Here is a 72,089-nt window from a genome sequence, read left to right on the forward strand (position 1 = left end):
GTCTCCTAACCTTCTTGGGATGGAGATGAGAGACACCTCTAGCCTTCTAAAAACATTTTTATGCCTCACAAGGCTTGTACCATTTTTCTCTCTCTAAGAAAGACAAAAGATCAGGATGAACCTAGTCATCTCATTGAGAATTGAGACAAACTCAGCTATCTTGGAGAGCCCAGTTTCACCAATGCCTCATAAGGACCCGTGATGCCATATCTTTTATTGAAGTCATAGGTCACACTCTGAGTGCCATTATCCTATATGATAACCCTTTCATGCCGTTGTGCATGATTCATTAATCCATGCTCTTATGCATAACTCATGTCATTATTGTACCCATGCTCTCATGCATGATACATGATACATTTTATCTATGGTTTGATGTATGATACATGTCATATTTAATTCATGCTCTCATACATGATTCATTCATATACACTCATATGCACGATACATTCATAACATATATGGTATGCTTCATGTACATTCATTTAGCACATGCATTCATTTCAGTAATGCATTCATGTCATGTATATATTCATTTTAATCATATATTCATAATATGTACCTGCAAAGCATTCATATTCTGCTATTATAAAGTCATATCAAGCATAATCTCTATACTACAACAAAAAAAAAGTACTTCAATTCTCATAGATTCAAATCATGCTATGCATGTTTTTCAAACTTTTTTCAATATTTGCACACTACATTGCTTTATACACACTTACCATGGGTAGTTTACCCCTATTTCGTAGGCGTTTGCATTTTTCGAATGCGCTTAGCTTATAGTCTCTTTGCAATACTTAGCATTAAGTACTATATTTTTGCATTACCTGTATGACAATTCATATATATGCATGATGCAAGCATTTAAGCCTTAGATACATGTCTAAAATTTGAATTAATATGTGCATTTATGCACATTCAATTACGAATATCAACAATGCATGATCACTAGTACACAACTGAAAATACGATGTGCATGTTAACCTAGTTAACTAGCTCTTTCTGGGCTTATAGATGCTTCTACTTATCTTTTAGAGTTGCATGCATTTGAGAGATTTTAGTCTTTTCAACTACTAATTCTGCTTTTGCATCTATCTGATCAGTTGCAACTCTCACTCCACTTAAAGTTCTTCTATGCTTTAGACTCCTAGCTCTATTTTTTTTGAATCCTTTGCATTTTATAAATAATGTATATGTATAAGTTTGATACTAAAATTCTGAATATTAAAGTGTATAAGATAATCAAAGTATATAATTTTGCATTATCATCTCAATGCCTCTCTTGACGTTAGAACTATCAGGCAACTATTGGTTGTGGCTATCTACATACTTTGGGTGGATACCTACATTGGAGTAGTATGCAATCTCATATCTATTGTTGCATCAGTTTTGTAATTCGTTACGAAACAAGATGAGGTAATCATTTGACCGATCATTAAAACCACATGAAACACTTTTGCTCACAAAGGGTGATTGGGTGGTGACTAACTATAACCAGATTGTCACACCACTTGACTTGCCATTTGTCATTTAACTTCATTCATGTTGTGCAACTATATGTCCCTTTTAACGAGCATCATCACATGGACAACCATGTCAACATCATCATCTTCATTTTCTCTAAATGGGCACCATGTTACCTATATAATGAAGTTTTATTCATTAATAAATAAGTATATTGTATTATTTATAAAATCAAGAACCCCTTGTTTCACATGTACTCATATGAGTTTTAGTTAGTATGCACAACTTTGCATATCAAATGGACCCTCCTATGGTATGACCTTTCCCTCTTCCATCATTTCCCTACCCTTCTTTCTTTTTGTCTTCATTCTCTCCCTTACGTGACCTGTAATGTTATATGTGGAAACCCATGCACTAGGTAACATCTATGGTGCCTTTTAATGAATATGTGTTATCATATTCAGACTTGTAAAGTAACATCAATGATTACAAATTTATGTTTTCATATAAATAAAATCAAATCAAATTAATAAAATAAATTATCATTGCATTAACAGGAGATTCACAACACATATTTGCGAATGTCATACATTTGTAAACATACGCCCAAACTTTATACAAGTTTTTAGTTAAAGGAGGCTCACATGGTATTTGCATGAAGGTCATAAAATTAGCAAATGCATGGCGTAAACCTGCAAAAAAAAAGTGAAGGTAAAGACATTTGCAACACATATTTGCGAATGTCAAACACACATTTGCGGATGTATGTTTAGACTTTATGCAAATTTTTAGTTAAAAGAGGTTTGCATGGTATCTGCGCAAAGGACGTGACATCTACAAATTTATTATGCAAACTTGTCAAACTCAAATAAAAAAATATATGAAGTTAGGGACATTCACAACATACATTAGAATTTACGGATGTTGGTCATACATTTGTTAACGTATATCTTGACTTTAAGCGAGTTTTTAGTTAAAAAAAAATTTGCATGACGACTGCAAAAATATCAGAACTACCGCAAATGTATAGAGCGAACCAGTCAAACTCAAAGTTTTAAATTCTAGAAGGTTTACATCGAGCTTGCAAATCTTAGAAGATCTGTGCATTTCATATGTGAATCTCCTATATTGAGATTCAAATTAGCCATGTTCACAAATACTTTATGTGAATTTCATGAGGTCTATGAAATGTTTATAAAAATCTTCTTTTTATTGAGATATTGCGATTTTCAATCAATGTAAATATCTATGATGCAAATATCAGAAAGTTCGCTTGTGCAAATGGTAAAAACATTCTAAAAAGTCCATAATCAAAATTTTAAGCATGATTTTTTTTTTTGACAAATTGTGGGGCATTTTTTAAATTACATTTGATGAATATTTCATATTCAATCCAAGCTTAGTACCCACTTGGCTTACACCAAGAACGGTAAAATGATACAAAAAAATTATTAGCAAGAAGTTAGATCTTTGATCCTGCTACATTTGGTATGAATCCAACCAAGATTTACATATATACCATATGGATCCAAAAATATCCGCTAGACCTGGCTTCAATCCAAGTTGCATCCTTGATCTGCCTCACAATGTCACCCCAAACATAAGGCGTGGCACTTGATGTACTATGTATTGACACGTACCACACAATGTTCGTGGTGGATATGGTACCGTCAATTCCTCATGTCCCATTACTTTTTTTTCCAAAATAACATGTATCTCTGTTGGAATTAAATTTAAAAATCAACAATAGTAAAAAAATGTCTGATTTCTTTTCAACATTTATAACTTACCAGCTGCCTTGGAAGCCACATACGACTATCTCAATTACAAAAATGACCCTAAGGTGTAAATCGCATATTGAAATAAAAGCTCATAACCAAAATGCTTTTAAGGGGCCAATCAATAAGTACGTATCTTAATAGTACGTACTTATTAGTGATAGATATGACAGTTTTTAATCATTGTCACATTATTAAACTTACCAAAAATATATTATAAAATTTCCACCTTACTAAAAATTTCTTTTTTATCTTTTAAAATTAAAAATTATTATGAAAATAATATATATATATATATATATATATATATATATATATATATATATATATAAGGAAACGTCCAGCAACGGTCTAAAATCTACAACAAAATTAGGATAGCCCGATGTACTGGAGATGGACGATCCTCTTTTGTTCTTACACACACACTCACACTCTCTCTCTCTCTCTCTCTCTCTCTCTCTCTCTCTACGACCCACCTGAATGCTCAGCACCTCTAACGCTCAAATCCCACCCATCACCCTCCGCCACTCTTGAACCGTCATGCCAACAAAAAAGACACTGGTGGAAAGCTGCATTGCCACTGGCCGACCGCAGACAGAGACAACCCCAGTCGATATCAAAGGAGAGGCTAAGTGCCATGGTTATATGACATAGCCAGTCACATGGCAGCATTGCATGAGGCCCACAGCTACATAGAGCAGGCCCACATGAAATGCTGTCATGTGATTGGCTATGTCAAATAGCCATGGCACTTAGCCATCTGACAGTCCTGGTAGCCGACCACTGGGGATATTTTTTTTTTTTCTGGATTTGAGGGTGGCTGCCATGGGTGGGTGACTTTAAGCTAGGGGCAGCTATTGGGAATGGCTTGACGATTGTCCAGTAGCTAATCGTTAGAAAAACAGTGGAAGGGGTGGGAGAAGCAGTAAGCTAAAGAATAAGAGAAGGGGGTTGGGGGGTGTTGCAGGTGAGAAGGCAGGGTTCGTTGAGAGAGAGCGAGATAAAGGGGCGGTCATCAGGTGGTCGACCAGCTATTGTCCGGTGATCGCTCACTTACAGGGAAAAATGATGGAAAGGGGTGGGGGAAGCAGTGGAATAAGGAAGGTTGAAGGTGTAGCTTGTGGCAGGGTGGGATGTGTTGGGGAGGGAGAGAGAGAGAGAGAGAGAGTCCAAGCAACCGAGGACAGTTCGGATGCTTCTAGGTTGCTTGTAGATTTTGGACTGTCCAGGTCTGGGCTAGGGATGGCAGTGGATCGGGGCGGGGGACAAGGTCTCCACCCCCTTCCGACTCAAAATCTGAACCTCCATCCCGGCCTCCGTCCTTGCACGGGATGAATTTTAACCTCCACCCCCACCTCCATCCTCGTTTCATGTCCTCCATCCCCGGTCCAAACGGGGGAGAGGCAGGGCGGGGGCCATTTTCCCTCGATCTATAGTCATCCCTTAGAAGGGTTGGGGACGGGGTGGAGACCGGCAAGGCAGGGATGGGGCGGGGAAAAGCATAAATCCATCACCGCCTTCATTCCTGCACGGGGATATATTTTAACCTTCATCCCCGTTTCATTCCCTTTATCCCCAGTCCAAACGGGGTGAGGCGGGGCGGGGCCGTTGTCCCCCGGTCCACTGCCATCCCTATACTGGGCGGTCCCCTTTCCCTGTATAAAATTTTGTGAAGTCGTGTTCCACTTGCAAATCATGTACAAGTATCTATGTGACATGGTCTTTGATCTATTTGCATCACTAACTAATAATTACTTATAAGATTATTTATCATACCCTGAGTCCCTATGACTAGTTGTCATTTTTATTAAGTTGGAATCCAGTAAGGATGGCGACAGTAAATTCTAAAATCATTTTTTTAATTTAAGATAACTTTGAAAGAAAGGGAAAGGTTGAAAATACTTAATTTATGTTATGTTTTTAGAGCCACTAGGTTGCTCTAAGTTCAAGCTTAGTTTTATTCTAGGCTGGGTAGGTTAGAGAAACAAGGTTAAGTTCAATTGACTTTTGATAGGGTTTAATAAAAAAATTGGTTCTCCAAATTCATAACAAATAAAGTGTTGAAAATTTAGGAAGGGCTTATGGATATGTTAAGATAGCTTGTGTAAAAATTTCATGATTTTAAGTCTTATATTTTAAAAAATTTAATTATTGCAATATTAAGGTTTTCTAGGGACTCTTATGTTGGATTATGAGAGCCCACGAGAGAAAAAATTATACCTCCTAGAATACTATTTAGAAAAAATATAAAAAATTAGGGTAGGTTCTAGGATAGATTAGGAAAGGTTCTAGTAAAGTTTGGGGTTTTGAGTCATTCGATTCAGGGAGATAAAAATTACGGAATCAGAAAAAATGGGTTTGAATCTGGACTGAGTTTTGGGAAAAAAGAGTATGAGTGTTGGATTTATTTCTCCTCACTAGTTTGGAGCGTAAACCTAATTTTCTGTATGTTGGTTAAGGACAAGTTGAAGAATTTATGGTTAAATTTTGAGGCTTAAACTCATTCTAGTTAGAGAGATATGCTTAGGTAAAGTCAAGTTAGATTTTGCATTTTTCAACCATACAATGCGAGGCTTTGGCTTGGTGTAACAAGTGTCGAGCAGTTTTAAGTTCACTGATAGGTTGAGAGAGAGGGTCATCTTGAGCCCACGGTCTGAGTAGGTCCTTGGGAGGCAGAGACTAGGTTTGAGTCATTGGATTGCTTGACTGTAGTTACATGCTTTAGACTTAGGTTGTACTAAGTCTTATAGGGTTGGCCTACTAGAGGTACGGGCTCAAGGGATAGAACCTACTAACAAAAGAGAGTGAGAGGGCCTAGGAGCCAAAAGAGAAGAGAAGAATGAGAAAGAGTGTGTGAGACACCACTTAGAGAGAAAGAGTGGGTTGTCCTTAAAGAAAGAGAGGGACAAATTAGAGAGAGAGTGTGAGGAGCTTTAATTTCATTTCATTTGATTTAATGCCTCCAACACAGGGATTACAAATCCTTTATATAGGCCGCAGAGAAAGCATTAACACACAAAATAATTTATAAAAAACATTAATTAAAAATGCAAAATACAAAGTCTCTGAGATAGAACCTACTATAGCCTTAGGTATCACCCCAAGCCTCTTCATAAAAGCCTTGGCACACCCATCTAGGCTCTTCAAGAGGGGAGGTCAGCCTCCCCAGGTGGGGCTCACTTAGCCGACTGTCCCTTGGTGTCATGTTTGGATCTTGATCTCTTCAATGTTGATCCAATTGCTCATTGCCCAGATCCATCTAATAACGCGTTAGGTTGGATCTCTTCTTGCTCTGCTCCATCCAACGCCACTTTGGATCCAGGTGCCACTTGATCTGTATCATCCCCTCCCCTTAGAATTTGCCTAATCTACTAGGCAAGAAATCCATTGTTTTGCTTCCTCCATTTGTATAATGCATCAACGACTCGATTCTCGGATCCTTTCATGTACTGCAACTCAAAATTATGCCCTGTCATCTTGGGATGATCACATAGATGCAAAAATATGACTACCTAATATTTTTGTTGTAATGATGATGCAATAGAAAGATAACCTCACTAACACTGATTAAGGTCCATGAAACTTGCTCAATGCACTACAAGAAAACCGTGGATTAGCGACGGCCTCTATCCATCGCTAATCCGTCGCTAAACTGTTTAGCGACGGATTAGCGATGGATAGAGGCCATCGCGAATTTTTGCTCGCTAATTAGCGGAAAAAATTATCTGTTGTTAATTCCGTCGCTAATTTGCGACAGATTAGCGACGAATATTATCCGTCGCTAAATTTAAATAAAAAAAATAAAAAAAATTGATCCTTGTCGGGCGGTATTCCGGCAGCACTAAGCCGGACTTATACCGCACCCGACAGGCATTGCATGCACAGAACGATCGCTCTGCCTCATCGCGAACCGGCGTCGCCGTCCTCCATGAACCGGTGCTCTCCGGCGTCGCCGTCCTCCATGAACTGGCACCGTCATCTTCCGTGAACCGGCGTCGCCGTCATCCTCCGTGGACCGGCGTCATCGTCCTCCGTGAACCGGCGCCGACGTCCTCCAGCGATCGTCGACCGTCCTCCGCCGTCACCGTCCTCCGTGAACCGACGCCGACGTCCTCCAGTGATCGTCGACCGTCCTCCGCCGTCACCGTGCTCCGTGAACCGACGTTGTTGTCCTCCGTGAACCGGCTCCGACATCATCCAGCGATTGTCGACCGTCCTCCGGCGTCGCCGTCCTCCATGAATCGGCGTTGTCGTCCTCCGTGAACCGGCGCTGACGTCCTCCAGCGATCGCCTACTGTCCTCCGGCGTCGCCGTCCTCCACTCTCATGTACATGCTCTCCAACGCGTTCTCCGACGTCGCTCGGTTTAAATCGAGCGCGATCGATTTAAATTTCGAACAGAGAGAGGGAAAATTTCGCGCTCGGTTTAAATCGAAAATTAGCGACGGAATTTTTCCGTCGCTAATCCGTCGCTAATTAGCGACGGATTAGCGACGGAAAAATTCCCTCGCTAAATCCCTCGCTAAAATGTTTTTCTTGTATTGAGAATTAGCAACGAAATAATTGTTGTCGTTAATTCGTGGCTAATTAGCGACGGATTAGCGATGAAACAACTTTCATCGCTAATCCGTCGCTACTTAGCGACAGATTCATTCAGAAAGTTTTCTCTAGCTAATCTGTCGCTAATTTGCGCCGAAAAAAATCCGTCGCAAATTTCCGTCGCTAATTAACATTTTTCTTGTAGTGATGAGATTGATTTTATTGTCAGCAGAGTGAGTAAAACGTGTCGATAATAATGAGAGAGACACGAGGCTCGTCCACTTTGGATGAGCATGATCTCCTGTTAGCAGGGTGTATGTACCTTGGACCAAAACGGGTCACCGTGAGAATGATAATCTGCCGGAGATGGGAGAAAAGGAATATCTCTCAAAGGCAAAATTAGAAGAATAGCTCAACTTGGCTTGTTATAGTTGGAGAATGGCTTAACCCGGCACAAAAACATGCCGAACTTAAAGACCTCTTGTTCTGTTTGTTCAACTCGTTTACTAGCCCTATAGCAGGCCCCCAGAATCCTGTTGTATGTTTGGAATTTGGTCTAAACCCAACTTTCACATACCAACTTAAACCAGACTTTTGTTTGAATTGAAAACAAAAATGATTGGCACATGATTTGGACTCGAAATTGATCTTAGATTCTTTACTTAAGCTTAGGGTTGCACAATGGGTCAGGCAGGCTTCCAAATCTGCATCATAAATGTAAATAGTAGATCCAAGTCTTACTCAGATCCGATAATGTAAGGTCAAATCCAAATCTGAAATGCATGTGGTAATACTGGGTCCAGAAAAAATAGAACAAAAATAAGCTATTTACATGTGAAAAATGCAATCAGGACGGATTTTGATTCTGATCAATTCTAGATCCGACTTAAAAATGTTGATTTGAGTCCGACCATACTCCAAAACTAATCTGATCTAACAAATCCAAATCCAATCTAAATGCACATTAGGATTTTACTTAAAGAATCCAAATCCATAAATAACATGTTAGACTGGAGTTGGATATCTGACCATATCTGATCCATTTGCAGCTTAGCCTATCACTTAAGCCTACATTGGACCAGCTTAGGACCCATCACCAACCCACTGCCCAACCGTTAGGCTCCATGTGTCCGTTGAATTTTTAAACTACCCATTGGAGGTATACACTCCGACTGGTGAACGTTCCTTGTGCGTAACATATATGTCAAACATAGAAGTACTGATAGAAAAAAAAACTATCTGCTGATACTATCCTCCCAGATGACTGACTTTGATGTCATATTAGGCATGAATTGATTGTTCGAGTATTATGCTCAAGTCTTGCATCAGGAAGGAAAGGTTGTTCTGTCTCGACCGAAATGTTCAAAAGTAGAGTTTAAACTTTTCAGACCTACACTGAAGAGCGAAGTGATTTCTTTATTGAAAGCACATAAGTTTATGCAGAAAAAGTATACAGCCTTTCTGGTCAGTATCACTCTAGTAGAACAAAAAATTGTGTTGATAGACCCCGATCCCAACAATGAGGCCACCTTGACTATGGTGAGATAGGGTTAAGTCAACAAGCTTTTGGACATGGAGGAATCCTACTTGTATAAAATCTAAGAGCACTTTGCAACACTTGCAATTTTTCTAAATATTAAATGAATAAAGAGGTATTTTTATGTGAACTATATAGTGCAATTTTTAATTAAATTGTATTCAGATCTTGGATAGTTTAAATTATGGGTTTTGGATTTGGATTTAAGCCCTAGTATCTAGATCTAATATAGATTTGGATTAATTAATGTTAATTGAATCCAACCCAATTTGGTTGGATATAACTCATGTTTAGGGATGGCAGTAGACCAGGGTCCCACCCTGCCTCACCTTGTTTGGATTGGGGATGGACATAAAATGGGGATGGAGGTTAAAATCAAAACTCGTGCGGGCAGGGATGAACTTACGCTTTTCCCCGCCCTGCCTTGCCTTGCCCTGTTCCAGAACCCTATTAGTAAGCCTTCCTCTCCTTTAGGGATTGCAGTGGACCGAGAGGAAACGGGCCCTGCCCCACCTCACCCGTTTGCACTGGGGATGGAGGTTAAAATCAAAACTTGAACGGGGATGGAGGGCAAAATTTTGAGATGGGGCGGAGGTGGAGACCCGATCCATTGCCATCCCTACTCATGTTACTTGGATCCAACCTCATTGGATTGGACCCATGTGGGATCCACTTGAGATATGAAAGTCCACATGGATGAGATTCTCATATAAATGAGAAGGGTCTAGAGAGTGGGATGCCCCACCTTTCTAGTTCTCTTAATTAATGAGTGGTTAGTTGAAAAAAAAAACTAAAGTAGGAAACTTAGTTGAAGAGGAGTGTTATAATAAGATAGGAGATGGAGTTTTTAAAACAAATAGGACTCCTCCCCCTATCCACACGAATTTGGATAGGAAACCCTATTCAAAGTGAGTTGCGGATGGTGAGGGCTCATAAAAGCAACCCTCCCACATGCCCCTCTTATTTCTATTATAACTCTCTCATCTCTCTCCTATTTTCTCTCCTCTTTTTCATTATCTTCTTCTTCTCTTAGGAGAAAATGTCTGGTTGTGGCAGCCATTAGAGCTCTCATACGAAGGTGGTGAGCGCCCCCCCCCCCCCCTGTCAATACCTATCATTCAGCGATTTTCATGCGCAAATTTCTTTTTAACTTTGTAGGACCTTTTGTATCAATAAGGCCAGAATCTTGTTGAGTATATCATAAAGGAGACCATAACATTGTCATGTGTTTCAGCTAGAATTCTCAATTGTCTGGCCCAATCAACTTTAGAAAATAATAAAAAAGGTCAAACCAATATCCATCTTTGTAAAGTTTGATACTATTTCAAGATTCACAACCCAATAGACTTCCGTGAACACGTCAAAGTTGTGCTGCAATGTACTGAGTAGGTTTGGTGTGGGAACGCGTGCATATGTATGGTAGCGAGGGAATTCCATTTTTATACATTTATATAAAGTATTTATCAAATTGTGTTCTCTTTATGTATTTTTAAAGGGAAGACAAAGGTAGTACTTCGAATGGTAGAGAGGAGGCTCTAAAAACGAAATGAGAGGTGAAACACTTTTTTTCTCTGAATTTTCAACATCTCAGTAAACTGGTCGAGATAGCAATACCTTTGTTTACCCTTCTTCCTTACCATTCCCCAAGGGGAGGGCTATCTTCTCTTATAGCCTTCACCTCCTACCCGGTCAATGATTTGTGCATTGTTAAGTTACACGCTAAGCCAAAACATTCAACTATACATAGATTATTACTGTTATGTACGTATTTAATTAAGATTAAGGTCCCTCAATAAAACAACTAGGATAGGGTACATCTTAGAACCATTCACCACATACTTATCATTATTAATTCAATTACCCTAAACTATATGGGGGCTCCACTTGTCTGGTAGGAGCAGCTGGTGCAAGTCACCTTGTGTTGGGACGTTGCAGGTTCAAAACTCAATGGTATAGTTGTGGTAGGGGTCTGCCTAACCCCTGCTTGCCTTTCCAAAAAAAAAAAACTAAGTTAACACAAGATACAATTGCATAGGTATATGCAGTAGAGTAGCACCATGGTAACACATAAGTCATCAGTTCAAACCCGATAACGGGCTTTTCCATGAAGCTGCAAATGCCCGCTTTCCACATCTCATAGATATGAAATTAACAAAAAAGAAAAGAAAAAACTACCTATTAAACTAGTGAGCTATAGCATTGAATATTTGTTCATTCATTGAGAATATAGGATGTCCCACATCAAGTAGACTACCATGTTACTAAAGGATATACTCCTTGTCTAATACTACACCAAACCAAGAAAGTGACGTTAAAATTTGCTAAGGGTAAGCCCACTATTGAAACAAATAAAAATTAGAGAGCCCTCGAACAGACACACCAAGAGCCATGAAGGAGGGCACACGCACAGGGGCAAACTCGTGCACGTACATGTCAGCTTAGCTTGATAAAATGATGTAAAACACCAGTCACAAAAAACAAAGATTCTAGATAGATGATGAATATGCTATTCTTTATCAAACCCGCATGTTTTCTTTTATTTCACAGAATGGATAGATATTGCTCATCTATATACCCTTTAAGAATATACAAAGTGACATATTTTATCTTCTCAGAACACGACATTTGAGGCAATAATGGAGGGCGTTAGACATCGCTCAACATATTAAAATACAAAACTGGAGCAGTTTAATAACTAAACAAAAACAAGCAAGGTACTCGAATTATTTCAAGCATATTGGCTAAGACAGAAAAGAACGCTATTCTTTGGGCTGCAACTCAAAATTTCCCTGCTATCAACAGAAGAGCAGTTGTGACAAAATCAAAGCCAGAAGAATCGTTCAAATTTAAAAGATTTTAATTCTAATTCACATGGCCACCTTATTAAGCTCCAGAGCTTTCTCCTGCTTCATTACTTGGAGCAGCTGCTGTGACACCAACTTCAGCTGGGCGAATAATCCGGTCATACAATGTGTATCCTGACTGCAAATTGTGATCAACATATTAACACTAGCATATCTTTAAAAAATTAATGAAAAACAAGAAAACGAAAAAGAAAAACAAATGAAATGAGACACCCTCATAAGAGGTTGAAGAACTAAAAAAAAGGAAAAGATGCAAAACAAATAAGAGCGGCCTCCAGTGGCTGGAACCATAATGTGAAACTCGGAGGTGAGAAAATGGTAACAAAATATCTATTATGAACAAATTTCTTTCATGTTTGAGAAAAAGAATAAAGTACCCATAACAATGCTTTCCGTAAACAGTTTATACTAAGGCAGACAAGACATTTTACTGCGAGAGGTTATTTTGTGATATTGGCAGACCTGTAATTATTCGTAAATCTATAGCTGCTGTTTTTTCAAGTTATTCTTGTTTATTTTTTGTCTTTTGCAGCAAAATACCCTTAAAGTCATTAAAGAGAAAATAAAAGGGGAAGATATCACCAAGTATTCAGTTTTTACTTTTTAGGGTCTTTCAATCCCTCATGTCCCCTATTCTTTCTCCCTTATTCTTCTCTATTCCTGTCTGTTTTTAGCATTCACTTTGGATTTGCAGATTACTAAGACTAACTAGACCAAGCATCTTCCTGTCATAGTACAATGCTGGGAGATGTCTAGGGCAAGGTACCTTCAAACCCCATTGCTTCTTTCTCAGAGATGATCTTGATATTCTTTCTTTCTTCCTATTTTCTTATCGTCTTCCTTTCCTCTCCTCATCTTGATCTCCTTGCTGTTTTTCCTTACTTTCTCCACCCTTTCCCCTCTCTCGCTTCTTTCTTTCTTTCTTTCTAATCAGATAGTGGTAGTAGACCTTGTCAGATCCTATTTTCCAAAAAAAAAAGTGTTTTGTTTTGGGAGTAAAGAGGTTTCCTTGCTGATGTCAGCAACTCTTTGGCGTTCTGCAACACAGTTTGCAGATCTTTTTGCTGCATTTAATCCTATTTCTCAAAAGAAATGATGAGATAGTTCCTATGTTCTTTCACCCTCACACTTTGTTTTCTTATTCCTAAACCACTTGTGGCAACCATCACTTCATTGCCCAATTAATTCCAAAAAGATTAAACTCACCCAACTTCTTGTCTTGGAATAAACAAATTTCTCCTTTTATCTGTAGCCTGGGTCTGATGGCCAACTAGATGGTGCTGTCCTAGTTCTACCTGAGATGTTATCTTCTGAAGAAACCAACAAGAATGGAGCTAAGGCCAGCATTTCATGACCAGGTCCAGTAGACTCAGATTGAATCAGGAATGGTCAGATTGCAGTAGCCTATGCCGCTTCAACCCTTTCATCTAAAGTTTGGGTCCAAGTTACTGATTGTTGCAGTGTGCATGAGCTATTTGTCTCCCACATAAGTGGTGCATTTCATGACCAGGTCCAGTAGACTCAGATTGAATCAGGAATGGTCAGATTGCAGTAGCCTATGCCGCTTCAACCCTTTCATCTAAAGTTTGGGTCCAAGTTCCTGATTGTTGCAGTGTGCATGAGCTATTTGTCTCCCACATAAGTGGTTTACTCAGATATCAACTCCCCAGTTCTTTCAGCAGAAAGATAGTTTGTGAACAAGAGTGTGGTTTAATATTTAAATAAAATGAAATATATACTTATCAGCTTACAGCCATTGGTAATCTGGTTTTTGAACAAGACAGTAATTCAGAGTTCAGACTCTAAAAGGTTTATGTTAAGTTGTGAGTGCCAAGGGTATTTTTGTCTTTCTTCTCTTGGGTGTCCCATTGGTTGGCAGCATTTTAATTTGTTTATTTTATTATGTATTTTAGTCATTACTTGGGCGGTACACTGTTGTAAATTTTTTATTTATTTTGTAGACCCCAAGTTGTAGTGAGCTTGCCCTCTTTATTCGAGTGGAGGAGCAAGCTCTAGTTCCTTGTCTTACTCCTATAGTTTCACTGTTATGTCAATTAGTGTTGTACTGTATGATACATTACAATACATATCATAGCCTCTAAGAATTTTGATATGATACGTGCTCGTATCGTGATACAAGTATGTATCGTATCTGTATCATGTGTATTGTACGATACACTCCCTTATCATACAATACACTATGATACACCCTTGACGCACTTAAAAAAAATGTCAAAACCCTATTTTCTAGTTTTGGGTTTAACCCCCTCCCCCCTTTCTCCTAAAAGGCCGATGCTCTCATTTGTGTAGAGACCATTAGAGGGGAACCCACAGACCCTAGGAGGCTTGAGAGCGTGTTGGGGGATGATTCTTGCGGGTTTCTCATGTAAGAGTGCATTTTCACTCATGAAAGTGAATTAAAGTAGAATATCTTCATTTTTTGCTTGTTGTTGAGTTTTTTTGAGAAAGATGGCGTCCAATGATCCAACATGGAAATGGGGTACTCAAGAAATAAGTAGAAATCGATTGAAAATCGAGTGCAACTATTGTCATAATACTTTTTTTGGTAATGTGTCTTGACTGAAGCATTATTTAGCTGGGACACATCACAATATTGCCCCACGAGTGTCAAGAGATTTGTCAAAGGTTGTGAAATGGCAATGCCAACAACTGCTTAGCAATTTAACAGAAAGAAGGCAAGAGAAAAGAGAAATGATATGAAAATGGAATATGCACAACCATGGGAGGGTGTTTGTGATGAGAATGAGATACCCACTTTTGATCATAAGAGTAGTGGTATGGATAAAAAGAGAAGAGAAGGAGGAGGGAGTTCTTCTAGAGGATGTGGAGACGAAGGCTCTATTAGGAGTTTTTTCTCTTCTAAGACTACCCCTGAGTTGCAACTCAGTATTTACACTGCTATAAACCTTAGACATTTAGTCGAGAAAGCGAATGTTACAACTGGGATCATGGTTTTATAATGTCTGCATTCCTTTCAATGCAGCAAATTCATTTCATTTTCAGTTAATGTTGAATGCCATAACCATTATCGACCTTTATATAAAAGACCTTCATATCATAATTTGAGAAAAAAAATTAAATGTTAATATAAAGGCAGTGAAGGCATATTGTGATGAGACGAGATGGTCATGGAAGAAAACTGGGTTTAGCATCATGACAAATGGGTGGACCGGCAACAAGACAAGGACCTTAATAAATTTTCTTTTCTATTGCCCCAAGGGAACAATGTTTTTGAAATCAATTGATTTGTATAATATGCCTCAGACGACAAATGTAATGCTTAAGGTGTTTGATGAGGTTATAGATGAGGTTGAGCCTAAAAATATAGTCCATTTTATCATTGATAATGCAACAAATTACAAGGCAACAGGTAAAGAATTGGCAAAAAATTATAGGACATTCTTTTGGAACCCCATGCATTGTCCACTCTATAGACCTCATGCTAGAAGACATTAGCAATATGGATGAGATAAAACAAACAATTGAATGTTGCCAAAAAATTACAAAATTTATTTTCAATCAAGCATGGATTTTGAGCTTAATGATGAAGTATATCAATGGTGCTAATTTAATTTGTTGTACAATTACTAGATTTGCTACAAACTTTTTAAAAGTGCAAAGTCTAGTAAAAAATAGAGTTGCGCTCAAAAAAATGTTTTCAGCATACGAGTGGAATGCATATCCCAATGCACAAAAAAAGAAAGCCAAAAAAATTGTACATATTGTATTTAGAAGTGAATTTTGGGACTTCTATGTGAGGTTGTTGAGAATCACCGTACCTTTGGTGAAAGTGCTTAGATTGGTAGATAGTAAAGAGAGACCAACTATGGATTATCTCTTTGAGGCCATGGATAAAATAAAAGAGGCCATTAGAGATAATTTGAATGGGAAGAAAAAACTCTACAAGCCTCTTTGGTGCATCATTGATCATAGATGGACCGAGCAACTCCATCAACATCTACATGCTACAACATACTATTTGAATCGTACATTTAAATACTCCCCTATATTTAAAATAGACAGGGAAGTGAACAAAGGAATTTTTAATTGCATCGAGAAGTTGATCCCTAGCCATCACATCCAAGATAAGATTCACAAAGAAATTGAGATGTATGATAATGCATTGTATGATATGGGGATGTTAAATATATATATATATATAAATCTATATTATAATAGATTGCCCAATAGGGGCATTTTTGTCTTTTTACATGTAATAATAGTTGTTTATTAGAAACAACTAATTTTTTACTTTTTCTTATTTTGCTTTTTCCTTTTTTTATTACCTTTTTTTCCTTGCATTGGGCCCCCACTCCACAGAGTCGTTGAGAGCTCTCCAACGACTCTATTAAGGGGAACTCCCAATGGTATTGTGAACACCCCAAATTTTTCAAAATGTTGTAAATATTTCTCAAAAAAAAAAAAAAAATAGTCGTAAACCCCTTTATTTTCCTTGAGTTTTTAGAGTTTTATTTCAAAAACACAAAAAAAAATACAAAAAGAAAAAAAAAAAGTAATACAAATCGATTTTAGAAACCTCCTTTTTAAAAGCCTCTTTTAGCTCTAAGAGCCCATTTTCAGAAAAATCTTTTGAAAACAACCATCATTTTGCAAAAACCTTCTTTTTAATTCGTTATTTTTAAAATTCTCCTTCATATTCTATTTAACTTAGATTTTAAACCCTTTAAAATCATAAAAATATTTTTCTAAGAAAGGTCGCCCGATACTGCCTCAGCCCTAAGACCCTCCAGAAAAATGGAAAGAAAAGAAGGAGGAAACAGAGGAAGAAAAATAGGAGGAAAGAAGGAGGAAAAGAAGCAGAAAATGAGCAGAAAAGATGCAGGAAAAGGAGGAGAAAAAAAATGATAAGAAGAGAAGCGGGTCAGCGATTTCAAACATTCAGCGATTGGTGGTCATCTCTCTCTCTCTCTCTCATCTCTCCTCTTCACTTTGAGTTTACGTAAGTTTGGAAAAGCTCCCAACCCTTTCTTTCAGACCCCTTTAGCCAAGGTGAGTATTCCTCCTGTATTCCCTTAAAATTTCTTGTAACAGCATGATTAATAAATTAGAATCTGAGTTTTCATATTCCTATTTGCTGCATTTTTAACCTCTGTTTCATTGAGCCAAAAGAATGGAAGTGATTTGATCTTTTTAGATCAAATCCTTCTTTCAAATGGGCTACAACAAGTTAGATTTGTGCCTCAGCCATTTTGGTTTTCTTTTAATGCATTTTTTGTCTTAATTTTTCATCATCCATGCATGCATTCATGTTTTAAGGTATTAGATCTCATCTTTGAACATCTACGGATGTGCAGTTTGTTTTCATCATGTTCAGTTTTTTTTTTTTTCTAGATTATACTTTGAATTCTGGTGCATTTTATATCCATTGATTTGTATATAATCAGAGCTCATTTTAATTTGAAATTTTTACTGAAACTTCATGCATATGTCTTCATGCTCTCCACCAAAAATCAGATCATTCTGAGTTTGTTTGACCCACTTTAAAAATCGAGATTCAGAACCTGTTATTTTGCACCGTCACGATTTTAGCAGAAACAGGATCAACTTACGGAAGTGATTTCTCCCTAACCAGAGATGATCTTTTCAATCTGTAAAAAAGGTTGTTTTCTAAATTCAATCTAGTTTGTCCATACCAAATTTCAGTGATTTCTATGGTGTTTTCATACCTATTTCGGATCAAAAACCACAACCCTGTCACCCTGTGTCATTTTAACAGCCCAGATTTTGATCCATTTTGTCAGAATTTTATTTCCCTAACGGGAGATCATTTTTCAATTATGTAAAACGGGTTATCTTCGTTTACATGTCTAGTTCATCCTTGTAAATTTTCAGAATTTTCATGATCGTTTGCTATTTTATTTTGATTAAATACCAGCACCCTGTATCCAGATTTTGCACATGTTCTGATTTTGGCCCCCATATCATGACTACTGTAGCACCCCTTCAACAAATCGCCATTTGGTTGACAACATTTTCCAGTAAATCGTGGTTACAATTTTTGGGGTCTTCAATGAGTCCCTATTACGATTTGTAGTGTTTTTGGGTCTCCAACGACCCCTACAACGATTTATAGTGTTGTTTGGTCTTTTAACTACGATTTGTAGTGTTTTCGGGTCTCTAACGAGACCCACAGCGATTTGTAGTGTTGTCGGACATCGCTATAGCGATTTGTAGTGTTTATCGCTAAACACTACAGCGATTTGTGATACAAATCGCTGTAAATTGCTATCCGAATCAGGACCAACTTGTCAGGGCCATATCTCCCTAACCAGAGATCGGATTCCAAATCCGTAAAAAATGGTGTCTTTGTTATGAAGTCTAGTTTTATCCTGTAAATTTTCAGCGATTTATATAATCATTTGATACCCCATTTGGATCTAAAACCAGACCCCTATCAGTCTGCCTTATTTAAGTGACACAGTTTTTAGTTCATTTTGTAAGAGTCATATCTCCCCAATGGGAGATCATTTTCCAAATCCGTAAAAAAAGTTTTCTTCCTCTAGGTGTCTAGTTTATATATGGAAAGTTTTATAACTTTCTATGATCATTTGATATTTCAAGTCTGCTAAAAACCGAGACTGGTTACAGAATTTTAAATTCCGTAACAGGTTCATTTCCTGTTTGGAAATAATGACTTCTCGAAGTCGCCATTTTCAAACCAAAATTGATTTTTCAATTCTGTAAATTGGGTTGGTTTCTTGATTGAATTGAGCAACTTTTTCATCAAACTTGAGAGAAATCAAATATGTTTAATCTGTGTAACATCCTGTTTACTGAAACCTGTCTGTTAAAATCCAATTTCTTGTTTTTGAAATTAATGCTCTGATGTTTTGATTATAACTCTAGTTTCAGAAATGATTTTGATATTCTGTAAAAAGAGAGTGCTTTCTTACTAAGCTGTAAGTCCATGAATTCATTTTAAGCTAAACTTCAGTTGTTTAAGATTCCCATCTATCCAAAAATGCCTTTCAAATGTCTTCACAAAATCATGCATCATATGTGTTTATTTTGTTTATTTTTCTTTATCTCTGAGGCATAAAAGGCTAATTTTGGATGTATCCTTCAATTTTTCAATAATTGAGGGAAAATCCATAAAAGCCTACACTTATTCCTAACAAGTTTGCTCATTTTGCAGGATTTTCTGTTTTGTTATTTCCTTTTCAAATTGTTGTATCAGTTCAAAGATTGTAATAAATCAATTAATGAGAAGTTTACTTTATGCTTAGTTTAGAATGAATGAGCATATAGTTTAACTTTTCATTTCTCATGATCAATGTGCTGCATTTTTATTTTCATTTTCAATAACACTATGGTGAAACACGAATGGCACGAGCACCATTCTAATAAAAGGTGATTAAATCCTAAGTTGACGATTTGCATTTATGGCCATAGTCAAAATGTGAACAAAACTTAGGGTTTTCATCTTTTATGGAATAACATTGGGTCCACACTGGATCTCTTTGCAAAAATCATCATGTCTTTCTAAATATTTTCCTCCTTTATCAGTGTTTAATTTAAAATCAACTCAAAACATATATAAATGGCCATAGTCAGGATATATTGAGAGTTAATTTTATTTTAAACCCTATAAAGGCACCAAAATGTATTTTATTCTTCAAATGAATTTAAATACGATTATTATATAATACATTTTATGGCCATAGTCAGAAATGTATTATATCTTCAATCTTATTTTAATTCACTTAAAGAATGAAATATGCTTTCCGAAACCTAATTTCAAATTTCTTTTAATGCATTCAGCATTTAAGATAGAATTGTATCAGCATTTTCCACCTCTTTGAAGCCATTTTCAAATTTCCAAGTGAACTTTGGAATAGTTTTCAAAAGATGTTTTCCATTCCTAAATTTCAAGTCATTATTTCATTCTACTTCATAAATTCAATCTTATTTCCTAAAATTCATTTTCGATTCCCTCTAATTTTAAATCCCATTCCAAATACCCATTTTTTATTCCCAATTTTCAATTTTATTTTTCTATCTTTGAATTTTACATTCCAACTTTGAAATTTATTTCTTATTTCTCTCAAAACTCCAATCTCGATTCTTAAATCAATTCTGACCTCAAATTCTAAAAAACTTGACTTTGAGTTCGATTTTCAGATCTTCAATTTCAATGCTTTCAAATTCATTTCAAATTCTTGAATTTCAAAAATCGTCATCTGATTGGTGACATCCTTCAGTAAATCGCTATTGCGATTTACCATGTCTTTCCATAAATCATTGTGCGATTTACAATGACTTTTAGTAAATCATTCTGCGATTTACGATATTGCGATTTATCGCTTCTTTTAGAAAATCGTTGTTGCGATTTATAATATTCTTCAATAAATTTTAAGTCAATTTCTGAATTTTCGAGCCGTTTCTTAAAGGATATTTTCAAAATTTATTCCCAAAATCACTTGGAAATTTCTCAAATTTTCTGAAGTACTTCTAAAATATGCATTCTTCTCAAGTTCAAAATCATTGCACAAGCATGATTCACTATGCATTTAGGACTTAGAATAAATACTTAGATAATGTTTTAGCAAAGCAAAAAGGCATAAATTCGATCCTTGGTTCGATTACCCCTGGTAAAGGCGCCAGGAACGGTTGAACCTCGTACCGACGAGCGAATCCCGTCTCTCCATTTTCCCGCAAAATTTTCAAAACGGAGGCGAGTGATTTTTCAAAATATTTCTTTGGTCAAATGAGACCTTGCAAAAGGGTTCCTCTCTCTTCTTCATTTTCTTTTCTGTCTTTTATTTCCCCCTTTAAAAAGAGAAATAGAGGCTAGAAAAGCAAAGAAAAGGAAAAGAGGAATAAGAGGAAAAATTTTGCATGATCACAGGTATCCACCTCTACTTTTTTTATATAAATAGGGGAGTGATCCCCATACATTATTCATTCCTTTCCCATCTCTTTTCAATAATATTTACTTTTTATTAGCTTTTGGTATTGTTCCTTAGTAGACTTTTTGTTTGTGTGCTTGTCTATCTTTTTTGTAATTGTCCATTCTTGGACTTTGTACATGCTTTTGCACTTTGTTATTTGTAATTCCATATACTTCATTACATGGTATCCGAGCCGATTGGGTTTTCTTGATCTTGGAAGTATTTCTTGTAGTGATTGAAGATCGTGACAAAGGTGCTATCACTTTCTTCGTCTTTAAGTGAAGCTCTCCTTCAAACTTAATGGATCCAACTACTTGATTTGAGCGTCGGACATGGAAAATCATTTTAGAGCAATGTTGTGAAAAGTGTTGAGGCGTAGCAAGGCGCTCCAACAAAACCTGAGGCGAGACGTAAGCCTCGAGGCGTAAAGCGTAAGCCTCAATTTTTTTTAAAAAACTTAAAAAAAAACTATAAAAAATATATAAAAAAATACAAATAAAAAAATACTTTATTGATGAAACAACAACCAATAAGAAATAGAAAATCTCAAATAAATACTAAAAAATCTAAGATTAACATGTAAAAGTAACTGAGAAACTAATTATATAACTGAAAAAATGATTATATAATTGAGAAACTAATTATATAACTTAGAAACAAATTATATAGCTGTGAAAAAAACTACACAACATAACAATATTAAAAAATTTGATTAAAAAAAGCTATAAAAATGTAACTAAGAAACTGATTATATAACTGAGAAACTAATTATATAATTGAGAAACAAATTATATAGCTTTGAAACAATTTCTTCTTCTTCTTCTTCTTCTTTTTCTTCTTTTTCACACCTTAGGCTGGTGCCTTGAGGAGCAGAGGTCCTCGCCTCAAGGTGAGGCACGCCTTTTGCGCGCAAGGCGCACTTTTAACAACAATGTCTTAGAGAAAAAGAACTTTGGGGCTTTGTGATGGAAACTTCTCTTGAACCATCGTTAAAGCTCACCAAGGTTTAAGGAGGTGTTGAGAAAGCACTTGTTGGAGATGATTGTGTTAAAGCCATCAATGAACATTAAATAAAGGTAGAGGATTGAGAAAGTAACCTGGTTTATGAACAATGTTGACATAAAAATATGTGCCAACATTGCTAAATTTAGAAAAGCCAATGAATCTTGGTTCTTTCTTAAAGGTATGTATACTCAAAAGGATCTTGCTAGACAATATTTTTGTCAAGACAAAATTAGATCCACTGTGTGTCCGGGATTATTTTAGCATTTTGTCCCCTCTTTGGGATGAATTAACATTTCTTGAGCCTAAATAAGTGGCTTCCGAAGATGTTGAGATTAAAAGAAAGCAAATTGAGAATGAACACTTTTTCAATTTCTTCATGGTCTAAGATCGGAATTTGAACAAGTGAGGTATGTGTCTTGAAGATGCTCTTGCCGATGTATGTCAAGAAGAAACTCGTCTTGGCATGACCAATAAGAATGATGATATTTTGGCCATTACTAGGCCGGGTTCCAATGTAAAAACCTATAAGTCACCCCACTTTGTAAAACAAAATAGCTATAGTAATGGGTCCAACTATAATAGTGGATATAGAAAGCGTGTTATTTGCCACCATTGTAATGAACTAGGACACATTATGCCAATATGTCCAAAGCTTAAAGGTAAAATAGATTATGTTAGAGAAATCACACCTAAGAAAGAAGAAGCAAGCAAAAATGAAGGAGATATTAAAGACACACTTAACCAAATATCGGAAGCACTTCAGCAACTTCTCAAATCATCCTCCACTTCGGGTTTCGCCATTGAATGTTCTTCATCTCCTCTAAGTATGTGGATTCTTGATTCGAGTGCTTCCTTTCACATGACACCTCATAAGAATGTTCTTTTCAAAGTTTGCACTAATTCTACTTTATTTTATGTTTCAAGGGCCGATGAAACTTCTTTAAAAATAGAAAGTATTGGAACACTTGACTTAAAAAATTCTCAAAAATTTCTTATTCTAAAAATAAGAGTGGTTCCAAAATTAAATTTAATTTTTTTTTCTATCTCTCAAATTTTCGATCATGGTTGCAAAATTTCTTCTCACCTAAAGATTGTACCGTGCAGGATCTCCAGTCAGGGAAACTGATTGGGAAAGGCCATAGGAGAGGCGATCTTTACTTTATGGATTTTTTGTCCCTTCAACCCAAGTCATTTTGTAATTTTGTACATGACAAAAGTAATGATAGACATAAGAAACTCAGGCATTCTAGCTTTTCGAAGATGTCTCTCTTTCCTTTTTTAAAAAATACATGTAATGAAAAAGGCATATCTTATAAAGATTGCATTTTTTGAAAAATGAAAACCATTCTCTTTCTTTAAAGAATTTTTATTTCTATACGACCTTTTGAATTAGTGCATTCGGATGTATGGGGTCCTTCACCTATCATATCAAAAGGAGGTTACTCTTATTATGTTATTTTTGTTGATGATTTTACTAGATACACATGGATTTATTTTCTAAATCATAAATCATATTTTCTTTTTTTAAGGAATTTCATATAATAGTTGAAAATCAATTTCTACGCAACCTATCTATTCTTAGATCGGATTTGGGAGGAGAGTACATGTCAAACAATTTTCAAAGCTACTTGAAACAAAATGAAATTTGTCATCAAAGGTCTTGTCCTAGAACTCTACAACAAAATGGTTTAGCGGAAAGAAAGCATAGACATATAATAGAAACCACTAGGACTTTTTTAATTTCAAGAGACATTCCAAAAAAAATTTGGGTCGAAGCCGTTCTAACCTCAACATACTTAATTAATAGAACTCCTTTGTCTTTAATAAAAAAAAATTCATTTAAAAAACTTTTTAAAATGATTCGATTTTAAAAGATTAAGAATCTTTGGTTGTAAGTGTTATGTTCTTATAAAAATGATAAACTATCCGCAAAAGCCATTGAATGTGTTTTCTTGGGCAATAGAGAAAACAAAAAAGGATACCGAAGTTTTGATCTAATAAATAACAAACTCTGTTTTAAAAGACGTCACTTTTCTTGAAAATGAAAATGGGTTTGATAGCAAAGAACCTAAAGAATAAATTGATTACTCATTTTTATTTAATCTATAATCAAAATATGATTGAGTCTAACTCTATTGAGGTATTTGATTCTTTTGGCAATGACTCTAGTATTGAGCATCCGATTGTTGATGAGGCTAGTGATCAACATGAAAATTTGAATGAAAATGTATCGAATGATACACATGTGTATACTAGACGGGGTGAAGGTGATCACCCATGTTCTCTTGACAAGTTCTCCTACAACATACCTTTAGAAGAATCCCAACTTAGGAAATCAAATTGTATCTCTAGTGCTCCAAGTATATTTGTATCATATGACTCATTTTTCCAAAACTTAAGAGCATGCTTAATAACTCTTTACTCTTATTACGAACCATATCATTATAATGATGTCAAGCAATACTTTCATTGGAATGAAGCAATGGAATTTGAATTTAATGCTCTTAAAAAAGCAAACACATGAAAAATAGTTGATCCTCCATTAGGCAAGAAACCTATAGAATGTAGACGGGTGTTTAAAGTCAAAACCAAAAGTGACGGATCATTAGAGAGATATAAAGCAAGGTTAGTTATCAAAGGGTATCCTTAAGAATATGAAATAGATTATGAAGAAACCTTTGCTCCAGTAGCAAGAATGACTAGTATTCGAGCTCTCATTGTCATTGATTCCATTAAGAAATGGCTTATTTTCTAATTAGATGTTAAAAATGCATTTTTAAATAAAGAACATGGCGAAAAAGTCTACATGTAACCTCCTCCGAGGGTTAATTTAAATGAAAAAAATGTAAAACTTAAAAAAACTTTGTATGGTCTTAAACAAGCTCCTAAGGCTTGGTATGATAAATTTAGTAATGTTTTGATTAATTTAGGATTTATCTCTGGTTATACTGACACTTCTCTCTTTGTTAAGAAAACATGTACAAAATTATGATTCTTCTTCTATATGTTGATGATATGATCATCACAGGAAATGACAAAGAAGGTGTTATTAAAATTAAATCAATTTTAAAGAAAACTTTTGATATGTCTGACTTGGGTTTCTTGAGATACTTCTTAGAAATTGAGGTTGCTTACTTCTCTAGAGGATATATTCTCTCTCAAATGAAATTAGTTGCTGACATATGTGATAGGTCAGGAGTTTCAGGTGAAAAGAAGGTAGAGACCCCAGAAGTCATATATACTAAATTCAGACTCGAAGATAGTATATTACTTGAAGATCCTACTCCATATCGTCAATTAATTGGATCTCTCACTTACCTCTCCGTTACCCGACTTGATATCGCTCATGTTTTTAAGGCAGCAAGTCAGTTCCAGCATGCCCCTACTACATTGCACATGATGACAGTTATGAGGATTGTGCGATACATTAAAAAACCATTTCAAAAGGTTTTTTTTTTATCCTCTTCATCATCTTTTGATTTAACTGCTTATACTGATGCTGGCTGAGGTGATAATCCAAATGATAGAATTTCAACTATTGGTTTTTATATTTTTTTACGAGATTCGTTGATTTCTTGGAGGTGTAAGAAACAACAAAAAATATCATTATCTTCAATTGAAGCCGAATATTGTGCAATAGCTACAACGACAATGGAGATTGGCTTAAAAGTCTTCTCAGTGATATAGGAATCATCATCTCAACGCCATCGAAGATGTGCTATGACAATAAGAGTGCAAATTATATTGCAAGCAATCACACCTTCCATGAGCACACCAATCATATTGAGAAGGATTGCTACTATGTTCGTGATGAATATCTGAGAAAAACTATTACGTTGTTGTATGTTACATTGGAGTACCAGTTGGCCGATTTATTCACCAAAGCTCTTCTTCCTCCTCGATTTTTCTTTTTCCTTAGCAAACTTTCGGTTCTTTCCCCATAAAGTTTGAGGGGGAGTATTAAACATATATATATATTTGTATTATAATAGATTGCCTGGTAGGGGCATTTTTGTCTTTTTACATGTAATAATAGTTGTTTGTTAGAAACAACTATTTTTTTACTTTTTCTTATTTTTTTCTTTTTATTTTTTTAATTACCTTTTTTTTCTTGCATTGGGGCCCCACTCCATAGAGTCGTTGGGCCCCAATGATCATAATATGACTGTTGGGAGTGTTACAAATCTTCTCTGGAACCTGTGTGAGAGAAAGAAAAGATAGGAGAAAGATAACTGCGGTTGTAATGAAATCGTGACCTAAAACTGTGCATTTATATTTACATTACAGAGGTATGGATCCGGGTCTGGTGTATCCAGACCCGATTAATAAAAAGGGTTACATGGCTCGGTACATGGCTAGGCGCCTCTTGTACATGATCTTTACATGGATCGGGTCGGATCCTTTGCACCTTTTTCACCCCCCTCAAGTTGATCATGGTTTTGGACCATGAACAACTTGCTTTTAAGCATCAAAAAACAATCTTTTGTTAACCCTTTGGTAAAGATGTCTGCAACCTATCTTTCAGTACTGACAAACTCAGGCTCAATCTCTTTTTCTTCAACCTTTTGTCTCACAAAGTGTTGGTCGATCTCAATGTGCTTGGCACGACTGTGATGTACTGGATTGAATGACATGTTGATAGCACTTTAGTTGTCACATAGTAAGGTAGTGTGGGAGATCTTTTCTCCTACTTCAGTTAGTAGATGCCTGATCCATGTGACTTCGGCAGTAACAGCAACCATGGATCTATACTCAGCCTCAGTGCTTGATCTAGCAATGGCCTTTTGTTTTCTACTGCTCCAAGAGACTAAATTTCTGCCAATGAAGGCACAATATTCTGATGTAGATCTTCGTTCGTCAGGATCTCCTGCCCAGTCTGCATCACAATATACAGTAAGTTCGTGCTCATCTTTGCCATATGATTGTGGTAAATATATCAATCCATCCCCAATAGTCCCTTTCAGATATCTAAGGATCCTCTTGACTGCTTTCATATGTCCAGTATGTGGCGCATGCATAAATTGGGACACTTGATTGACTGAATAAACAATATCAAGTCTAGTGAATGTGAGGTATTGTAACATTCCTATTATGCTGCGATACCTGGTGGGGTCATCACACAAATCTCCATCATGAGCGCTAAGTTTTTGATGAAGCACACTCGGAGTTCCTAGAGGTTTGCAGTCTTTCATGCCTGCCTTGCTGAGAACATCTACGGTGTACTTGTGCTGAGTGAGTGTCAAGCCATGAGCCTGGTTATCAACTTTTATATCAAGGAAATAACGTAGAACTCCAAGATCTTTCATTTTGAACCTCTGACCTAATAAGTCTTTTACTTTTTGGATGTGGCCCGCAGAGTTTCCTGTGATGATAATATCATCGACATAAATTAATAATAGAGTGGTCACAGGCTGACCTTTAAAAATAAATAATGAGTGGTCCAGCATGGAACGTGAAAATCCATGTTTCTGAATCTCTAGCGAGAAGCTATCAATCCAAGAGCGAGATGCTTGCTTCAGACTGTAGATAGCTCTTTTTAACTTGCATACATGGGTTTTACAATTTTGTTCTTGATATCCATGGGTTGCTCCATGTATACTTCCTCCTTCAAATCCCCATGCAAAAATGCATTTTTTACATCAAGCTGACTCAATTTCCATCCATGTTCAACAACCAAGGAAATGATAATTCGAATCGTTCCCATTCTTACAACCGGACTAAAGGTCTCATCATAGTCTTGCCCTGCTTCTTGAGTGAATTTTTTTGCTACAAGCCTTGCCTTATATCGTTTAATGGTTCCATCTGGCTTGTACTTTATTTTGTAGACCCATTTGCATTCGACAACATTTTTGTCAGGTGGTCTGGGAACAACTTCTCAGGTTCCACATTCATGCAAGGCTTGCATTTCATCATTCATGGCTTCTACTCATTTCATAGAAGCGGTTGCCTGATAATACATGATGGGCTCTTCTTCCTTAATGATGGCAGTTAAAAATAGTTGAAAATCCAATGAGAAGTTGTTATAGCTAACCCACCTGTCAATAGGATGTCGTATGCAGTTTGATTTTCTGACCTCAAGAGTATGAGAAGGAGTAGGATTGGCGACTGAGACATGATCTGAATGGCTTGATGTTGTCGGTCTCTGTCTAGAATAGACAATGCCTTTGTATCTGCCCGGTACTTCCTCTGCATTCTATGACCCCGACGTCCCACTGTTCTCAAACATCTCTTCTTCTTGCTGCACGCAATCTGAGGAACATGCTTCATTGGAGCCAGCCAAAAGGTCTGAGCTCAACCAAGGATAGTAAACTTCAGTTGACATATTCGTTGTGTCAGCTTCGTGATCAAAATTTTGTTCATCAAAGACAACATTTCTTGAGATTTTGATGCGTTTGTTGGTGGGATCATAACACCTATATCCTTTGTAGTCATCTGCATATCCCACAAATCTACACTTCAGGGCCTTGTCCTGAAACTTGTTTCTCAAGGACTGATCAATATGCACATAGCAGACGCATCCAAAATCACGCAGATCATAATAACTAGGATGAGCTCCAAAAAGACAGTGATAGGAGACTTATTTTCCAGAATAACCATAGGTAGTCTATTTATCACATGCACGGCAGAATGGAAAGCTTATGTCCATAGGTTGATGGAGAGATTGCTGTCATGAAGCATACTCATGGCACTTTCAACGATATGCCTATGTTTTCGTTCAACAATTCCATTTTGTTGAGGGGTGTGAGAACAGGACACCCTTCTTCCTATTCCGTTATTTTGAAGAAAAGAAATAAAATCACGGGATGAGAATTCCCCACCTCCATCACATTGGAAAAATTGAATGGACTCAGAAAATTGATTTTTGACAAAGGAAAGAAAATTTTGAAACAAAGAAAAGACTTCCGACTTATTTTTTATGAAATATATCCAAGTGTATCGAGAATAGTTATCAACAAATATTAGATAGTATCTGCTCCGATATCCAGAGGCAATTGGGGCGGGTTCCCATACATCAAAACAGATTATCTCAAAAGGTTTTGAAGCTCTCTTATTAATGGAATGAAAAGACAATACATGACTCGGTACATGGCTCGGCTCCTCTTGTACATGATCTTTACATGGATCGGGTCGGATCCTTTGCACCTTTTTCAGGAAGCTCCCCAACTACTCTACGAAGAGGAGCTCCCAATGGTCCCCCCCTCCCACTTTTTTTATATAAATAGGGGAGTGATTCTCATACATTATTCATTCCTTTCTCATCTCTTTTCAATAATATTTACTTTTTATTAGCTTTTGGCATTGTCCCTTAGTGGACTTTTTGTTTGTGCAGTTGTGTGCTTGTCTATCTTTTTTGTAATTGTCCATTCTTGGACTTGTATGTGCTTTTGCACTTTGGTATTTGTAATTCTGCATACTTCATTACAGAGGAGACCTGCAACAGTGTAGAACCGTTCCACAATGCGTCAAGGTAATTTATTTTGTCTATTTCAAATTTATTTTGTTATTTATTTATGATGCTTTGTATCTAAATGTTGTTTTCTCAATTCCTTTTTTTCGGTATTTTTAGAAGTGGTGGACTATGTTTGGGAGTACAAACAACAACAACAACTACGCCTTCATCCCAAAACAATTGGGGTCGGCGATATGAACCAACAAAGAAAATCATTCTAAGTCTACCACATGAATCCTTCTCCTCCAATCATTTTTATCCAATGCCATGTCCTCGGTGAGGTTCAAAGCATTCATATCCTTTCCTATCATCTCCATCCAAGTCTTCCTAGGCCTACCCCGACCTCTTTTAACTAATATATTTTCCCATTTCTCCATCATTCTAACTGGAGCATCATTAGGCCTTCGTCGAATATGTTCAAACCACCGTAAACGATTCTCTCTCATATTATTTTCAATGAGTGCAACGCCTACCTTCTTACGTATCTCCTCGTTCCGAATCTTACCTTTTATTGTATTTTCACACATCCATCTAAGCATACGCATCTCAGCTACACTCATTTTTTGAATATGATGTCTCTTGGCAGCCCAACATTCCGTACCATATAGTAAAGCAGACCTAATAGTCATCCTATAAAACTTTCCCTTCAACCGCAATGGCATTCTACGATCGCACAACACTCCAGTTGCATTTTTTCATTTCATCCACCCAACCTTTATCCTATGATTTACATCTCCATCAATTTCTCCATACTTTTGAATGATAGATCCCAAATATTTGAAACAATCATCCACTAGTATTTCTTGCTCACCAAGCTTCACTACACTCCCATCACTACTCCGTTGCTTACTAAACCGACATTCCATATATTCTGTCTTACTCTTACTCAACTTAAAACCTCTTGCTTCCAATGTCTTTCTCTATAATTCTAACTTAGCATTAACCCCAGCTCTAGACTCATCAATCAAAACAATATCATCAGCAAACAACATACACCACGACACATTTTCTTGAATTGATCTCGTAAGCTCATCCATCACTATAGCAAATAGAAAAGGGCTTAAAGCAGATCCTTGATGTAACCCAACCGTTATAGGAAAATTGGTTGTCACCCCTCCACAAGTGCAGACATTGGTTACTACTCCTTCATACATATCCTTAATTATACTAATGTACTTGAGAGACACACCTTTCTTCATCATTGTCCACCAGAGAACGTCCCTAGGTACTTTATCGTATGCCTTTTCCAAATCAATAAAAATCATATGCAAATCTTTGTTCCTCTCTCTATTTCTCTCAATAAGTTGTCTAAGAAGATGTATAGCTTCCATAGTTGATCTTTCAGGCATAAAACCAAATTGATTCTCTGATATCATGACAACCTTTCTCAACCTAGACTCAATCACCCTCTCTCAAAGTTTCATAGTATGACTCATGAGTTTTATACCACGATAGTTTGTGCAATCTTGTATATCACCCTTATTCTTATATAGAGGCATCAAAGTACTCTTCCTCCACTCATTAGGCATCTTATTTGTCCGCCAAATCTTGTTAAAAAGATTTGTCAACCATTCTAAACCTTTCTCTCCCAAGCATTTTCAAGCCTCGATAGGTATACCATCTGGGCCAACTGCCCTCCTTGATTTCATTTTCTTCAAAGCCTCTGCAATTTCTTTCTTTTGAATCTTGCACATGAAGTCATGATTCATCTCATGAAAAGGAATGGACAAGTCTCCACGATCCTGAGCATGACTTCCATTAAATAGCTTATCAAAATAATCTTTTCATCTCTCCTTAATCTCCTCATCTTTGACTAAAACCCTTTGTGTTTCATCTTTGATACATCTAATCATACCCAAATACCTCGATTTCCTATCTCTCATCTTTGCAAGCCTATAAATATCCTTCTCGCCCTCTTTGGTATCCAACTTGTCATAAACCTCCTTATATACCTTATCCATCGCGTTCCAAACTACTTTTTTAGCTTCTTTCTTTGCTATCATATACTTCTCCAAATTCTCATTATCACGACTCTTACTTAGATTTCTATAACACTCTCTTTTAACCTTAATAGCTAATCTGACATCCTCGTTCCACCACGATGTATCCTTACCTAGCGGTGCACCGCCTTTAGACTCACCCAATACCTCCTCAGCCACCTTTCTCATGCCACCCGCTATCTTATTCCACATTGATTCTGAATCCTCCTCGAGACACCAATCAGCTTCCTTAACTACCTGCTCTACAAACATTCCTTGTTTAGCTCCTTTCAGTGCCCACCACTTAATTTTAGGATTTATCCTATGTTTATCCCTTTTGCGGCATTGTCTAATTCTAAGATCTAAAATTAAGACTCTATGTTGTTTAGCTACACTTTCTCCCGGTATAACCTTACAATCGATGCAACAACCCCTATCTCTCTTTCTAAGTAGGAAAAAATCTATCTAACTCGTATTAACCCCACTTTTAAATGTTACTAGGTGAGACTCCCTCTTCCTAAACCAAGTGTTTGCTAAGATCATATGATAGGACAAACCAAAATCTAAAATCCTTTCTCTACTTTCGTTTTTTTCTCCTATACCATAGCCTCCATGGATACTCTCAAATCCATCCCTACTAATGCCTACATGCCCATTAAGGTCACCGCCGATGAAAAGCCTTTCTCCATAAGATATCCCTTGTACTACTCCATCTAAATCTTCCCAAAATTGACGCTTAATGGAATCATTTAAACCTACATGAGGTGCATACACACTAATAATATTAATAATATTCGTACCTAATACTAATTTAATAAGTAAAATCCTATCACCCTTCCTACGGACCTCAACTACATTATCTATAAACTCACGACTCATAACAATCCCTACTTCATTCCTATTTCTATTTATTCCTGTATATGTTTGGGAGTGATGTTCCAAATTTAAGAGATTTTGCCATTCACATTCTTAGTAAAACATGTAGTAAAAGTGGATGTGAAAGAAATTACGCCTTTAAGAAAATCTATAAAAAAAAGAATAGATTTGAGCACAAAAGGATCAATGACCTCATCTACGTTCACTACAACTTACAGTTAAGACAAAAATATATAAAATTATAAATTTTATTTGTCATTTTCATGTGTTTGTTTAAACTTTTTTTTAATATCATACCAAACCCAACTAATTTTAATTTTTTCATGTCATCTTTTTAGGCAAATTGAGAGGTTATCATTAAGGAAGCATAAGGAGAAATTTGATCATACCGGTCTAGAAAATTTTGATGTGTTTGATGCATGGGTTCAAGAAGAACCTCATGTATTAATGAAGAGAACATTCATAGTATCAATATGAAAGGAGCACATGAGATAGATAATGAAGAGCCTAAATATATTGCAAAGGATGTGATTGTGGAGGATGAACAAGGAAAAGGGGGAGAAGAAGACAAAGAAGATAATGATGATTGAAATCATACATATTTGCTTTTGCTTATATTTTGGAAAAACTTGGTTATGTAAAACTTGAGCATTCACAAACACTTAGATATTTTGTTTTGTTTACGTGTTATAAAACTATTGAGTCTCGTGGCATGATAGCATAATTGCATGATATTTCATAATGTGCATTGTTCTTGTGAGATATGTGTTAGTTTTGTAACCTGCAGTTCGTTCCACGTTGGAGAGCTGCAAAACAGAGAGAGATAGAGAAAGGGAGAGAGAGGTTTGGGGAAAACCGATACCCTGTTGTACATGGGTCAGCTGCTGTGTATTCCTTTATGTTAACATGAGATTACAAACAAAATTAGGGTACTAGAATACCCTTTTTACAATAATCAATATTACATAATGCCATTAATGAAGAAGTGGGTGTCACGGGTCTGGATCTTCAGATCCATGACCCGTAACCAGAGAAAACACTTCTTTTCACCCTCCCTCAAGTTGTGCATGATCTTGAATCATGAACAACTTGCCTTTTAACGTCCAAAACCTGTCTTTAGTCAATCCTTTTGTAAATATATCCGCCACTTGATCTGTAGTTCGAACAAATTCAGGCTCAATCTCTTTCTCTTCTACCTTTTGTCTCACAAAATGCTGGTCTATTTCAATATGCTTGGCACGACTGTGATGAATTGGATTAAAAGACATACTAATGACACTCTGGTTGTCACACAAAAGAAGTGAACGAGATGTCGATTCTCCTACTTCTGTCAGTAGATGTCTAACCCAAGTAGCCTCAGCAGTGGCGGCTGCTATTGACCTGTATTCAGCTTCTGTACTGGATCTGGCAACAGCCTTTTGTTTCTTACTACTCCAAGAAACCAAATTCATCCCAATAAATACACAATAGCCGGATACTGATCTGCGTTCATCTGGATCTCCCGCCCAGTCCGCATCAGAATAAATAGTGATCTCATGTGCACTTTGCCCATTTGTCTTTCGTTTATATATGAGACCATCCCCAACCGTTCCCTTCAGATATCGTAGTATCCGTTTAACTGCTTCCATATGCCCTTCACATGGGGCATGCATAAACTGAGAAACTTGATTCACCGAGTAGACTATATCAGGGCGAGTAAAAGTGAGGTATTGTAACATACCCACTATGCTACGGTACTGTGTGGGATTATCAAATGGATCTCCATCTTGAGAGCTAAGCCTTTGATGAAGAACGCTAGGAGTGCTTAAGGGCTTGCAGTCTTTCATACCCGCTTTATTGAGAACATCAATAGTATACTTATGTTGAGTGAGAGTCGTTTCTTCAGAGGAACTGTCGACTTCAACTCCAAGAAAGTACCGTAGTTTGCCAAGGTCCTTCATTTTGAACCTTTGATTCAAGAGATGTTTGACTTCTTCAATGTGGTCATTGGAACTGCCAGTAATGATGATATCATCCACATATATCAACAACAAAGTAATTGTGTCTTGGTTCTTAAATATAAATAAGGAGTGGTCAAGAAGAGATTTCTTAAAACCATATTTTTGTATTTCAAGAGAAAAGCTGTCAAACCAAGATCGAGATGTCTGCTTCAATCCATATATCGCCCTTTTTAGTCTGCAGACATATTTTGTAGGATTACCTTCTGCGTAACCAGTGGGTTGTTCCATGTAAACTTCTTCTCTCAAATCTCCATGAAGAAAGGCATTCTTCACATCAAGTTGGCTAATGGTCCATTGGTGTTCAATAGCTAAAGAAAGTATGACTCGGATTGTCCCCATCCTCACCACTGGACTAAAGGTTTCATCATAGTCCTGTCCTTGCTCCTGTGTAAAACCTTTGGCTACAAGTCTCGCCTTGTATCGCTCTATAGTCCCATCTGGTTTATACTTTATTTTGTACACCCATTTCGAACCAACAACATTTTTGTCAGGTGGTCTTGATACGACATCCCACGTACCACATTCATGTAGAGCTTCCATCTCCTTATTCATAGCTTCAATCCATCTTCTGGAATTTGATGCTTGAGAGAACGTTGTGGGTTCATCTTCTTTATTCAAGGCTGTTAGAAAGAGTTGAAAATCTAATGAGAAATTTTCATAACTGACCCACCTTTCAATTGGATGGCGAGGACGTGTGGATCTTCTAGTATCAACAATGTTGGATGTTGAGGATGTGTCCATGTCTGAATCAACTATGGTGGATGACTCTCTTTCTCGTCGAGTATAGACAAAGCCTCTATATCTTCCTGGATTCAAAATTGAGTCTGTATTTTCATGATCAATCATCCCATCAGTAGACACAGGTATCTTATCCTTTTGAGTGCATTTTGAGCAAGCATCACTAGCTCCTGTGAGAAGTTCATAGTTCAACCAAGGATAGTAAGCCTGAACTTCATGTTTTGATTCTGAAGAACTAGTACATTGACAATCAAAATTCAATTCATCGAAGATGACATTTCTTGATATTTTGATGCGCTTGCTCACCGGATCATAGCACCTGTACCCTTTATAGTCATCGGCATAACCCACAAACCTGCACTTCAAAGCCTTGTCCTGGAACTTATGTCTCTTTGAACTGTCAACATGAACATAGCATAAACAGCCAAACACATGCAAATCATAGTAGTTGGGGTGAATACCAAAAAGAGACAAGGAGACTTGTTTTCCAAAATAGTCATGGGCAATCGATTTATCACATGAACTGCAGAATGAAAAGCCTCTGTCCATAAAGTGATCGGAAGATTACTATCGTGCATCATGCTCATCGCACTCTCAACAATATGGCGATGCTTTCTTTCAGCAATCCCATTCTGCTGAGGTGTGTGCGGGCAAGACACCTTTTTCCTTATCCCATTACTTTGAAGAAAGTTAGTAAAGTCAATGGAAGAGAATTCACCTCCTCCGTCACATTGGAAACTTAGGATGTTTTCAGAAAATTGGTTTCTGACAAAGGAATGGAAGTTACAGAACAACTTGAAAGTCTCAGATTTATGTTTCATGAAAAATATCCAGGAATAGCGAGAATAACTGTCAACAAATAAAAGATAGTATCTAGTTCCAGACATAGAAGCAACTGGAGCAGGCCCCCAAACATCAGAACAAATAGTCTCAAAAGGTCTTGAAGCTCTTTTATTGATAGAATGAAATGGTAAAACATGACTCTTACATAAGAGACAACTAGAACATTTGTTGTCATTTACATTTATTCCTAAACTTGAGTTGGGATTGAGGTTACTTGAAACAAGCTTCTCAATGAAATTATTACTGCAGTGACCTAGACGACCATGCCAAAGGTTTGGCTTATTGATTTCAGAGACACTAAAAACGCAGGTAGGATTTTCAGAAGACAATGATGGTTGGAGCTTCAAGTTTGGGTCTGCAGGGCGAATATGTGCTGAAGGATCTTCTTGAAAAACATACATATTGCCTTGTCGTTTTCCTCTAGCGAACGTCTCCTTCGTGCAGAGATCCTTAACAAGAACAGAAGAAGAAGTAAATTCAACTGAGACTTTGATATCATCAACAAGTTTAGAAACTGAAACAATGTTTTTCTTGATATTAGGGGCATAAAGAACATTTGAAAGATTGATGGAAGATTCGGGCAAGGGTATGATGGAGTTTCCAATATGCGAGACAGAGTAGTGTGATCCATCTCCAGTAACTATACTACTTCTACCAATGTAAGGAACAAGTTTTAGGAGCTTACCTGCATCACCAGTAACATGAGTCGCTGCGCCAGAATCCACGTACCAAGTGCCTTGCTCATTTTGTTTCAGATTCAATTCTGCTAAGGCTGATAATAACAACTCTTTTACTTCTCCGTTGGTCCTTGTATTGTCTGTGCCTCTTCTTGCTTCAGTTTGTGTTGATTTTCCTTTATTTAGGGGATTGAACCAGCAGTTAGCTTTGATATGCCCCTTTTTATTACACAGAAAGCAAGTAGGAATTGGCTTCTGTCTTTGTGGGTTGGTATATGAGTTGGGTGTAGGCAATAATCCACGACCTCCATGACCACTTCTACCTTGTGCTCCTTTTCCCTTGATATCATAGTTTCCTCGTCCTCGTGCATAACTAACCCCTGTAGCAAGAACTTCTTGTGCCCCAACATGCATAGATGATTCTTCAGAAAATCCCTTTAGATTCATCTCATATTGTAACAATTTTGCACGCAGATCTTCAAAATTGGGCAGCTCAGGTAAACATAACAGAGAAGTGACAATCATATGATAGTCGTGTCCCAATCCACTGAGGGTTTGTTGTACCAAATCTTTATCAGAAACTGTACTTCCAACAACTGCTAACTGATCTGTGATGACCTTCATTTTGTTCAAATATTCCATGATGGTCATGGACTCCCTTCTTAACATTTGAAATTCTCTTTTAAGAAACATAATCCTGGCCTGAGAAACCTGTGAGTATGTCTGAACAAGTTTGTTTCAAAGTTGCATGGCAGTGCAGTCATCTGGAATGGCTACAAGAACCTCTTGTGAGAGTGTTGATATAATATAAGCAACAAGCGCTTGGTCTCTTTTCATCCAAGCCACAAATTCAGGATTTCTGACATATACGGTAGTAGATTCCCCTTTGCTGTCCCTTTCTTCTTGTGATATGAACTCAGGAGGAACTGGAATAGATCCATCCAAATGTCCAGAAAGATCCTGACTCCTAATGAAAGGTATGATTTGCCTCTTCCAAGTCAAGAAGTTACCATTATTTAATTTCTCAGACACAAGTTGGCTGAGGAAACTTGAAGAAAGAACTGACTGGCTAGGAAGAGAATTCATGTTTCACAGAATGAAGAATGTATTCAGCACAATCTGCTTATACCTGCAGTTTTGTAAATTTTTTTTTTTTTTTTGCTTTTGCAGGAACTAATTCAGATTGCTGATATGAAACAGAAATTAAATGTCAATCAGATTTCTGATTTGTATATGAAATGGAATATCGGATATGAAAATCCAAAAAAAAAAACAATGTGAATATGTATTCCTAATGTATCGGCTTGTTAATGGCTGAATGAGAGAATCTGGGCTGAGTCACTCAAGAGACAAAAATAAACAGTGGCGAAACCAAGGTTCAGCCACCACCAAAGTAGGAGAAAAGTTGAGAAAAGAAGGGGATGAATAAGACGTGAATCCAAAGTTGGTTGGGTGAGGAAAAGAAGGGGATGAATAAGACGTGAATCCAAAGAAAAACAGAATTAGTTGGGTCAGTCGTGAGTCCCAGAAACCAGAAAAAAAATCTGAGTTGTCTGGGTCAGTCATGAACCAAAAAAAAACTGACTGGGTCAGTCGTGATTCTAGAAAGAAAACGGAAACAGATGTAGGATGAAAAGAATGAAACTGACTAGGTCAGTCGTGAATCCAAAGAAAGGAAAACAAGAACAGCCGTACCTTTTTTTTTTTTTCAGACTTTGGAAGAGGAAATAGAGGAGAAAAGGATCTTCAGACGTGCCTTTTTTAATCGATCCCAGTTTCAGCTGAAGCGTGGCTCTGATACCATGTTAGTTTTGTAACCTGCAGTTCGTTCCACGTTGGAGAGCTGCAAAACAGAGAGAGATAGAGAAAGGGAGAGAGAGGTTTGGGGAAAACCGATACCCTGCTGTACATGGGTCGGCTGTTGTGTATTCCTTTATGTTAACATGAGATTACAAACAAAATTAGGGTACTAGAATACCCTTTTTACAATAATCAATATTACATAATGCCATTAATGAAGAAGTGGGTGTCACGGGTCTGGATCTTCAGATCCATGACCCGTAACCAGAGAAAACACTTCTTTTCAATATGCATGCACATTATCTTTATTATTTGATGTTTGATGATGTCTTATATAGTTATAGAGACATAAATGCTTGATATGTGATTCTATGGTTGTAGCTTGTGCAATTCATCATTGTTTCGTGTGTTATGATTTTTTAAGATTTCTCTTGGTTTTTTCTTTTTTTGAATTTTTTGAATTTTTTTATTAAAAATTATAATTTTTTACGATACGTACCCTATTTTGATCCAAATGATATGTTAAAATGTACATATATAATGTATATATATATATTCCAATATGTATACGTATATGTATATACGTATATATGTATTATTGTATATATATTATATACATTAGACGTATTTTTTATTTCTTACTTTTTTCCTTTTTTCTTTCTTTATTTTCTTTTTTTTTTTACCTTGGTCAACCATGGGTTGACTAGCCATTAGAGCTAGTCTAACGGCTAGAAATCTAGTCGTTGGGCTCTCCTTGAGCCCATGTGAGACCTCTTGTTGTGTATATAAAGGGAATGAATCCCCTTATTTTTGTAATGCTTTTACAAGAATATTTGTGAGTTGAATAAAATATTATTTTATATTTGAGAGCTTTCTTTGTGTGTGCCCATTGGAGGTGTTGTGAGTGTGCTATTTGTGGCTTACTTTTGTGCATGTCCATTTGAAATTTGTATTGGTGGACATTTGTGTTTTGAAGACTCATTTCGTGACATGGTATCAGAGCTTGCGTAATCGTGTATTGCTCTTTTTGGTGTTTGACATTCAAGTGATCGTGAGATCGAGCTTTGCCCTCTTGGAAGATTTACTTGGACCTTTTTTTGCTCACACTACTCAATAAGTTCATGGTGTGTGCTCATGGGATCAAATGTTCGTGGTAATCAAGTGATCGTGCTCATTCTTCTTCTCTCTATCTATCTCTCTCTCACCCCTTCTCTTTCTCTCTCTATAATTATAGTCGTTGGGAGCAATCCCAACAACTCTATGGTTAATGACCATAGAGACCCTTAAACCAAAAAGAAAATACAAAAAATATAAAAAACAAAAATAAGTAAAAAATTGCCCCTATAGGAGAGATCTAAATACAAATGTAAAAAGACTAAAATACCCCTGTTGGGCATTACTTATTACAACATAATTATATATATTCATTATATTACGAATATATATACATACTTTAACAAAAGTATACATGTTTCCTCCACCCTAGTTTCTACCTATGACAGAAAAGGCTATAGTGTATAGGCCATATCACATAGGTGCGGGTGCGGCACTTTAAAAAAACTTGGGTGCGGGGGGGGAGGGTATATATATATATAATTTTTAACAGTTTTAAGTTAACACTATGTGTGTGCATTGATATATTTGTATATATAATATAGATAAAATTGAACTTGGTTAGGGTTAACTGTATATACTTTTGAACAGAAATGGACCTCAGTGTGGTTGTCTTCACCTGACACAAAGGAAGCCGTGTCCAAGTGTTGCACCCGCATGGGTGTGGTGCCCTGTTAGAAGAGTCTGTGTTACATAGTGTATAGGTTGAAGAAGGCTATCTATTGATTAAAGCAATCACCATGTGCTTGATTTGAAATATTTAGTAGGGTTATTTTTTAGTTTGGTTATAAAAGGAGTGCCTTTGATGATACACTATAAAAAGAGGAGTGTTAGCATTCTCATCGTATATGTGGATGATATATTACTTTAAACAAGTGCTTGATATCAAGGATTTTAGTTAAGGTAGTTTTCTGGCATAGAAGTGTTAAGGTCAAAGAAGGCGAAAGTTATTTCTCAAAGAAAAGATATACTAGGCCTATTAAAAGAAACTGGTATTGTTAGGGTGTAAGCCTATTGACACTCCTATGAAGCAAAATCATAGGTATTGTCAAGACATGGAGCCATATGAAGATAAAGTCAGATATCAAAGACTTGTTGGGATGTTGATATATCTCACCACCACAAGACCGAACATTGTTGATGCCATGGGTGTCTTGAGTACATATATGACTTCAAACATGTACATGTGCAAGGTGTCTTTAGGGTGTTCAGGTACTTAAAGAAAAAATCCGAGAAAGGATTTATCTACATCTACATAGAGATGCAGACTGGCCAGATCTTTGGATGAGAGAAAGTTCACCACCGGACATTGTGCCCATGTAGGGGTAGTCTTGTATCATGAGCAAAAAACAATATGTAATTTCAAGGTCAAGTGCAGAATCCGACTATAGAGCTATGGTTATTGGAGCATGTGAGTGGATATGGATAAGATCAATCTTAGATGAGATAGGTATTAAGGGTACTCCTTATGATCCTCTATTGCAATAATAGTTCTGCTCAACACATTGCGACAAATCCGATGCATCATAAATGGACAAAGCACAATGGAGTGAATCATCACTTCATTTAGGAGAAATTTGATAATGAAAGTTTCAAGGTTCCAACACGAGGACACAAGGTCAACTTGCAGATATGCTTACTAAGGTCATCAACAAAATTAGACACATGGAACTTATAAGCAAGTTGTGGATGATAGATGTGTTAACCCCAAGTCTACAATGATTGACTGCCCCTTGCTCATTTGACTTTCTTTATAAATGTACTTTATGGAACTTGTAAGGGCAATGCAGTCTTTTGTCTCTTCAATGAGCCCTAATAAGCTATGAGGGGTAAATAGAATGAGGGTAACATGTTTGCTTCACTAACCTCTCTGCTCTTTCTTCTTCTTCTATTTCTTCACTCTCTTCTACTTTTCAAAGCATTCTCTCTCCATTGCAGGTACCACAAGCATTCACAGGATGACAACAGTAGCATAAAACATACAATCCAAAGGGACCCTTTTTTTTTTTTTGAGAAAACGAAAAGACAAGAATAGAAGGTCAAGAATTTGGAAGTTAGAAGAATTTCAAGAAAGAACAAAAGGGTTTGGATATAAGATTAGACATTTTCAGAATTTCTTGTGAAAAATCCAAATACCTTTAATATGTCATTTGCACACACTATGATAAGTTTTTGGGTCTTTTTCTACTCTTTGTATAAACTATCAATGCACATGAAAGTCATCCAAGTCTGAACAAAATTGTCTGGCAAGAGGCCTTATCATAGGCCACACAATACATCTATATTTTCTTCCCTTGCAATTGCCCGAGGTTTATCCATATAAGAAAATGCCTGTCGTGTATGGAGAGATCCTGGATACGTTCAGATATTCAAAATATAACCATTCCTTTTTAGCAGAAAACTAAGTAGTTGATCATGTGTGCAATTGATTTTCAGAACTGCAACTTGTGACCGTCTAGGTTGGATCGCTTTTTAAGATAATTTGCAAGTCCAATTTAACACAAAATTGAAGTGGGTAAACTTGATTTGCTTTTATAAGATTTCAAAAATAACATGAAAAATCTGTCTTGCTCATTTTTTTCAAAAACCTTATCCTAAGAATAGAAAAAACATTCAATTGGAAACTTACCACCTTTAGTTTTTACCCTCCACTAGAAAGGGCAGTTGGCTACTAGTGATATGTGAGAAAAATAATGCTGATGAAAATTTACCTCAGCACAATGGGACTACATAAGAGTATATGAATGAACCCCTCACATAGGCAAAAGAAAAGAGCCAAGGGTAATATGTGCATCCATGAACTGAAGTTAATTTGAAGAGATTCATACACACCTTCAAGATAACAGCAACAGTACCAGGTGGCTTTGAAGCATCGGGTACTTGAAAAACAGCATTATGTCTATGTGGATCAAAATGCTCATCTATAGGTTCAAACTTCTCTACTCCAAACTTCCTCAAAACCTGTAGGGAAAGGATACAGCAACAGATTAACTCACCACAACCATAAAACTGTTCAGTAAAGAAATATAAACATATGTTATCATAAGCAACATATTTTTCAGATACCATTCCAAGAAAGCATGTACAATTTGATTATAATCACAAACATATTTGAGAAGGTTGACATGTTCTTCAAAGTGTGCATGGGAAAACACATTTAACTAATTCTATCTTGACACATAAACAACAGTTTCTATACCATTATGAGAATAAGCGATTAGAAAATACGATTGATCCATTCATAATGATGGAGCAATTTTTTATTGCAGATCTGCAGATCAATCAGTCTGAATACTAACCAGTAGGTCTAATGTCATATAAATGTCACATGATTCTCCAATGATATGAAATGTAATTTACACATGTAAACAGCCATCTCTCAGTTAATCCGTTTAGAACTTGTAAAAGAAGAAAGTGGCAAACTGAGTGAGATGGATCAGACAATGGTGAAAGAAAATGTCTGAAATTTTCTCAAAATATTATAGGTCAACCTCTGGTTCTCTTGCTTTATCAAGATTTACCAGTTCAAGATCATGTTTATTTCTCTAAAGTCTCTGAATACAAATCCCTTAAAAATTTCTTATGATCATATGTTCATTCACTTTTTGTTTCGCTCAAGTCTTGAAGAAAACAGTGAAATTGCCCTAACATAAAATGGATGTATATCACAGCATCAACAAACAAATGGCTGTATCATCATTCAATAATAGGTGGAACAACTACAGAAATAAAGTCAAGCTACTTTTAGAACTGTAGGAGAGGAAGACATTTGTATGGACAAAGCCCTCTCAGCACAAAGTAGCCATTCAGAACGAACACTCCTGGCAGGACTCAGGTTAAAATGTTAGTAATCTTTTTCCAATTTGGCAATCTTTTACAAGGCATCAAGGAAGAAGGCATTGCAGCTTTATCATGTAATCATTCTACCAAAATGATCAAATTCTTACCACACCATTCAACAAACAGACAGCAGAGTAAATCATTTGACTACACTGCTGAACATGAATCTCCATGTCCAAAGTTCCAAACCCACTTGTCCAGCAGAATTACTACAAGTGAGTTCATTTAAGCAAAGATAAACATTCTAGCTAATCATACCAAAAATTACAAAGTGTTGAATAAGTGCCAAGAAGTAGCCCGACTAATTTGTAGTACACCCAAATTGAGACTATATCTCTAACAAAGCTAGGGAAACTGTCCTTCGCCAAAGATTATCAAAGTTGCACACGTTGAAAGGAAGTGCACTAGAATAAAAGAACCTCATTAGAGCATGACAGGAAAGCCTGCCGTCTGGTTTCTTATAGCTTGCCTTGTCCTCTTGTGAATAGGTCTAATGTAAGCTATCCATTTTTGTAGCGGGTTACCACCATGAGGCAATTATGAAGTTTAAAGATATCCCACACATCCAATTTCAATTTCCTTTTTTTGTTGGTTTCCTATCCTCTCCCACGACCTCAAATATTCTAACGTCCCTTGATTTTAGTGGGGCTTCTATGCAACACCATGCATAGTGTCTTCTACAAGCAAGATGATGTTTGAATCAACATATGCCAAGATTGTATGAATAGTGACATGACAAATGTTAAAATGGCAAAATAACAGCATCCAAATTCTCGCGAGATTGAAAACAATCACATTTCTTGTGTTTTTATTGGCAAAAATAAAGACAAATAAAGATATATTTGTAAGAAGAAAAAAAAACAAAAAATACATACAAATATAATCACATTTTTTAAAAAAAATAGTCATTAAAATGTAAATATCATGCTAAAAATGTGGCATTTTAATGAAAATATTGTGATACTTTTAAGTTTGCAATGGTGACCTAAAATGTCAAGTTTCTACGAATATTTTTAACATATCACTGACATTTGACACTATGATTGTGTATTTGATGACAATAATTACATCACACCTCTCCTTTCCACATTTTTTTGTCTAGAATCCAACATAATCACTCCATGCTCCCAACCTAGATCCTTTCTTTTATTCATCTCCATAACAAAACCAAACAAGCACTACAAAATCTTTAAGAAAAAGAAATTTGATTAGCTTCAAGTTAATTAAGTCTATCAAAACAAAAATCAAGTACTCCTCATCAACTTACAAAATGATTTATGGGGGTGCAGAGCCGATTGGATTTGGCAGACTATATCACTGTTGGCATTCTTGACACTTGGTTTCAGATCAGCCATATGCAACTTGGTGACTCATGGAGTCAACTCAGTGACTCAGGCAAGTCATAGTCTTTATTTAATTTATCACAAATAAATAGTAAATATATAATTTGTACTTGAAATATTAACATATAAGTGTATTTTATTATATATAATAATAATAATACATGCAACTTAGCAAATTTATTATGTGTATGTGTGTATATAAGTGTGTTGTTATTATATATATGTTTACCATAAAAAATAAACATATATATACAAAACAAATAATAAACATATAACATATAATTATTATATCATGACATTAAAAAGAAACTCAAAAAGCATATGACTTGGCCACCTCAGCCAAGTCAATGACCAACTCGGCTGTTTCAGCCAAGTTTACTCCAGAACCGAGTCATACTAGTTTCTTGACTCGGTTAGGGGATGATGCAGTCCAACTTGGCCAAGTCCTGAGTTGGATCATCAAGTTTGCAAACTATGGCCTATACACTATGGAAAATAGGTACTTCCAGAAGACCGTTGTACCCTATGTCACACGGACTCGGTCAACCCGACCGTGGGTGCGGTCCACGCACCCAGGGTCATTTTGGTCCATTTTTTGGATTTTTTTTTTTTAAAAATTTCTGGGCTACAGAATTAAAAAAAAAAAAAAATCTTGGGGGGGGGGGGGGGGGGGGGGGGTTGCACAGTGGACTGTGCTGTGCACGGTGGACTGTGACTGTGTTGTGTCTTTGCACTTTTTTTTTAAATATATATATATATATATATATATATATATATATATATATATATATATATATATATATATATATATATATATATATATATATATATATATATATATATATATATATATATATATATATATATATATATATATAGCCGAGTCCCCGTGTCCAAAAATTGTAAAATCGCGCCGCACCTGCGTCGCACCCGCACCCATGTGACATAGGTTGTGCCCATGTCGACACTGGCACTGGTACTGGAACTTTATGGGTACGGGTCATACCAGTTTTGTATCTAACCCGATCTAGAGTTGACACATTAACTATTAAGCTAGACCATTTCATCCATTCATCATGATTGTTTTCATCAACTCTTCTATTTGCTTGATACACACACATACATGTTCATGCATACATGCACTCTTATATACATAGACACATGCATATGCACATACATATACAACAACAACTACGCCTTCATCCCAAAATAATTGGGGTCAGCGATATGAACCAAAAAAGAAAATCATTATGGGTCTTCCATATGAATCCTTCTCCTCCAATCATTTCTATCCAATGCCATGTCCTCGGTGAGGTTCAAAGCATTCATATCCTTTCCTATCACCTTCCATGTCTTCCTAGGCCTACCCCGACCTCTTTTAACTAATATATTTTCCCATTTCTCCATCCTTCTAACTGGAGCATCATTAGGACTTCACCGAATATGTCCAAACCACCGTAAACGATTCTCTCTCATCTTATTTTCAATGGGTGCAACGCCTACCTTCTTACGTATCTCCTCGTTCAGAATCTTATCTTTTATTGTATTTTCACACATCCATCTCAGCATACGCATCTCAGCTACACTCATTTTTTGAATATGATGTCTCTTGGCAACCCAACATTCCGTACCATATAGTAAAGCATGCCTAATAGTCGTCCTATAAAACTTTCCCTTTAACCGTAATGGCATTCTACGATCGCACAACACTCCAGTTGCACTTTTCCATTTCATCCACCCAACCTTTATCCTATGATTTACATCTCCATCAATTTCTCCATACTTTTGAATGATAGATCCCAAATATTTGAAACAATCATCCACCGGTATTTCTTGCTCACCAAGCTTCACTGCACTCCCATCACTACTTCGTTGCTCACTAAACCGACATTCCATGTATTCTGTCTTACTCTTACTCAACTTAAAACCTCTTGCTTCCAATGTTTGTCTCTATAATTCTAACTTAACATTAACCCCAGCTCTAGACTCATCAATCAAAACAATATCATCAGCAAACAACATACACCACGACACATTTTCTTGAATTGATCTCGTAAGCTCATCCATCACTATAGCAAATAGGAAAGGGCATAAAGCAGATCCTTGATGTAACCCAACCGTTATAGGAAAATTGGTTGTCACCCTCCACAAGTGCGGACATTGGTTACTACTCCTTCATACATATCTTTAATTATTCTAATGTACTTGAGAGAAACACCTTTCTTCATCATTGTCCACCAGAGAACGTCCCTAGGTACTCTATCGTATGCCTTCTCCAAATCAATAAAAACCATATGCAAATCTTTATTCCTCTCTCTATTTCTCTCAATAAGTTGTCTAAGAAGATATATAGCTTTCATAGTTGATCTTCCAGGCATAAAACCAAACTGATTCTCCGATATCATGACAACCTTCCTCAACCTAGACTCAATCACCCTCTCCCAAAGTTTCATAGTATGACTCATGAGTTTTATACAACGATAGTTTGTGCAATCTTGTATATCACCCTTATTCTTATATAGAGGCATCAAAGTACTCTTCCTCCACTCATTAGGCATCTTATTTGTCCGCCAAATCTTGTTAAAAAGATTTGTCAACCATTTTAAACCTTTCTCTCCCAAGCATTTTCAAGCCTCGATAGGTATACCATCTGGGCCAACTGCCCTCCTTGATTTCATTTTCTTCAAAGCCTCTGCAATTTCTTTCTTTTGAATCTTGCGCATGAAGTCACATGAAAAGGAATAGAGAAGTCTCCAAGATCCTGAGCATGACTTTCATTAAAAAGCTTATCAAAATAATCTTTCCATCTCTCCTTAATCTCCTCATCTTTGACTAAAACCCTTTGTGTTTCATCTTTGATACATCTAACTATACACAGATCCCTCGATTTCCTATCTCTCATCTTTGCAAGCCTATAAATATCCTTCTCGCCCTCTTTGGTATCCAACTTGTCATAAACCTCCTTATATACCTTATCCCTCGCGTTCCGAACTACTTTTTTAGCTTCCTTCTTTGCTATCATATACTTCTCCAAATTCTCATTATCACGACTCTTACTTAGATTTCTATAACACTCTCTTTTAACCTTAATAGCTAATTTGACATCCCCGTTCCACCACGATGTATCCTTATCTAGCGATGCACCGCCTTTAGACTCACCCAATACCTCCTTAGCCACCTTTCTCATGCCACCCGCTATCTTATTCCACATTGATTCCGAATCCTCCTCGAGACACCAATCAGTTTCCTTAACTACCTGCTCTACAAACATTCCTTGTTTAGCTCCTTTCAATGCCCACCACTTAATTCTAGGATCTATCCTATGTCTATCCCTTTTGCGGCATTGTCTAATTCTAAGATCTAAAATTAAGACTCTATGTTGTGTAGCTACACTTTCTCCCGGTATAACCTTACAATCGATGCAACAACCTCTATCTCTCTTTCTAAGTAGGAAAAAATCTATCTAACTCGTATTAACCCCACTTTTAAATGTTATTAGGTGAGACTCCTTCCTAAACCAAGTGTTTGCTAAGATCATATCATAGGACAAACCAAAATCTAAAATCCTTTCTCCACTTTCGTTTTTTTCTCCTATACCATAGCCTCCATGGATACTCTCAAATCCATCCCTACTAATGCCTACATGCCCATTAAGGTCACCGCCGATGAAAAGCCTTTCTCCATAAAATATCCCTTGTACTACTCCATCTAAATCTTCCCAAAATTGACGCTTAATGGAATCATTTAAACCTACTTGAGGTGCATAAACACTAATAATATTAATAATATTCGTACCTAATACTAATTTAATAAGTAAAATCCTATCACCCTTCCTACGGACCTCAACTACATTATCTATAAACTCACGACTCATAACAATCCCTACTCCATTCCTATTCCTATTTATTCCTGTATACCAAATCTTATATCCCCAAGGTTCTATCACTTTTGCTTTCTCACCTACCCATTTGGTCTCTTGTAGACATAAAATATCAATCTTTCTCCTACACATAACATCTACCAACTCTACCAACTTACCAGTTAAAGACCCTATGTTCCAAGAGGCTAACCTAATTTTATGATCTTGGACTAACTTCTTTACCCCCACCCGTCCAACAAAGTGAGGGAACCCTAGTGCTAAGAACAATGTCACAAAGTGACTACAAAGAAGGCATAAACACATAAACAAGATGCTACTAATGGGCAAGATACAATAAGCTATAAAGGGCAAATCACCAAACACTCACAATACGAGAAGAGAGAGAACTAAAATATAAAGAATAATATATTGAAAATGCTTAGAAAAGCATTAAGAATGGGGGGGCAGAGACCCCTATTTATACAACTTATGGGGACCAAGGGGGGCTCCCATACCCCAACGGTCATATTTATAACCGTTGAGGAGGGTCCAAACTACTCTAAAGGGAGGACCCTTTTGCCCTTGGTCAAATAAAGAAAAGAAAAAGAAGAATAAATAAAGAAACCCAAAAATGTCCTTAGTGGATATAAATATTTACCTAGGTACAAAAAGACTAAACTGCCCCTAGTGGACATTACAAAAGACAAATACAACTATATATATATATAAAAAACCTATATATTTTAACATCATCCTTCAAACTGACGGTGAGATCACCAAAAGTTTGCTTAAAAGAAAGGAGAACCGAGGGAATGGCCGGATGGCAGAGCTTTGGTGAGAAAATCTGCAAGTTGATACTTTGAGATGACATATGATAGTTGAATGGTGCCCCGCAAAAACTCGTCCCGAACATAATGGCAGTCCATCTCGATGTGTTTTGTTCATTCATGGAAAATATAGTTGCTAACAATGTAGATTGCACTTTTGTTGTCGCAACACAACTTTGAAGGAATAGAGATAATGAATCTCATATCTTTGAGTAGATTTCTTAATCAGACAAGTTCATTTGTAGTTGTAGTCATTTCCCTATACTCGGCTTCCGTGGAAGATAGTGACACTTCTTGTCGTTTCTTATATCTCCAAGAAATTAATGATTCTTCTAGAAAAACACAACCTGTGGTAGAAATATAATTATTGAGGTTACCACCCCAATTAGAGCCAATATAAGCAATTAAATTTGGAGATAAAGAAAAAGTTAAGAATAGTTCTTTTGTTATTGTTTTCTTCAGATATCTGATAATTAGCATGATAACAACCATGTGAATAGTAGTAGGAGCGTTTTGAAATTGACTTGCACTGTGAACAACATGAGCAGTATCTGACCTAGTAATAGACAAATATGTCAGTTATTCAATCAATTGACGATAAGGAGTGGGATCTTCTAAAAGAGTTCCATCATTGGCTCTCATCTTAGCATTTATTACCTCTGGAGTCTCCACCTTATTTTCATCAGTTAATTTGGACTTGGCAATACTATTAGATGCAAGTTTCATTTGAGAAAAAACATATCTTCTAGGAGAATATGCAACTTCAATGTCTATAAAATACCTTAAAAATCCAAGGTCAAACATATCAAAATTATTTTTAAGAATATTTTTAATAAACTTAATGCCCTTTTTATAATTCTCAGTGATGATCATGCCATCCACATAATAACAACAAAATAATTGTGTTGTCCCCTACATTCTTAATAAAAAGAGCAATATCAGTATAACAAGAAGTAAATGAACTATCAAGAACAACTTTACTAAAGTGGTCACACTAAGCTTTTTGAGCTTGTTTAAGACCGTAAAGAGCTTTATTGAGTTTAAAGGTTTTCCTTTTCTCAATTTCAAGACCCAGTGGGAGATCCATATAGACTTCTTCACAAAGATCTTGTCTAAAAAAATATTTTTGACATCCAATTGGTATATAGGTCATTGTTTGATAGATGCTAAGGCTATTAAGTTATTACATTAGTCATCCTAGCAACCGAGGCAAAAGTTTCTTCATAATCAATTCCATATTTTTTATAATACTCCTTAGTAATCAACCTAGCCTTATATCTTTCTAATGATCCATCACTTTTTGTTTTTACTTTATAAACTCATCTATACCCAATAACCTTTTTTCCCAAAGGAAGAGTTACCACTTTCCAAGTGTTAGCTTTGTTGACTGCTTCTAATTCTAGTTTCATAGCATCTACCCAATGTGAATCTAGCATTACATTAAAGGAACTGTGTTAGATGGGTTGATTGACGCTAGACCAACAATTCACTTCAGAACTTGTTGTCCAAGTTATTGCTTATTTAGATGCAGATTGGGGGGTTGATCCTGCTTCTAAAAGATCAATTATGAGTTACAGTGTTTATTTGGGTCAACACTTAATCTTGGTCTAGTAGAAAGCAAAGAATAGTGGGGTATTCTACTACTGAGGCAAAATATTGTGCCATGATAGCGGTTACCAGAGTTACCGGAAGCGCCTAGGCAAAAGGAGAAGCGCGCTTCGGAAGCGCGAAACGTCGCGCTTCTGAAGCGTGAGGGGAAGCGTCCCCCTTTTATGGGAAGCGCATCCCCCTTTTATGGGAAACACGTTTCCCATAAATGGGAAGCGCGCTTCCCCATTTTTTCATTTTTTTCGCTTCCCCCTCGCTTCCGGTTCGCTTCCTAGGTCGCTTCTGGTTCGCTTCCGAGACGGTTCGGAATTTTCTTCTAAGTGGTCCCACGCTTCCCCGCTTCCTAAATTTTTGAAAGTGCCTCGCTTCCCGCTCCCGCTTCCCGTATCGCTTCCCGCTCCCGCTTCCTCGACTGGTAACTCTGGCGGTTACAATAGAAGTTTCATGGATGCATCACTTGTTGATAAGCCTACATCAAAGGATATCAAAATCACTATTGTACAATGATAATAGGAGTGTTATAGCCATCTCCACTAATCCGGTTCAGCATGGCAAGATGAAGCATGTAGAGATAGGCCAACATTTTTGAGAAAAAGTGGAAGACAGAGATTCAGCGATTATTCATTCGAAGCGAAAATCATGTGGCGGATCTTTTCAAAAAGGCTCTAACTACAAATCAGCATTGGCTTTAAAAGTTCAAACTGGACATGGTTTTAACCCATGCACAGTTTGAGGGGGTGTATTAGAAATAAGTATTGGGTAATATATCCGAGCCCAATCCAATGCATGCTATGTTTTAAGTTGTGTAAAGGCATTGTTGTAAAATATCATATGAGATTCATATATAAGATTGGACGCCAACACTAGATGCGATTGCTGGACGTCTTTGCCTCCAAGTCTCCTTGCTTTCTTTCTCTCTAACCCTTCCTCCTACATATATAAGTTTGTTCCTGCAAGGCACATTTTCCAAGGCAAAAATTCACACAGTTATTGCCTTTGGTGGGTAAGTCCCTGATTTTTTCAAGAATCATCCTGATCCTTTTGACCCTCGTATTAATAGCCACCCTTCATCCTCAATGGTTTCATACTTCTCCTAAGTAAAAGAAATGGAGGATAAAAAGAAACCTTAATCCTAAATTTCACTAGCAGATCTCTACGGATCCTTTTGAAAAATGCATAAATATACAATAATGTTAGCCTTCACCAATTCAGATAGTTTACCAACACAGAGGACATATTCAAGAATAAATCAAAGTTTAAGGCCCAGTTTCTCTCAAAGGAAACAGCATGGGGCCTGTGGAGATTCGCCTTGCTCCATGCCTCCACCTCTCAAAAACTTGTTTAAATCCCCCAAAAGCCTCAGGTTAGGCTTCGACTCTCCTATGGCCAATGTATACGGTATAAACCTTATTTCTCGCTCCTGTGATGGCTCGGCCCCTTCCATCTTCACGATCAACCTTTTTGAAGAAATAAGGAACCAGACATAAACTCAATTATGGTGTTATCACCTGTTTTGGCTTGATACCTGATTTGTTTGAATTTGTTGCCACTCCACCTTTCCATTCTCTACACTTGTAATCTGGATCCATTATAAAGCACAAAGGTCTTCTGAAATGGCATGAACTTTACTGGTTTGTATTTTAATTAGGGTCCATTATCGGGGATCCTGAGCACCAAGATAGAGTCACTTCAGGGCATTAGGTTACAAACTCAGGTTAATAATTACATCTCTTGGAGGAGTCATACATCAGCCTTTTCTACTATATTAAAATATGCACTACTGGAACTTCAGATTGCATGTCTTCCAACAAAATCTATACATCATTTGAGTCTAAGCCCAAAAGAGTAAGCCTTACCTTCTGTTTTCTATTACAGCAACTCTTCCTGTGAGTAATTTGTAGGAAATATTCCAAGACTTTCGAGTTTTTCAATGTATTCAGATATGCTAGTATGCATCAGAATTAACAATCCAAGCCATCAAAATGGATTCCCCATCTTTGAAAATAGATGCCCTTCTCCAGGGTTAAGTTGCTTTGCACAAAAGTTCATGATGAAAAATAGTCTCCATATATCTTAATATCTAGTATTTGTGTCCAGCAATAAGGGCCAACATTGGTTGCACATAAACATAACTACATAATAGTCAATGTTATAGACTACTATTAGCTAACACAGATTCAAACAAAACAAATTGGTGCTAAAGCATGAAAATAAAATGCCTTACCTCAGTAAGTTGCTTATCAGTCATCTCAACACCCTCTAGAAGTGTTTTTATAAGCGGAACTGCCCCAGTAGAATCCTTTGTAGGGTCTATCTTCACAAAGCTGTCTTTGACAACAGACGAAGCCCGCCCTAGGTTATCTGCAACATCTAACAAGCTCTTGGCAAAACTCTGCAACACAAATATATAATACTAAGGGCGATCTCAAATAAGTGAAAGAAGGAAAATATCAAAAAAAAAGTAGCTGCACAAAAGGGATCACTAAAACAACCAAGCAGCTTTTTAAATCAATGATATTTTAGAAAGTACACCTGTACTGCAAATTTTTTTGACATTTCTGCTTCACGCTTTGTTCTATCAATGACATTCTCCATTTCCGCATAGCTGCGAAGAACTTTATCCTGTAACTTTTCAATCTCCTTGTGTTTAGACTTCAGCAATTCTTCCTTCTCTGCTACTAATTTCACAAGGTCATCAACGGAAAGATCAATCTCAGCATCTGAATCAGAAAATGCAATTTGTTTAGTACTTCGCCTTTTCCTCTTCACAGAGTTGGAAGCATTAGTTTCCAATCCTAAACCTGTCTTGTCTGTACTCTCCCCACTTTCTGCATTAGCATCTACCGTACTGGTTTGAGAGGTCACATCATGGTTTTTGTCAGAATTTTGATCAACTTCAAAATTATTGGTTTCCTTCTCCATAGTTTGAGGTGATACAGAAGATGAAATTCCAAATCTATGAAGCATGTTGCCAAGAACTGAATGATGCATAACTGCTGTTGTTTGCAAGGGTAAACACTGCCATCGTGAACACAGTTAATTAGTATAAATAAAAAAACTCAATGGCAAGACAAAACCATCTATGTCTAAAATAATGACAAAGCAGGTAATTGTTTCATCTAACAGATAAAGAAAGTAAATAATAATAGAGAAATTTTGCAACTAGTTCATTCAGTCTTCTGTCAAGAATTCTAGAAGGTCAATACCGATATACATGTCAAACAACTTGATTTCACAATATAGTAAAAAACTTACACCAAACTTTAAAAAGTGTCTCAAAATCATATGAGTATCATCCCTATATAAGAGGATGTTACCATACCCACCTAGCCAAGTTCCTGGATTGATTTTTGGGTCTTGTTTTGGGTTATGATGCAATAAGGGTCCAAGACCCACTTGGGCCTTGTAATGGAGATTTTGGGCACAATGTAAGGGCAGTATAGGCTTTGTGCTTCTTTTGTATTGGGAAGAAACTATAAATAGGTTCCAAGATGTATTTTCATCATCTTAATGGGAATTACTTCCTTTGGCCTCTCTAGTTTTAGAGTGGATTTGGCTCTAGCAAATTGCTGGAGATTTGGCTCAACTGCTTGCAATTGAGAGTTTCCCTCCATTCACCCCCCTGATCCCCTAATTCCTAACTCTCTCCTCTCATTTTCAAGCTAGCTGATCCCCCATAGCTTTCTCCTACCTTCATCTTTCCCTCATTTTCCCTAATTCTCATCATTTAAACCTCATCCCAATCCCACCTTATATCAGAGAAGCACGTCATTTGGGTAGAATTATAGGCCAACATAACAAGTTACCACACAATGTACGTCACGATTCGTGGTGGATATAGTCAATTTCTCATGTCCCAATACTTTTTTTCCAAAAATAGCATGTATCCAAATAAAAAGAGTGTGTGTTGGAAATAGATTTAAAAATCAACAATAGTAAAAATGTTAGTCTGATTTTTTTCAACATTTATCACTTACCAGCTGCTTGAAAGACATAATATGACTATCCCAATTACAAAAACGACCCTGAGGTGCAAATCTCATATTGGAATAAAAACATAGAATCAAAATGTTTTATGAGGGTAAATATGTAATTAACAGTAAGTATTTATTAGTGATAGATAATGACAGATTTTAATCATTGTCACTTCATTATTAAACTTACCAAAATATATTACAAAATTTCCACCTTATTCAAAATTTCCATTTTATCTTTTAAAATTAAGAAATACAATGCAAATGCCATATATATATATATATATATATATCATAGTCACTTGTATCGTTAAAGGTAATATATCATAGTCACTTGTATCGTTAAAGGTAATTTCTCGGCATGGGTATTTCTCAGAGAGATTTTCAAAAGTTGATAAATCTGAGGAATATCTCGAAAATGGAAAAAATATAAATAACAACAAAAAATCTAAGAAAATAATAAGTTTTGCATTATTTTTCTTTCAAAAATATAAAGAAACATGTTTTAAAGGTTTTAAAATATAAAAGAAACATAAAAATAGGAAATGCAAACTTAAAAAAAAAAGAATTTTTCTCAAGAAATATTGTGATATTATCGCAATAATAGCACGATATTTTGTTTCTGGTGATATTTTTAAAATACTGCGATATATTCCCGATATTATCGGCTACATTGAAATAGCCGATAATATCACTATATTTTCAAAATATCGGCGATATCCATATCTTACTCTTTAAAATTTTCATGAACTCGTGTCCCATTTGCAAATCACACATGCGAACATACATGTATCTTTGTGACATAGTCTTTGATCTATTTGCACCACTAACTACTACTTATTAAGGATGGTACGAATACTCATAAAATAACTTATCAGACCCTATACATATGTCACAAATACAAAAAGGTAGTTTTGCAAGCAATCTACAAAACTGCCAGCTTTGTGACTTTAAAGGCACTTATAACCATGGGTATCACTTCTTATCAGCTTCCCTCAAGCTGTACATAATTTCCTATGATGGACAATTTACAAAATTGCAGCATTGGTATGTGATATGTGTGTTAAGACTAGTGTTGTAAGTATCATACGATACATATCGTTACTTTGGGCTTAATCGATACGATACACACCAATATCGAGATACAGGTGTATATCATACCGGTATCGGGTGTATTGTATGATACACCCCTTGTATTGTACAATACACCCTGATACAGGGTGTATCTTACGATACACAATTAGTGCAATTTATGTTGCACTCAATTCATATTTTTTTTTTACATATATAAGAAGACTCTTTAAGGTGAGTTTGTGTTCACTCCTAAAGAACTTGAGAGTGATTTAGGGCTTGATTTCTTGCAAGAAGAAGAAGAAGTCTACATTTTTTTAAGCTTATGTAAAATTTTTAAGTATTGAGAAACACTTGGGGATTTTGTTTTTGTTTATGTAAACATGCACTATCATAGATCTTATGACTTGTTAGCTTAGTGTTGTTTATTATTTCACAATTTACAATTTTCTTATAAGATATGCATGCCACTCATAGCAGCTCATGGAGACATAAATGCTTCATATGTGATTTTATGGTTGTATTTTGTGCAATTCATTGTTGTTTCATATGATATGATTCTTTTAGAATTTTTGCTAATTTTTTCTGATTTTTCTTAGTTTTTTGGACAAGCATTCATATTGAATATGCCAACACATACTTTTTTGACAGTATTCAAAACATATACATTGAATGTTAAAATACATTTTTTTGACAAAAATTCAGAACATATACATTGAATGTCAAAGCAGATTTTTTCTTGACAGAAATTCAAAACATACATTAAATGCTAAAACAAAATTTTTTTGACAGAAATTCAAAACCTACTAGTGAAAGGCCAAAACAAATACTTTTGACATCATACTAAGCAAGTCATATTGAATAGTCCAACACAGATTTTTTTTACAATATTCAAAACATATACATTGAATGTCAAAACAGAAAATTTTTGACAAAAATTCAGAGCATATACATTGAATGTCAAAACAGACTTTTTTTGACAAAAATTCAAAAGCTACTAGTGAAAGGCCAAAACAAAAGTTTTTGACAACATACTAAGCAGTCATATTAAATAGGCCAACACATAATTTTTTGTTGTCAATATTATGAGAAAACACACATAAGATGCCAACTTTAAATAAATAGTTTATATATTCAAATAAATTAGTGATAGTATAAGACATTCCTGGATGATAACTAAAAATTGTACAGCCCTCTACACAAATGTTGGCATTAGCTATCTATTGAATCTTCATGCAAAAGTAATAACTTAACTCAATTTGGCAAAAATCCAAATTCTTGACACATGGTAGTTTACCTCCTTTATAACATCACCAGTACACAAAAACTACCAACTAATAGCAAATCTAATTGATGGCCTGAAACGCAAGTATGACCAACACCAAGTTTAATTAACAAGTTTACATCTATAACAATAAACTGGTTTCTTATAGTCACAACCCCAAAATACAAAAGTATTTTTTTTGCTAATTGTTAATATAAACATAATGCAGGTGGTCATTGGTGTCGATTTTGAAAACAATATTTTTAAACCAAGAACTATGCACCAAATAATAATTTTAAAATCAGTTCTTGCACTCATTGCAGAGTAGCAAGTCGGATCGTCTCCTCAAATAACAGAACTTAGGCAATACAATTCACAAAAGAGCTTACTTTATTAATACTTCGAAAAAGAAATTACACTATTCTTTAATTACAATGCAAACTAAAATTAAAAAGGGACCGAAAACAATAAAAAAAACATCCTAAACTAAACTCAGGGATCCCTCGAACAAAATCCAAAGAGCTTTAAGTGAATATTCTGACCATCTTCACCTGCCCTCCTCCTTAATCGTGGCTCTAATAGGGACCTGTAAAATAAAAATAACAAAAACTACTACCCTATTCTAATAGTTAAGCAAAGGTATATCAAATAAAGAATCAATTAAATCTAACTAATTGAAAGAACTAAGTTAAAAGATAAATAAAGAACCTAACTAACTAAATTAATCTAAACTAACTAATCAATCAAGAAAATTTACTTAACTAAACAATCAAGGAAATTGATTAATCAAAAATCAAGAATCAAGAATTAAACTAACAAAAACCTAACTAAATAACAATATGAAAATAAAGAACTAAACTAAATTATCTAATCTAAATAATTATCAATAAAAATTGAATAAAAACAAGAATTGACTATTATCATTTAATAAACTAATCTAATTCTAACTACAAGCTTGAAACCAAGAACTAACTAAGATTAACATAAATCAATTAGACTAAACTAACTAATAAAATAAACCAAACTAATCTGTAGCTAATCACGATTGATGGAAAATATTGGCTATTCTATTTGAACAGGAAATGATAATCACATAAAGGAATAATTCGGCTAAATTTAAACTAATCTATCAAAATCTGAACTAAAGAATTAAATCTAAATCTAAATTAATGTAAATTAACTAACTTTAAATCTAACTAATTAATTAGAAACAAGAAATAACTACAAAAAATATGATTAACCAAAAATCAATGTTTACTATTTTAAAAACCAATAATTGCAAAGAAAAGACAAACTCGGCTAATTTATTCTAATTATACTAACTAATCTAATTTACTTTCTAATCACATTCAATACAGTTAATGCTAATCTAACAACTGTAGAAACATGAATTGATGTGAATTTAAAACTACTAATTAAATAGAATAATTATGATTATCTAAATTGGCTATTTTTAAAACTAAACAACATGCAATAATAACTAGAATAAATCAATTATTTTCTATCTAAATTCTAGAAATCAAATTTTGGAATTAAAATAACAGAGATTTAACTAATTAAAAATAGAAAATTAACCTATTCTAATTGGCTGAAATAAATAAACTAATTAAATATGCTATCGATTAATCTAATCAAGAAAATAATAATGCAACAACGATGAATAAAAGAAATAATGAATACTTAATTTATAGAAAAATAAATAAAACAAAAACTAACATTAATCTAACTTATTTACGAAAATAAACATGAAAAACTAGATCTAACAATGCGGGATAAAAAAGAATACAAACCCAAATCGGGTAACCCTAAAAAAATTGTTTATTAATTTAAATTAAATACCAAAAATAGCATAAACTAATCTAAATTCAACTATGTTAAATCTAATCTAATCTAATTTTAACTGAAAATAACGTAAATAAAAAATTAAACTAACTACATTCAACGATTTCAAAACAATATGCACAAAAATCCCAAAAACCGATAAAGGTTATTTTTATCTATTTTTTTTAGAAAAACATGAATCTAAAATAGAAAATAAACCTATTCAGATCTAAAACTAATATAATAAATGAACATATAAAGATAAATGACTCAACTGACTCCAACATACAGGATTTATGAATCATGTTTTACCTGACATGCCTTTTCGATTAAGTTTTTGGGCCTGTGACGACTCAAGACTCAATAAAAATGCTAACAAGAAAATTATTAGACCCTAAAATCTGATTCTAAACGACAAATAACGTAACATATCAAAAACTCAAACCTAAACTCAAAAAAAAAATGGCCAAGACTTGATTTCTTTAAAAAAATATAAAAATAAAAACTGAAAAGTAGAGGGAGGAAGGCGCATTTCAAGGGCAGCCCGACGAGTTTGGAGGTAGAAAAGAGAGAACTTATACCTAGAATATCATGCTATGAACGTCTTTAGGTTGCTGAAATTGTGCTTTTGGCTGCAGCATGCCCAGAAACTGAGTTAACGAAGGAAAATATCAGTGTTGGAAGAAAAGAGATAGGTCGGTTGCCGGGGGAGATTTCTCGACTGCCGAACGTGGTGGTAGATGGTGGTTCACAAAAAAAAGAAGTTGAAGTTTTCAGTCATGCGTACCTGCAGCAAATACAAATCCAAACAACAAAAAAGAAACACACAATATGATGGAGTGGAAGAATATTGAAAATCACGGGCAAGGAAAAAAAAAGGGGGAAGGAGAAATTTAGAAAGAAGAGGGAAGCAATGGGCTGGAGAGGGTGGTGTGAAACTCTAGACAAAGATGCCCCCTCTATGCTGGATGTCTCATTCTATAAAGAAAATTTTATAAAAATTACGAAAGAAGGCCCATTTAAAAACTATTTATAAAATAGTACTTAAAACTTTTTAAATTGCTAAAAAACACCTTACGCCAATTCCAAAGAGAACTTTTTGTGAAAATTTCTAATTGGATCCATGGACTTTGGTTAAGTTGAAATATGGATTAGATCTGAAGTCTATTGAGAAGAGTTTTGGATTAGATCTAGATCCAATTCGCATCAGTACAGATCCAATTTTTCAGAAAATGCTCTAATTTCCTCATTTTAACTTGGATTTTGATGAAATTTGAACTGAAGCTCCTTCATATCTAAAACATCATAAACATAGGTACATAATATATAAAAGCATATATAATTGCATGAATTTATGATAATATGATATGTATTTCATGCATTATCAATCGTACTCATAAATTTTGAAATCTTAAATAACTTTAGAAATATTGCTTTCCATAAACATTTTCTTTTCTTTTTGCCAATATCAACACTTGGGACAGATATACAAATTTATGTCTTTAGAAAACTTGGTTATTCACAACACCAGTGATCAATATGAACAAAACCTGAAGAAAACCACTCTAATCTATTCCTAATATTCACAAGTAGGGGTGCAAACTGAATATGCTTCTTATTTGAAAACGAATATGAATAATCGACTTTAATTTTTTTGAGAGAATAGAAAAGAACAATCAGAGTGAATGAAACAGTCTAATTTTGATTTCCCTTTCCCAATTAGCTAAATAAACCTTTAAACCAGATTTTTCCCCTAATGTCCCTTAACTTTTTAATTAGGCAAGCAGAACCCCATTTCACAAAACATGCTAGAATAGATTCACAAAACATGGTTTTATCATAAACATCACACACACACACACACACACACACACACACATATATATATATATATATATATATATATATATATATATATATATATATATATATATATATATATATATAAAGGGAAAACCATAGATTCCATAACTAAACATGTAAGATCCATGATTTTAAATTTGATGTACATTGCGTAATTCTGTTGAAATTGGTGAATTTTTATGTTTTGGCAATTTCTGAGAACTTGCTTATTTTGATAATCGGGTAAAATCGCGTAATTTTATGAATAAGAGCAATTTCAAAAAATCTAGAACGAATTAACTTCCGAAACTTTTAGAACAAGTTTGGATTAAAGTTGTGATGATTCACCCCGAATTTGAGATCCGAACGACGAAAAAACCTCGTTAGTGCATGTGAATTACGAGTTGTACTTAAAGTTTGGACCCAATTATTAAAACGCTTAATTCTTACAAACGAAGGTAATTTTCTTAAGAGGCATCGACCATTCTATGTTAATTAAGATATTAAAGAGAACTAAATAATTTATTGGAATTAAATTATTATTTTAGTACTTTAAATAAGCATTATTTTATAAGCAATACAATATGCGATTTTTGGATTTGGATCCGGAGCAACTAGAAAATCCAAACGCCTTGGATGACCCCTCTAGTGAACGTCCAAGGCCATGGTTGACCAGCTGGGTGGCATTTTTGAAATAAAATTTCATGGTTTTGAAAAGAAGGCCTCTATTGGCCATGTATCATTTCCAAAACCTCATGATGGAGCTTGAAGGCCATCATGAGGGGCGTCAATTCCAAAAGGAAAGCATGGGACTGGTGCCCCATGGAATTTTTGAAAAGTTTTTGAATGTTTTCAAATGCTTAAAATCGATTGGGCTAGTTGGGTGGCAGCCAAGGGCGCCCCCTTGTAATTTGTTCAAAGTTTAATGGCTTTACAAAATGGCGTTTTTGAAAAATTTCTAAAACTTTTTAAATGCATGACATGCATTGGTTGTGGGGGGTGTGGAGCTCCCCAACCCTCCATCTTGGAGGGAATGATCCTATCCGTCCCACCCTAAGCAAACCTCTATAAAACCCTTAGAAAAAAAAATGGGCCCCTCTCTTGTTGGGCGATTTTTCATAGGACCCTCTCTCTCCCAAACCTCCTCTCTTCTCTCTAGCTTCCTCACTCCAGCCGTGGGTTTTCTCTTGGGCGTGAGTAGCTGCAGCTCATCCTCCTCCTTCCTCTTTTTCAAGCAACTAAGGTGAAGTTTCAACATTTCTTTTTTTTTTATTCAAGGATTTCAGAATATATGAAACCCACGAAGCAATGCACTAAATGTGTGCATGCTTCAAAGAGGTGGATTAGCTCTAGAAAAAATTATTTTCTCTATGGGTGTTCTTGTTGGTTTTTGTTTCTTTAATGGCTGCATGATTTGAAATAGGTCTTCCATCTTGTTTCTAAGTCCGTTTTCAGCTTTTCTTCATCAATGTATGTAGTCTTTGATTAGCTATGGTAATGAATGTTTTCGTTTCTTCTTATTTTCAGTTTTTGGCTATTCTTGGTCATGGCAGCCGATGCTGAGTGAGCTGGACTCGTCCAGCACGCACCTAGCTCTTTTAGAGTTGGGTTGGTTTGCATGCAGGCACAGCCGTGCGCTGCAACCAGCGCTCCTCACCCTGAGGACTCCCTTTTAGGCGTGATGGGCTCAACCCAGTCCCAAATCAATGGGACTGGCGCTTCAACCATAGGAAATGGTTGGGTCACAGCGTGACCCAGCCCCATTGCTGTGGGAAGTCGTGGCTTCCACAAAAAAAAAGAAGAAATTTTACTTTGTCACTATGTTGTTTCTTTTTTTTCTTTTTGTTTTTGTGTGGTTTCACGGTTGGTGCATGACCAACCAAGTTATGTTTGCGAGTTGGGTCCGGTTCAAGGCAGGCGCCCAACTCCTTCTTCCTGTTTGGGTTCAGACCAGCACCATAACCTGGTCGGGACCGGCTGTGCGTGTGAGCCCAGTCTAGCCGTTTCCCCTTGGCTGGAGCTGGGTGCGCACCGCACGGGTGCTGTGCACCCTTAGCATCTGTTTTAGCATTTGTGGGTGCAGGTCTGAACCGAGGTTCAGACATGAACCCCTTGGCAGCCCAGCTAGCACCTAGTGCTAGCCTCTAGCCGCGTCTCACCCATGTTGGAGTCGGGTGCCAGCTAATTAATGCTGGACATCTCCGGGCCACCCTTTCGGCTGAGCCTCTATGGGCTCAGGTCTGAACTGAAAAGTTCAGACCTTAGCTTGTTGTAGCAGATGTCGGGTCCTAGGAACCGGACCCCTTGACCCACCTTTGGCACCTCTTTCACAAGGTTAACCGGTTAGACCCTTGGCGGCTGCTTGATTCAGCTTAACCAAATCATTGCGACAGTCTAGTCTGAACCAAGCGTTGGACCAGAATCCCTTATGTCAGCATGTTAGCGTGGTCCGAAGGACCAGACCAATGATTAGTTGGGTTTTCTTTTTATGCAGCAAGTGTGTGGATCCTCGTGTTGGCACACTTGCAGCCTCGTATATGCCACTATTGTGGCTGTCAACACATTTTATCAACAACCAGCCCACACCTACTACGAGCTGAACCCTATTAGGTTCAAGTTAGCCCTTGTATTGCCCCGCACCATCCTCGCACCTCGGTTAGGTTTTGGCATGAGTGTATGCCTTGGGGTTGCATCGAGTTCGATATATATATATATATATATATATATATATATATATATATATATATATATATATATATATATACATTAAAACACTTAAATAATTATCTCGGTATGACCGAATGGACTAGCGACACTCTTGTGTCCCGTCCAGATATTTCTTTAGATGATTCCACACTCTGAACTACGTATGATATACATATTGTTGTCCTACGTTCGTTTTGGCAAACTGTTAGTTTAGGGTCCGCGGGCGCGGCACCCCAAACCATGGTAATGCTAATATAATCCCCCTTAGATGGGTTACCTCAGAATCACCTTCAACACGTACGTGTGTTGTACGATGTAAGGAAATCCTTATGCTTTGATTTACGTACAACGGTCTAGTTAAATATACAGACGAACACTATTGCAAATCCACATATTTGGAAACTACGTTGAATTATATCCTTGTTTCGGGTCCGCAGGCACGACACCCCATACCATGGGAATAGCTAATGTTATTCCGATAAGACGGAATATCCCAGACTTCGCTATAAACACATAAGTGTGTTGAACCACGTGTAATAATCCTTCGAGTCGCGATTGCATTTTCCCTGCAAGAGCGACGATTCACCTTGGGAAAAGCCAATGTTATTCCCATTAGACGGAATGTTGGCAAAGTTCAATTTCAAACCCTTGAGAATGCAATGTAATTCCCATACATGTGGGAATGTGGTTAAGTTCAACCTTAACACTGAAGTCTGCAAGTTAGTGCTTTTTAATTATCGCAAATTAAGCAAATGTCTCTGATTACTTTATTGTGAAAATAATAGAAAGCATATGTTACTTGTACACTTTGCACATGGCACATCCTGACACTGTTACGGAGTTGAGCGTACCTTGAAAAGGTACATTGCTTGAGGCATTGGTAAGCGCACCGCGTGCACTTACTTCAGGAGTGAAAGGAATAAAAATTGAACACCATAGGGTAAGAATAATGAAAATGACTGGTTGTGGGCTCAGTTGGAGTCCTTGGGCAGTAGCCCTCGTGTTATGAATGGACTCTTGTGTGATATACCCTAAACATAAATAAATAATATGGTGTTGTGACTGCTTTCACGAGCAGTGTGCTCCGTTGGCCGCGTGAGGCTGAGCACATGAATGGGCAGGCCAAGTCCTCATTTTGCGTACCTTGCGGGGACCACGAGGCAAATTCCTCGTTGTGAGGTATGAATGAACATGAGCCTAAGAAAGATAAACCTACTTCGCCCCATTCACAAAATGGTTCACATTGGGAGAGGGTGGATGGTACAACCCTGAGTGACTTGTCGTTACTACGACACGTGTTTTGACAGAAGCTGTAGCATCCTTTGGCCTCCAGTCACTCAGAGTCAGGGAGGTCGAGGTTGCCTTTTTAGGGCCTCACTACTGCAGTAGTATGGATTGCAATCCTTGCCTATGAGTGTGTTTTCTCCTAGCTGTGTGCTGCTCTCATATGGTTGACTCGGTCTGTAGCTTCCCCGGTTACCACACTAGAACTTGAATAACAGACGTCGGGTGCATGTCTCACAGAATGCGAGGTTTCGTTCGCGTACCCAAAGGAGTAATCAAAAGAACATAAAGACTAACCAAACAGCTGACTTACAGTAGTTGTTTCTTTACTTGTACTGTAGACTTTACTTCAGTTACCTTACTTGTTTTAGTTGTTACTTCGTTACTCTACTTGCTGTCAACACTTGTTACTGTTTGAGTACTTGTTACAGTTACTTCAGTTGTTACTTTAGTTACTTGCTGCTCAGTACTCGTTACAGTTCAGTTTGCTGCTTTATCTACTTGTTTCCCTGTTACTCCTGCTTTGTTGACTAGTACTTGCCACTTTGCACTTACCTAACATAGGCACTTACACTTGTCAGTTATGTTACTGCTTTCCTTTTTATATGGTATATGTTTATGCCTGTAGTTGTTTCTTCACCACCTCGCAAGAGGCCTAACCCCATTTTATGGGGATGTAGGTGACGAACAAGTATAGTGCGGATGCGATGATACACGGTGGAGGCTCGAAGGACCCACACACTGACCTGCAGATCCTGTGCCTTTTGGGTTTTGGGTGTTGATGGGATGTATTCTCTATTTTGGACTTTTTGTACTCTTACTTTTGTAAACATTTAAACTGCTGGGCTGTATGCCCTTTTTACGTTGTGGTTACACTATTTTACTTGTTGCACTCACTTGTGGTGGCCGCCCAGACTCGTGGTTTTGTTGTTTTTTCTAGCACCTTGTTTTCCGCTGTTTTCTAGTTAAACCTTTTCAAAAAAAAAATTCACAGAAAATCCTAAGTTTTTCCAAAATAAGGGTTTGGGGCGCCACAACGATTGGTATCAGAGCAGAGTTAAGTGTGTGGTCAGAGCTTCATCGTGCATCATCCATTGCACTGTAAGTATAAGTTAAGTTTCCTTTATTTCATTATTTCTTGTTTCTTAGATAGTTGTGTATATCGTTCTGTGTATGAAATAGATGTCAACACACCCGATATATGGTAAGATTTTGAAAGCTCTCCAAAACTTGACTCAAGGCGAAGAGGCCCTGAGTGGAGTTGTGCGACATTTGGCACGTATTGTGCATATGTTGGCACCTCCTAGTTTCAGGTGTTTGGAAGATCACGCGGGACAAATCTATCCCCGTGAGTTGACTGAGTGCCCCTACTGCAGTCTTCGTGGGCATGTCAAAGTCGAATGTCAGACGAAGCAGAGGGATGAGCTCTGGAGGAGCAACGCGGAAGACATCGACGATACATCTTTGGTCACTGGACCATTGGTTGTGGAAGTGGATAGCCAAGACGGAGAAAGGCGTGGAGCGATCGATTCTCCCCAATATTCTTCCGAGTCTTATCCATATGCGGTTTCCTCGGAGTATGTGCCGCCGATCCAGATGGAAGTTTAGGAGTTCTCTGACATGCCGCTGAGGAATGTTGTTTCTCCTCCACGTGTCAGGCCGAGGCGCAGTGGGAGTCAGAAGGACTACAGAGACTTCTACACCAGCAAGTCACGAAATTGTTGTGTGATGATTGATGTTAGAAACACTGAGTCAGTGTTTCATTTTTGGTTTTGTCTTGCTTGAGTTGTTAGCAGTGCTTGTTTAACCCTATCTTGACGAAGGGTGTTACTGTAATGTTGCAGTTTCTTATGAATAAAATGGGATTTTCCTATCTCTGTGTACTTGCCAGTTGCTTACATCTAGACTTTTACTTATTTAGATGGCGTGGCGTGCGAGGTGTGATGACATCATGGAGACCTTGAACAACCTTACAGAGGTTGTCGGACGACAAGCAAAAACTATGAGGAACATGGGCGAGCATATTCAACAGGCCGCCTAGGGACAGGGAGCACCTGCTCAGGTTTTGGTAGCAGCGATGCCATACAAACAATTTATGAGTCTGAATCCTCCCTCGTTTGATAAGAAAGTGTCGTCTGAAGCTACTGAAGACTGGATCCGAGAAATGGAGCATATATTCTGTGTACTGCAAGTCGGTGATGATCAAAAAGTAGATTTTGGGACATACCGTCTCAGAAAAGATGCAGAAAGGTGGTGGGCGACCACCTGGGAGATAAAATTTGACAATCAACCTGTTGAGTGGGAGCAGTTCGTAGAAGCGTTCTACGCGGCTTACTTTCCAACTCACGAGAGGAGTCAGAAAATGCAGGAGTTTCTTGACCTTCAGCAGGGTAGTTCTTCTCTTGCGGAATACGTTACCCGTTTCCGCAGCCTGGAGAGATTTTGTCCGAACCTGTACACGACGGAAAAGGATCGAGCACTTAAATTTGCTCAGGGTCTGAAGCCAGTGCTACAGACGAAGGTGTACACCCATGCACCAACGACGGTGGATGAAGCTTTAGAGACGGCCTCCTTACTTGAGCATGACTGGATTGAATCGCAGAGGACTCCCGCACCACATCAGCAGCAGCGTTCTAGCCAAAAGAGTTGGCCGAGGAAGAGACAGTTCTAGAAGAATCAGGGTGGAAGGAAGTTCCATCCTTAGTCAAAGAAGCAGCACAACAACAACAACAACAACAACAACAACAACAACAACAACAACAACAACAACAACAACCGCCAGATACAGTATCAAAACTGCATGCCTTCACATCAGCAGCGCCAGCAGCCGCAGCAGAAGCAACTTACTACGGCTAGTTGTTCGAAGTGTACTACTGACCATCTTGGGCGACCCTGCCCGCGAGACACAGGCGATTGCTTATATTACGAGAAGATGGGACATTATATCAGAGATTGTAGAAAGAAACAGGCGGATGACTAGCGGAGGAACACGTCAAGCACTTCCCAGCAGGCGCAACAAAGACAGCCCCAGACGCATCCGTATCAGCATCAACAGCAGTAGCAATCGCAACAGTCGAAGCCAGCCAACCAGAAAGTTATTGTCGGTCGAGCATACGCGGCAACGGTTGAGCAAGTGACAAAGGCAGAGTTGGTCCAAGGTACTATTTTAGTAGCTGGACATGAAGCTTTTACTTTGTTTGATTGTGGTGCTATTCATTCCTTCATAGCTGCAAGATTTGCTCATACTTTACTGTTGACAGTCGAGTCTTTGAATTTTCCGTTGGAGGTTTGCACTCCGACTGGGAAGCAGTCTTTTGTGATTCGTACATTCTGAACATCGTGGTGTTAGTGGCAGGGCAGAACCTGTCAGCTGACATTATCCTGCTAGACATGACAGAGTACGATGTCATTCTAGGCATGGATTGGCTTTTTGAGTACCATGCTCAAGTCTTTTGTTGGGAAGACAAGGTCATTCTTTTTCGGCCTGATCGTCCTGTTTTGGAGATCAAGCTTCCTCGACCTCTGCGCGATAGTCGCATGATTTCTTCTTTCAAGGCTTAGAAGTATCTGCGGAATGGGGGTACTGCATTCTTAGTCAGTATCGCCCCAGTTGAACCCGAGATGGTTTTGATCGATGACTTGGATGTGGTCCGAGAATTTGCCGATGTGTTTCCGGAGGAACTACCTGGGTTACCTCCGAAGCGAGAGATCGAATTCTGTATCAAATTGTTGCCTGGAACTGCACCTATTTCCAAGGCACCATACCGTATGACTCCAACAGAACTAGAAGAGTTGAAGCGACAGTTGGAAGAACTCCTCGATCAGGGTTTTATTCAACCTAGTGCTTCACCGTGGGGAGCACCAGTGTTGTTCGTGAGGAAGAAAGATTAATCCCTGAGGTTGCGCATTGATTATTGGATGCTCAACCAAGTGATGATTAAGAACAAGTATCTGTTACTGAGGATCGAAGATCTCTTCGATCAGTTGCAGAAGGCAAAGATTTTCTCAAAGATTGATCTCAGATCGGGTTACCATCAACTTCGTATTCGAGAAGATGACATTGCGAAGACAACTTTCCAGACTAGATATGGGTTATACGAGTTCGTGGTGATGTCTTTCGGCCTCACGAATGCTCCAGCAGCGTTCATGGATCTGATGAACCAGATCTTTCATCCGTTTGTGGACTCATTCGTGATAGTATTTATCGACGATATCTTGGTTTACTCGGAGAGTCCGGAGCAACATCGAGAGCATTTGCGTATTATGTTGAGTACTCTTCGTAAGCATCAGTTGTTCGCCAAGTTCTCCAAGTGTGAGTTTTGGCTCAAGCGAGTTATGTTTCTTGGGCACGTGATATCAAAGGACGGAGTGTCGGTCGATCCAGCAAAAGTCGAAGCAGTTCTGGGCTGGAAGCAACCTCAGAATGTGTCTGAGATTCGTAGTTTTCTTGGATTGGCCAGTTATTATCGACGATTCATCCAAGGCTTCTCGAGGATTTCCCTACCTTTGACGAAGCTTTTACGTAAAGGTATCAGGTTTGAGTGAAACAGTGCTTGTGAAGACAGTTTTCAGATCCTGAAGTCGAAGCTGACGACCTCGTCGGTGTTGGCTTTACGATCTGGTAGAGGTGGGTTTGTGGTATACACAGATGCCTCTGGTACCGGATTGGGTTGCGTGCTTATGCAGCATGGCCAGGTGATTGCCTATGCCTCTATATAGTTGAAGACTCATGAGCGGAATTATCCGACGCACGATTTGGAGTTAGCAGCAATCGTGTTTGCTCTGAAATCGTGGCAACATTATCTGTATGGGGAATCTTTCGAGGTCTTTTCAGACCACAAGAGCCTCAAGTATCTGTTCTCTCAGAAGGAGCTGAACATGAGGCAACGACGTTGGCTTGAGTTCATCAAGGACTACGACTTCACGTTGTCTTACCACCCTGGTAAGGCGAACGTTGTGGCAGATGCGCTTAGCCGCAAAGCGAGTGGTGTTATGGCTAGTCTTGTGTGGAGCCAGAAGCTTATTGAGGATATCGTAGCCTGGAAACCTTTTTCTGTTGGTGGTGGTTTGATCAGATTGTCTGGTCTGACCATTCGATCCGAGTTTTTGCCAAAGATCGTAGAGGCTCAGAAGCTTGACGACCAGTATGGCAATTTCTAGCCTTGACTGAGCAAGTAGATTCTTCTTTTAGAGTGTCTAATGATGGCAGTGTTCGTTTGAGAGATCGCCTTTGGGTTCCGAGCGACCTTGAGCTGAAGAGAGAGATTCTTGACGAAGCTCATATGTCGAGATACACGATTCATCCTGGCGAAACGAAGATGTTCAAGGACTTGCAGCGAAAGTATTGGTGGAATGGCATGAAGCGCGAGATAGCGGCTTACGTTGCGAGGTGTTTGACTTGTCAGCAGGTCAAAGCAGAACACCAGCGTCCCGGTGGTACCTTGCAGAGGATTGAGATTCCTCAATGGAAGTGGGAAAAAGTCAAGATGGATTTTTTGGTAGGTTTGCCACTGACTAGGCGTAAACATGATGCAATATGTGTAGTCGTGGACAAACTCACCAAGTCTGCCCATTTCTTGCCGATCAGGATCAGTCAGTCACTTGAGAGCCTAGCTGACTTGTACATCAGAGAGATTGTTCGACTTCATGGTGTGCCAAGATCTATCATTTTCGATCGTGATCCCCGATTTACTTCACGACTGTGGGGTCAGTTGCAATCTGCTTTGGAGACGAAGTTGAAGTTCAGTACAACCTTTCATCCCTAGACAGATGGACAGTCTGAGCGAACGATTCAGACGTTGGAAGATATGTTGCAAGCTTGTATGCTTGACTGGAAGGGTGAATGGGATTCACACCTGTGTTTGGTTGAGTTCGCGTATAACAATAGTTACCACGCTAGTATCGGGATGACCCCGTATGAAGCGTTGTATGGGAGACCTTGTCGGTCACCGTCTTATTGGGACGATATCAGCGATAGATCGAGCGAATCACCGATTGTTCTTCAGCACTACACGCAGCAAGTGCAGAAGATTCGTGAGCGTTTGAAGGCAGCGCAAGATAGACAGAAGAGTTATGCTGATAAGAGACATCGCAAATTGTCCTTTGAAGTTGGTGACATGGTCTTTGTCAGAGTTTCACCGACAAAGACTCCGAAACTTTTAGGGTAAGTTTGGATTAAGGTTGTGATGATGCACCCCAAATTTGAGATCCGAACGACGAAAAAACTTCGTCAGTGCATGTGAATTACGAGTTTTACTTCAAGTTTGGACCCGAATTTTAAAACGCTTAATTCTTACAAACGAGAGGTAATTTTCTTAAAAGGCATCAACCATTCTATGTTAATTAAGATATTGAAGAGAACTAAATAATTTATTGGAATTAAATTATTATTTTAGTGTTTTAAATAAGCATTATTTTATAAGCAATACAATATGCGATTTTTGGATTTGGATCCGGTGCACCTAGAAGATCCAAACCCTTTGGACGACCCCTCTAGTGGACGTCCATGGCCATGGTTGACCAGCTGGTCAAGAGTGGACCAGCTGTGTGGCGTTTTTGAAATAAAATTTCATGGTTTTGAAAAGAAGGCCTCTATTGGCCATGTATCATTTCCAAAACCTCATGATGGAGCTTGAAGGCCATCATGAGGGGCGTCATTTCCAAAAGGGAAGCATGGGGCTAGCACCCCATGGCATTTTTGAAAAGTTTTTTAATGTTTTCAAATGCTTAAAATTGATTGGGCTAGTTGGGTGGCAGCCAAGGGTGCCCCCTTGTAATTTGTTCAAAGTTTAATGGCTTTACAAAATGGCGTTTTTGAAATTTTTTTAAAACTTTTTAAATGCATGACATGCATTAGTTGTTGGGGGCGTGGAGCTCCCCAGCCCTCCATCTTGAAGGGAATGATCCTAGTCGTCCAACCCTAAGCAAACCTCTATAAAACCCTTAGAAAAAAAATGGGCCCCTCTATTGTTGGGCGATTTTTCATAGGACCCTCTCTCTCTTCTCTCTCCCAAACCTCCTCTCTTCTCTCTAGCTTCCTCACTCCAGCCGTG

General features: G+C 37.1%; 2 protein-coding genes across 2 annotated transcripts; one reads left to right on the plus strand and one right to left on the minus strand.

Annotated features, from left to right (window-relative positions):
* Positions 1 to 11,962: 11,962 nt before the first annotated feature.
* Positions 11,963 to 54,088, minus strand: LOC149828817 (grpE protein homolog 2, mitochondrial-like). The gene is made up of 5 exons (XM_090016983.1): positions 53,877 to 54,088; positions 53,608 to 53,795; positions 53,300 to 53,467; positions 42,431 to 42,559; positions 11,963 to 12,302 (listed from the first exon to the last, which is right to left on the minus strand). Exons 1-5 carry the CDS (start codon positions 54,064 to 54,066, stop codon positions 12,204 to 12,206), a joined length of 774 nt encoding a protein of 257 aa, XP_089873109.1. The 5' UTR covers positions 54,067 to 54,088; the 3' UTR covers positions 11,963 to 12,203.
* A 13,026-nt stretch (positions 54,089 to 67,114) lies between these two features.
* LOC149828818 (uncharacterized) lies at positions 67,115 to 67,708 on the plus strand. Its single transcript, XM_090017144.1, has one exon. It carries the CDS (start codon positions 67,115 to 67,117, stop codon positions 67,706 to 67,708), a length of 594 nt encoding a protein of 197 aa, XP_089873270.1.
* The last annotated feature ends 4,381 nt before the right edge of the window (positions 67,709 to 72,089 follow it).

Source organism: Nuphar pumila, chromosome 9 (genome assembly GCF_984573655.1).
Source record: "Nuphar pumila chromosome 9, dmNupPumi1.hap1.1, whole genome shotgun sequence".
Taxonomy (NCBI): Eukaryota; Viridiplantae; Streptophyta; class Magnoliopsida; order Nymphaeales; family Nymphaeaceae; genus Nuphar; species Nuphar pumila.

Coding starts and splice junctions, on each gene's coding strand:
- LOC149828817 (XM_090016983.1), bottom strand. CDS start 54,066: ATGCATCATTCAGTTCTTGGCAACATGCTTCATAGATTTGGAATTTCA. Junction 53,468..53,607: donor CAAAAAAATTTGCAGTACAG/GTGTACTTTCTA, acceptor TTTGTGTTGCAG/AGTTTTGCCAAGAGCTTGTT. Junction 12,303..42,430: donor CTGTTGCTGTTATCTTGAAG/GTGTGTATGAAT, acceptor CACAATTTGCAG/TCAGGATACACATTGTATGA.
- LOC149828818 (XM_090017144.1), top strand. CDS start 67,115: ATGCCATACAAACAATTTATGAGTCTGAATCCTCCCTCGTTTGATAAG.